The following is a 72,089-nucleotide window of genomic DNA, read 5'->3' as shown; positions in this document are numbered from 1 at the left end:
GACATTGGACTTTAAGTCACCACTAGAGTGTTTAACAGGGGAGATGTCATATATAATTCCCCCAAGGTGTTTGGATGTGTGTGTTTTGTGCATGATCACCGACCATCAGTGGGAAAACTAGATCCGAAGGCACTCAAATGGGTGTTTGTTGGATACCCTAGCACAAAAAGGGTTATAAATGTTGGTGTCCTTCGGAAAGAAGGATGTTTGTCAGCATGGATGTGACCTTCAGAGAGTCGGAACCATACTATATAGTGGTCGCCCCGATTTGTCCGATTTATTAGTTGACACAGTATCGGATAATGGACCCGAGCTTAGCACTGGCAGATCAATTGAGGATGCCCCAATAGTACCTCCAACGGAAAGATTTAAAGCACGATTTTTGGCAAAAGGGTACAACCAAACATATGTAATAGATTATGATGAAACATTTGCACTTGTGGCTAAGATGAGTACAGTACGAACATTGATCTCTTGTGCAGCTAACAAAGGTTGGAAGTTGCATCAAATGGATGTCAAAAATGCGTTTCTTCATAGAGAACTCCAAGAGGAAGTTTATATGGAGATTTCCCCAGGTTTCTGGACTAAGCAAACAGAGGGTAAGGTATGCAAGTTGAAGAAATCCTTGTATGGGTTAAAGCAATCTCCTAGCACTAGTAGGAAAACCCTTATAGGCGAAGCTTAGTTCTGTGGCGCACCGTTTTGTGTGCGCCACAGAAACTTATTTTGTGGCGCACGAAGCTCGGTGCGCCACAGAAATAGATTAATTTTGTGGCGCACTACTAAACGGTGCGCCACAAAAACTTGGTGGGCCCCACACCCTGTCACCCCCAACCATTGGTTTTACAATTTCTACGGCGCACAAACCTCGGTGCGCCACGAAATTACTTCTTCGTGGCGCACGGCGACGGTGCGCCACAAAACTAATGTTTTCCGTGGCGCACTTTGTCTCGGTGCGCCACGAAATAACGTGTACTATATCAAGGCCGTACCCCTCCCTCGCCACGAAGTTCCTCTCCCCTCTCTCCCTCTCTCCCCGCGCCGCCTCCTTCCATGGCGAGCGATGCCGTCGCTGCCGCCGCCGCCGCCGCCTTCCTCCGCGATGGCCGGATGCCGCCACGCTCCACCCATCCCCGCCACCAGCAGCACAAGCCGCTGCGGCGTGGAGGAGGAGGGGCCGGCGCGGCGTCAAGGTGGAGGAGCCGCCGCCGCGTCAAGGTGGAAGAGCCGCCGCGACCTCCACCCCTGCCGTCGTCGTCGGTGAGCTCCTCCACAACTGTCCAAATCGTCGGTAAGCTCCCTCCCCTCCCCTCCCTCTTCCTCCCCCGCGCGAGCACAACGTGCTCGACGAAATGCTCGCTCGGTTATTGGCTCTGGATGCATTGCTGCTAGTGATGCTTAGCTGTTAATCTTGATGCTACTTGGTTCATTTGTTGGCTCCGGATGCATTGCTCGCTAGTGATGCATTGCTACTGGGTTGGTTCATTTGATGCTATCTGGTTCATTTGTTGTGCTCGAGTGAGGTTAACTCGTTAATCTTGATGGCTTAGTGATGCATTGCTACTCGGGTTGGTTCATTTGATGCTACCGCTAGTGATGCTTGTTGTGCTCAGTGGAGGTTAATCTGGTTCATTTGATGCTACTGCTAATGATGCTTGTTGTGCTCAGTGATGCATTGCTACTCGGGTTGGTTCATTTGATGCTACCTGCTAGTGATGCTTGTTGTGCTCGGTGAGGTTAACTGGTTCATAGGAATTTAAATGCATGAAATGCTACTCGGTGGGCTTACCTGGATCATGTGCATATAGTTCATATAGTTCCCTAAAAATAAAGAATGCTCCCTGGCCGAAGCTTGATGTCTTAGCTCAGCCAATGATGCAAAGGCTGAGGCAAAAACTTGGATAAGAACATATACTAAAATGTGTGATTTAAATGGAATGCTTATGATGGTTACTACCAAGTGATGAATAATCCCTTATGGTACCCTCAGCTTTGTTTTGAACTCAACTCGAGTAATGATAAATTTCTATTTCTTGTGTTGGCTTTGATGAAAATAGAGATATCCACAGTAGGGGATCATGTAAATGAATGCCACCGTGGTATCCTTTGAAGAAAAAGGACTGTTTACGATGGTTTTAAAAGGCTAGGTGGTGCTAGGTGATTCAGTTGGCTACCAAGACTTGTCTCATCCGGTTAGCTGGGATATGCTATGTGTTGTTGCTTGTTTAGGCATATCTATCACTTACTGGATTTACCTGGTTCTTGATTGGCCTCTCTTTTGCCAAGCATCACTTGGTCTATATACCAAGTGATGAATAATCCCTTTGGAGCATCTCGCTCCATGCATGCTATGTGTGTTTGAGCATCTTGACTTATGTCCCTATGATAATGGATCATCAAATGTTTCCCTTTGTCCCTGGTTGCCTCCTTAATTGATGCCTTATGATCCAAATGATCCAAGTCCCTTGCATGATCCCATTTGTCCCTAATGTTGCTTAATTAAGATGAATAAATTCCCTCTAATCACCATTTGGAGATCAAGACTAGTTCTTGATATCCATTAGTTACTCGTCAACACATGTGTTTGCATGTGTGTGTGAGCTGCTTGTAGTGTCACTTGACTATTCAAGTTTCAATGTTGGTTACTTTTCCTCTAGTGCAAGAAATGGTTGAGCAGATGTTTATCCACCGTTGGCCTTTATTCTTGGGTAGCTCAAAGTTTCATGCACTTACTCGGATCATCAAATGTTTCCCTTAATTTGTCCCTGGTTGCCTCATTAATTGATGCCTTATGATCCAAATTACTATATTATTGGATTGAGTGATATGGCTATTGCTTGTTTGCTCTCCAAATGCTATATATGTGTATTTGACCATGCTTATGATGGATTTCTTTTAAGGACTCTAGCTAGATTAGAGGGGAAAAAGTTGCTGCTTTGTTGCCTATGATAATGGATCATCAAATGTTTCCCTTTGTCCCTGGTTGCCTCCTTAATTGATGCCTTATGATCCAAATGACCCAAGTCCCTTGCATGATCCCATTTGTCCCTAATGTTGCTTAAGATGAATAAATTCCCTCTAATCACCATTTGGAGATCAAGACTAGTTCTTGATTTCCATTAGCTAGACTCCAATATTAAAAATGTCTCCCAAATATGGAGACAAACATTTTAACATTACCCCAAGTGATTTACTTGTTGATGATTAGATGGTTGGTCGATCACTCGTACACTCGGGTGGAGCAAGTGAGGCTTGGTGTGATGGCACAAATATCAATATCTTGTGCATCCTACCTGGCCTCACTTACTCCATCTCTGGATGTTAATATTTGTTTCGACCAACAAAGTATGAGGCATTCCATTTAGTTGATACCACTTGGCTCTTTCTTCCATTTTAGTGCCGATGATTAGAATGTTCGGTCAATCTGTACACTCCGGGGTGTCGCTAGTGAGCCTGGTGTGATGGCACAAATATCAATCTCTTGTGCATCCTACCTGGCCTCACTAACTCCATCCCGGGATGTTCATATTTGTTTCGACCAACAAAGTATGAGGCATTCCATTTAGTTCATACTAGCTACTTCTTAATTGCATTGGCCTTTCTTCCATTTTAGTGCCGATGATTAGAATGTTTGGTCACCTATACGCCGCAATATACTTTGTAGACGAGCCCCCCTTTCCCGGCCGCCGTTCCGTGAACGAGTCCTTGATGAGACAACAACGCCGACATGCCTCTCCGGCGCAGCACCACTTTTCTTCTCTCGCCGTCCGAGTACGTGAACGAGTCCTTAATGCCAAGACGGTGCCAGCCTCCCTAGCATCATGCCGACCCCTCGTTGTCGCGCTTCGGGCCGTGTCGATCATGCGCCCTGCACTCTTCGCCTTCTTGCCCGGTGAACGAATAGACTAATCGTTGGAATAAGGAAGCCGATGACGGCCGATCGCAATTTAATCTTGCGACCGGCTGTCATCGGTTTCCTTATTCCAACGATCAGCCTATTGGTTCACCGGGCAAGAAGGCGAACAGTGCAGGGCGCGGGACACACGGCTTGAAACGCGGCAACACGGCCCGGCATAATGCTGGGCAGGCCGGCACGGTCTTTGCATCAAGGACTCGTTCACTGGACAGCGAGGGACTGGCGTGGTTCTGCGCCGGAGATGCAGATCGGCGTTGTTGTGTCGTCAAGCACCCGTTGACGGAACGCCGACCGGGGAAAGGGGGCCCTTCCGCAAAGTATTTGTGTTGACCAACAATGTATGAGGCACATATTCTATTTTGTCATTCCATTTGCTTTGAGATTTTCAAAATGCCGATGATTAAAATGTTTGATCACCGTACACTTGGGGGTGGCGTAAGTGAGCCTGGTAAGATAGCACAAATATCAATCTCTTGTGCATCCTACCTGGCCTCGCTTACCCCATCCCTAAATGTTAATATTTGTGTTGACCAACAATGTATGAGGCACTTATTCCATTTTGTCATTCCATTTGCTTTGAGATTTTCAAAATGCCGATGATTAAAATGTTTGGTCACCGTACACTTGGGGGTGGCGTAAGTGAGCCTGGTAAGATAGCACAAATATCAATCTCTTGTGCATCCTACCCGGCCTCGCTTACACCATCCCTAAATGTTAATATTTGTGTTGACCAACAATGTATGAGGCACTTATTCCATTTTGTCATTCCATTTGCTTTGAGATTTTCAAAATGCCGATGATTAAAATGTTTGGTCACCGTACACTCGGGGCGGCGTAAGTGAGCTCGGTAAGATAGCACAAATATCAATCTCTTGTGCATCGGACTTGGTCTCACTTACACCGTCCCTGAATGTTAATATTTGTGTTGACCAACAATGTATGAGGCATTTATTCCATTTCTCTTGTGCATCGGATACTTGTTGGTCTCACTTTCTTCCATTTTCATCATAGTAGGAACTGGATGGAAGGACCCCGATGCAAGCGAGTCTGGTGGGTAGAGATGACGGAGCAAAGGAGGAACCGGATGAAGACTACTTTGTATCTCGAAATTGTGAATTTTGTATGAATTAAGAGTTGTATGCAAAACATTTGACACTTGCCACTATATATGTATCTCGATCGGGCTCTAAGTAATGTGATGATGATGTCTATGTTATATCTGTGCAATGTACATGATATTTATATTATATCTGAATGTTGCTGTATATAACCTGTGTATCTGTATTGCTGTGTATAAACTGTATATGTATACCAGGCAGCACAAAATCGTGTATAATACAAGCAAATTCTGTGGCGCACTAAGAAGCAATTCTGTGGCGCACGCTTTTCTGTGGCGCACCTAAGAACAAGTGCGCCACGAAACCTTATTTTTGTGGCGCACGATCCGGTGCGCCACAGAAAGCTTATTTTTGTGGCGACGTTTCTGTGGCGCACCACCCGTGCGCCACAGAATCAAATTTTCGTGCGCCACTGATGAGGCTTTTCCTACTAGTGTAGGGCCCGGTTGATAGGCTCAGAAGGGTTGTTCGTTCTTTGGGATATAGCCAAAGTAATGTTCATCACACACTATTCTTCAAACACAAAAGAGGGAAGGTTGCTATCTTAAGTGTTTATGTTGATGATATTGTGATGACTGGAGATGACGAGGTTGAGATTACAAGGATGAAAGGACAGTTGGCAAAATACTTTGAAGTAAAAGACTTGGGGAAGTTAGGGTATTTCCTGGGATAGAGGTGACTTACTCTTCTCAAGGTATATACCTTTCACAAAGAAAGTATGTACTCGATCTATCTTCTAAGACAGGAATGTTACACTACAAACCATTATCCACACCAATTGAACAGAACCATCGCTTGTAAGCAGACGCAGGTGAACAAGTGGATAAAGGCTTGCACCAAAGTTTAGTTGGCCGTCTCATTTATTTATCTCATACAAGACCAAATATTGCTTATGATGTGAGTATTGCAAGTAGATATATACACGATCCACGTAAGGGGCACATGGATCTTGTCTACAGAATACTTCAGTACTTGATGGGATGTCCAGGAAAAGGCATATTATTTAGTGCCCATGGTAATCTTAATATTGTGGGATACACTGATGCTGGCTGGACAGACTGTTTGGATGATAGAAGATCTACCACTGGGTATTGTGCATATGTTGGTGTGAGGAGTAAGGATTGGAGCAAAACTTGGACGTGAACCCTCCTTTGTGTGCATTCCACCAAACACCCTTTGTGCATACATGGTGCTCAAGAGAATTTTCACCACAACTGTTCAACTTAATCACACAAGAACACAAGTATCTTCTTGGATGGAAAACTAGAGGAGAGAAGAGCCACAATAGCAACTAGAAGCAGCTTGCTCTCCGTCGCCTAGGGCTGCAGAAAAAAAACCAGAGGAGCGGTGTTCCTCGCTGCGACCAGCTGGGCAGGCGATGGTGCATCACACACTCCGATCAGGCTCAATGCGAATCACAAGGAGAAACACTATATATATCCCGCTCAGATACCATCTTGATTTCTAAAAGAGAGGGAAGAACACACGGGAGGCTGAGAAAATATTCCTTCATTCGGTCGTTCCTCCACACCTTTAATTAAGGTACTTTTACAACTTAAGCCCTGAAGCCTACTAAGATTACAAGAGGTCCTCCAACACATAGAGGCTACACATGGGTGCATTAACACACGACAATGATGCTCAAATGATCAGTGCGCTGAGGTGGGGTGGGGCGCGTAAGGAAATTAAATCATTAGGCTTCCCCACTTCATTCCAATGACTACCTCCAGTTCTTCAACTCCGACTCATGAGTCATGGCCCATGAATAAACATTCACTATACTATCAAGGAAATCACACAACAATTGACATACCTAGCTTGTTGGGGACGGCTGATTATCACGGAGAAACGTTAAGTTTAATTACCGATACCTCCAAATCCCCTTTGGTTCATCTTTCGTTCTGGTGTGAGAGTGTCATCTGGGTGATCTAATATTGGTTGGTGACCGATCGGTCCTTGTCCGGACAAAATTAACTGAAACTGAGAGCTTGCTTTCTAAACCTTTTCTGACCAACCTATATATATATCTATCATGTAGGGTAGGCAATGTACACATGCAGCAAATATTTTTGTTGTATGGTTGGTAGTATTCATTATTCATGAACAAACTATACTCCTACAAATGTACTTCTCGTTCACATGAATTTTTTTCCGTTCATGTCCACATAAATCTAATTTACATGGATGGAATCCATTCATTACAATGCTTTTTGGTATATTAGACCATTAGTTGTTTTTTTAGTTCATACCAAATTTGATAGCCTACTAATAGATCTTAACTGTGACAAAATTCAGAATACCATCTTTAAATCATGTCATAATTTATTGTATTGGAGGCACTAACAAATACAATCCTAACGCCATGCACCGCATATTTCTATATATATTGGAACATACAACATCCATATTTCTATTCTCCTTTAGGTGAATCCACGTGAACTAGATGTACTTTTGCACGTGTTTTTAGGAGGCTCATGTCAATGTCCCGAAAACATATATCACTCAAGTCGGCAAAAACTTGAGACCACCAAGAGTAAAGAGTTTGTGGAAGTCTATGCGTAGGGGATTTTGCTCCATATTAAGATAACCAATTTCTCTTCTAAATGAATCAACATATGTGTTACAGTAAAAAATTACAAAAACTTGGAAATGATAGTACCTATGGAGCACACAAATAGACATGCACTTCAAATCTTCATGAACCAACTAGTAGAACAATCACCAGACAACAAACTATATTAGGTATTCCAAGTGAAGAATTTGTATGTTATAAACTTATAATGTGCCATAATTCGCTCGAATTGTTTGATACGTGAAGTTTTGGAGCAATTTCTAAAGTGCTATAGATTCTAGTTGCTGAATTCAAGGTTGCATTGTTCAAGCTCTGGTCTAACTAACTAGGTGCAGGGGTATAACCTTGAACCCTGCAATATTTGTGTAATTCCTATTAGTTCTATTCTGAGTAGACGACTGATTAAGGTTCAAAATAATTGAAACTGGCTGGTCGTGAATTTTTGGCTCCAAGGTTGGTGTGATCGCATTTTCAACAATATGCCAAAAAAGTACTAAAAACATATGTCTTAAATCCTGCGTGTAGAGAATGTATGAGGTGTGCATATAAAGTTTGAATCTAAAATATAAAATTATGTAACCTGCACAAAAAATGAAAAAAATGTAATATTCACAATATTGGAAGTAGATGTATGAAACCCCGTGATCCGAATTGAATTTCCGGTAGATGTATACTAATTTTCTCTTACCCATAGATGTATGCTATTCACAGTGTAACAAAGTCTTACTTTTTCTTTTTTGTATAGGTCACCTACAATCGTAATTTTTATTAAAAATTTACACGGGTAAGTGTCAAGGTAACATGTATGAGCAAAAATCATTTCAATTTTATATGAAACATTTACACAGACTTATTTGATTTTAAAAGAAATCGGCTACACACACATGTGGGTGCTCCATCGTAACACTCCAACTGGAATTGCCTAATTTCTACCACGGCTTTCTTCTTATTTTCACTCCGAACTATGTCGATCCAACTATCTAGATATTTTAGGACATCCAACAATCTATATAAGGGCATCACTAAGTTTCGCTTCGGGCCTTTGTTAGACCAGAGCTTTGAGGCTCTCGAGCTCGGATTGGTCGCCTTAGCTTCACTCTTTTGATCTAATACACTCCTGATTTCCTGAACCAGAATTCACTGCAGCATCAGCACCCGACACCGGCTTTCTCATTTACATAGTCGGACCCTCCCCACATGCCCCAATCACTCTTTCGTACTTGCTCCTTGTCGCAGCCCATTTAAACCGCAAACTCCACCGCACCGCACCACGTCACAAGTGCATTAGCACGAGTACGTATCTCACTCGGACAACACAATACACAACTGCTCTGGTACTATCTTTTCCGCTCTGCCTCTCGCTTGTGGCACACGCCGTTGTGCTGGTGGCGCCTATTGGTGGGCTTGGTAGGCATGGGGAACATGGCAGACCTCCCGGACGTGATCAGTCTCTACGGCTGGGGCTTCGGTGACAACGGCGCTGACGTCTTCGCCAGAATCACTCTCCGGGATAGTGGTGTATGGGACGGCGTCAGGACGGCCGAGGTGACCCATGGTGTCCCGTTCAGAGGGTTCACCCAGGACAATAGACCGTCGAGCGGGCACGAAGGCGGGTATGGCAGCCAGAGCTAGGAGGGCGGCGTCACGCCATGAGGCACAGTACTAGCTGCTGGGGTGTTTTTACCGGCCTTGGTTTATAGCTTTACGCCTTGGTCCTTTGCAGGTGCTAATGGGGAATTTGTTGCGTCGAATTTGTTAGAGCAGCTCTAGCAGCTACAAGAAAAACTCGAACCGTAAACAGTCAACTTTAGTTTGCGGAAAACATGATTCAGTGACCGCGTGAGCCGGAGCAGTTGCAGCTACCGTTGCAGTGCGCCATGGACTGTAAAATGAAGCCACGTAGTATAACTGAATTTCTGACAGCAAATATAACATTTCAGTTATCATCACATCACACAATAATCGTTCAAATTACAGTATTCTGAATAATGAAATTACAATAGTTCACTATCTCGATGAACAGACTGCGGTGCATGCAGTACCTCCTACAGAAAAGATGCGGCATATATGTTGCTACCTCAGCGAAATAGTCTTGCACCAGATTGGCGTGGCCGAGTGACCGATTCCGCGGGATGCAAAGGCGGCCGAAGATCGATCCCCGGGGCCGTTTGACGAATCTGATCTTGTCTTGCATCTCCTTGACCGCGAGAATGAGGGTGAGCTGCTCCGTGTCGTCGTCCTCGAGGTCTGAGTCTGACGACGATGACCAGTCGTCGAGAAGGAACTCCATGGTGGCCGAGGTCGACATCTAAAAAAATGAAGTCAAAATCGAACCGCAGCGGCCAAATTGACGGCGGGAGTAGGAATCTTACCGCAAACGCAGGCATAGGACGACGAATCAGGTCCGGCATCGCCGGATTCGGTCACCAAGCTCGAGGAAGTGGCCGAATCGAAGCTCCGCTCTCCAACGCCGCTTGAAGCTCAAACGGAAGTGGGATTCGAGCTTGAACGGACGCGGCGAGGTCCAAGGTACAAGGAATTGGCGCGGGGCGTGGTGGGCGGGGTTCGAAATCGTTGGCGGCGGGTAGTGGCGAGCGATGACGGAGAAGGAACAAGCGAGGGGAAGAAGGAAGAGGAGAGCGGGGGGGGGGGAGATGAAACTTCAGCGCGCCAAGTTTCACGCGGATAGAGGCTGCCCTCGGTTTCGCCTCTCGCCCCGCGTATACTCGGTTCGAGCGGATGAATTTCATGTTGCCTATAAAAGTTTTTAGGTTTTAGGTCGAAGTAGGGGCAACTACGCGTTTTTTTTCTATAGGGGACAAAAAAGTGACGGTTATTATTCAGTTTTGCCCCTTTTACGTACGGTAGGTGCTAGAGCTGCTCTTACGTGGATCGACGAGAGGTGTAGACATGTCTCGTGTGTATTCATGTATGTGTGTGCGCGTTTAAGGGCGCGTTTAGTAGCTTGCATCAGATTTCTGCACCATTGATGCAGCGGGAAGAAGTCACCTGCGCGTCGCAGACGGGTCATGGGCCATAAAAGTCACGTTGTTTGGTGGACTGCACATAGTTTTTTCGGCCCCATGGAGATTTGGGCTCTGCCCATTTGGTAGGTTGGATTTCAGGCCTTGTAGCAGCCAAGACCGGCCCCCATGTTGTTTGGTTGCAACCCAAAATCTTCTTCTGCTTACCTCTTCCCTTCGGTGGTGAGGTTACCAGCGATCAACAACAAAAGCAAGAACACAATCACAGTTCAGGCAAACTTAGCACTGATCATAGTTCAAACACGGTCATAGTTGACGACACGGGACGATCATAGTTCACAACACACCAGAGACGATCATATTTCAACACACGACAGCAACATCAACTAGACACAGACGTGGTAGCAGCGACACACCTGGTGGCGTCGCCATGGTAATGACACCTGGTCATCACCTTGGTGCAGGTGTGGTCAAAGATGACCACACTATACTCGAAGTTGGCCACCTCTTGAAGATGAGGAACTGGCCTATCTGCAACTGATGAGCGACGACGAAACCCGCCCACCCTGGTCGATGTATGCGTCATCGCCTTCTCTCACCGTAGTCATCCCCCAGTTGCAGCTGGTGTTGGTGGTGACGATGATGTTCGAAGGGATTTGTCCGAACCACCTGACGAAATCTTGAAGGATCTGGAGCCGGCTGAAGGTGGGCCTGAAGACGATGCGCAGGAACTGGTTCAGCCCTACGTCCGGCTGGAAGTGGCCGACGTTAGCCGCCCTTCTCTTCTTCGATGGTCCCTCCTCGGGGGTCTTAGTAGGTGACCCAAGCTTTAGCTGCTCAGTCTGCCACAAGAACACATGGCATTAGAGTTGTGCCTGCTCACAAGTATATAGATAAAAACGAACATTGAAAACATGTGATGCCTCATACATTGGCTCACACGGCAGCTCAAGGGACTGCCCTCAAACTAAGTCTAGTGTGCAAGTAATCACACACACACGACTAAGTTTGAGGGCAGCACCTTTCCTTCCAATGTGTCATTGTTCAATCATTAGCCAATGCACTAGACAAACCAAAACGAGGCCTCATATGTAGGATCACACGGTAGGCAAAGGGATTGTCCGCAAACTAAGTCTAGTGTGCAAGTAATATGGTACACATGACTAAGTTTGAGGGCAACACCGTTGTACCATAGTTAAATCATTGGCCATTGCACAACTGAAGAAGTACAAACAAGGAAATCAAGGTAGCATAGTCCTCATACAACGAGCACATATGGAGGAGATGTTTGATCAGAACCAATGACATGGTGATGTTCAGTCATGCCATTGGTTCTGATCAATCATCTCCTCACACTATGTTTCCTGGTTACAATCATCGGCCTAGTTCAGTCGGAAACAACACAATCTAGGACAAACTAGTGCGACTCATTCCGCACAACAATCTGAACATGCTAAACCCTAGCACAAAGACCAATTCCCCTCTTTGCATGCACAGTAAAATCTAGCAGTTTCAGCAATCCACAGCCCGATCTAGGAAGGATCTACCGCAATCTGATATTAGAGTAACAGATCTAAGCAAATCGAGACCGTGAACAACAAGAACAACAAGAAATGGGGACGAACACTTTGCAAACATCAATCCGAACGCTATCCTAATGAAAACCCTGGCAGATCTAATGTGCATGTCGTCTCAAATGACCGAGAATGGCATGTTCTGGCAGAACGAGTACGAAGGTGAGAAGCAGAGGTCGTTACCGCCATTGTTCCGGCCGAGGACGAGCTCGACCTCGAGATGCCGATGAAGACTGCGGAGCAGGTTGCGGCCGATGTCGCGGTGCTGCTCGCCGATGTCTCCTCCTCCAGTACCGGTGCTCCTCCGTGTGGCGGTGCGACGGATTGGTCGGCGGGAGGGGAACCGCCGGGTGATGTGACAGTTTGGGGGAGGTCGCGAGTGAGAGGAAGGAGAGGGAGCGGTGACACTAATTATGGCGCGTGTTCCCGAAGGGACGCGGCGTTTTCGCCTCCCTTCTTGTGGTGACCCAGCGTACCACTGCATGGTGTAGTACACAAGTCGTTGACATAACACAAGTGAAACACCGTTCCACCCATATTACATCTCTCAGAGTGGTACAACAGAAACATATGCGAGTCCAAGGTATGTCTATAGAAGTACACACGAACAGTTTACATAAGATCCACACACCCTCCTACTTTACCGTGAGGTAAAACTTCAAATAAAGCTCCGGAAGAACGACTCGTAATCTATCTTATTGCTAGCTTAAGTTCAAGAGCTACTTGGCTTGCTATAGAAATCTAGCTACTTAGGTGCTAGGATTAGGGAAAGATTCCCTTCTATTGCTAGTCTAGGTTTCCATTATAACCGATGCAGGAGTTGACTCCATTGACTTCGTTGATTGGATTCTTCATCTTGTTGCAGTTGACTCCTTTGTCTTCGAGTTCCACGGTAGTTTCTCCTTCGGTGCATTGCTCTAAGAAGGGGGTTCAAACGAGATAGAATGAGTACGAGCGTACTCAGCAAGTTCATATTAGGAAATATGTGTATCATGCACTAGCTACAGCCATAGACCGAGAAAGTCATAGGCCAATGCAAGTTTTTGTAAACATTTCTTCAAAAGGTTTATTTTATTCTGAAAACTATGCCCGTCAGTCTTCACAGGTTGACTAGAACTTCGTGGAGTTCCTTTCCTGCCGCGTTCGCAGTTCTCTTCCCGGAACAGGGAGTGACAGTCACAATTCAGTATCCTCTGCAGAGGTGCGTTACTTTTCCCATAAGAGAACTTATCCTTGATACCAACCGGGTGATCGTTCTCGTCCACACTTCCTTGGTGTGGGGCCAGGTGTAAGGTCCAAGCCAATCACTGCCTTCTCCGCGACCCTGCAAACCCACCCTTTTGTCCAACCGTACACCTCCAGTAGACTTCCCCCGATAATACGGCTTTACTCATGGTGTACTCCGGACAATCCCTCATAGATGGTAGAGATTAACATCACTAATGGATGGGGATTTAAAAGGATTTCCCAACCTATTGCGGCAGTGCCTCCAACACCCCACCGTCTCTACCAATCCGTTGGCGTGCAGAAGGGAAAAGATACAGCTGACTTCCCCACAGCCATTATAGATCTTATGGTCAACGCGATATGTACGGCGCTAGAATCACTGGACGGCATTGGTAATTAATCCTAGGGTGATATAACCCATTGCAATGGAACCTCCACCATATCAACACATACCATGGTTCCATTTCCCACCACATAGTCATATTCATAATTGGAAAATAATATTTTGCTTTTCAATGCATGAGTGATAAGTATAGTACCTTGCATATAGTTTGATAAAAATAATCAAATGACATGAGCAAGCGATGAACTTGCCTTTCTTGACTGCAAGATTATGCAGGCAAAAGCTTCGATACGTGATAACTCCAAATTCTGAAATACCATCCTTGTCCGGTAAGGACAATGTTTAAAGAACTGGCAAAGATGCTATAATGCATAGTATGAGATGCAATCGTCCCGAGCGTAATCTAACCTCGATGATTTAGGATGGATGAGTTGTAAAGATTTCTTTAGGGTTTGTTGCACTTTTAGAATGGTTCTCAAACAAGGTTCTTATTAGGGTTTGGTTATATTAGCATCGTAATCAAGTGATATAAGACATTATAACAATTGTACACATAAATAATAGTGGTGGAATAATATGTAAGGATCAGTTGTCAATTTTAAGTTCTATGGAACATGGTTGATGATTACTTATACTATACTTCAAAATAATAACTTTTGAAGAACATGTTGTTTAAGAAATATTGAGTATTTCAAAGAAGGATTAAGGCTTCTAAGGTTTGATTGACACTTGTACTTCAAAAGAATAACTTTTGAAGAACAGGTTAAATAAGAACATGAATTATTATAGTTAGGGGCTATGGCTTTTAAGATTTACTTATTAGATTCATTTAGTTCTCTAATAGGAACTAGTTGGATTGTTTAAATAGAATTGGTCTATACATAGCAAGTATTAACAATTTATTACTATGGTTGATTATGATATCATTTCAAAGGATGGTTATCCAGATGGTTCTATAAATTAGCCACTAGGGTTTATAATTATAGTTCTACTAAGTTATGATGATTAAGGTTGATCCTAATAGTGTGGTATAATGGATTGATGATCAATGGTGCTAACATGTGGTAACAAGCTAGGGTTTATATTTAGGTGGCACTAGTGGATCATATAGGTTTTAAATTGGAAATAGAGACATGAAATGATGACTCATGTGAATTGGTTCTATGTTGGTAGATCTGACTTGTATTTGTTGGTTACATAATAAGGTTCTCTATGTAAGGTGAAATTCACATGATCACATGTAACACATAACTAGAGTTTTGGAGTTGCTTCTAATTTAGGGTGATCACATGAAATAATGAGATCAAGGTCTTACTCAAATTGAAACTAGGGTTTCTAAATTATGGTACATCTCCTAAAATTATAATTGGCAATAAAGGTGTGGTAACTAATTACTTTGAAACAAAATTAATAATGGTTTAACATTTTATTAATTTTTACAATAATTAATATTTAGGGTAACTTTTATTTAGGTTTAATTGAGAATTAGGGTTTAACAATTTGTGATTGAGTACTTGAGATAAAGTTATTAATAATGTTAACATGCTATTAATTTTTAGAGGTTTAAGAATTAAACTAATTACTAGTTAGGGTTTAATTAGAAACTAGGGTTTTATGATTATGAGGTTCAAAATTAATAACTTGTTAACTAAAGAATGTTTAAGTAAGTAATTGTTGAGCTACCAAAATGATATTGGCTTTTAATATTTTCTTGTTTTATTGTTATTTAAAGAAAATGGTAAATGGTAATTTGCAAATTAGAGTTTATGAACTATCACTAGTATTTAAGTAAATGAAACATGATAACTAATCTTAATATTTTATTTAGTTACTGAATAGTTAAATTTAATTTTGGAACTTAATTATTTATTGAATTCCATTTGCATTTTAAACAATTAGAAAGACATATTTAATAAAGATAAAAATAAGTGAATTTTTATTTCGACACACATTTTTGTTTTATATTTTATTTGAATAGATTTTATTTTTGTGAGCATTTTGATATATTATTCATATTTTTCTGAGTTGAAATGGAATTTCTATGATTTTGTAAAGTTTCAGTGATTTTCTGGAATTAAAATTAATTGGAAAACACTACAGATACCGGTTCACATCTAGCCACTGCGACTGACGAGTGGGGCCGTTGACTGGGTCCATTGCCACGCGGGCAAAGACCGATCAACCACGACCAATGGCCCCACACGACACGTTGGCGTTGCCGGCGGCTAAACGCCGGCGACCAATTTACGGCGGCGCTACGCTACAGGGCCTCCCAGGACGCGCGAATAGGATTTTCCGACTCCCCTCGAGCTACTGAGCACGATGGTGTTGTTGGTTTGGCGAGGGGATCACCGGAGCTACGCCGGCGACCAGGTTCCGCGGCGGTTTACTCCGGCGAGCACACGAACTGCGGCAACGGTTGATGCCAGGAAGAAATAGAGGGGTCCAGAGATGCGCAAGCTTACCTTGAAGCTCAAGGTGCGATCAGCTCCGGCGATTGTCGACGGAGACGGCGATGAATTCGCCATTCCCGGCGATATGATGCGGAAGGGATCGACGAAGTTCGCCCCCCACACGGCTTCCCGGATGCACGGCTATGCCGGGATGCTCTACACATCCAGGCGCTTCTCCCGGACCTCACGGTGAGCTCCGGGTGGCCTCTATCGTCGGCGCCATGATCAACACCGGCGAGCGATCGAGGAAGAAGTCGAGGAATAGAGAGGATCCGGGAAGAAATGGATGGGTGGCGAAGGATTAGGGTTCTACGGCGGAGCTGCTTGGACATATTTATAGAGCACGGCGAGGTCCATCTCGTCATTCCACCGGCGGCAATGGCCGAGATGCGGCGGCGACCGTGAAGTTCATCCGGGCGTGAATCTAGATGCAAAAAGGATAAGACGGACGCGAGAGATATAGGGAGGAGTTCTAGAAGCTTCGGCGGCGTCCGGGACGTCCTTATCGTCGACGAGGGCGGCGTCTACTGGCGTTGCCGCGGTGTCGGCCTCGGAGAAGAAGACGACGACGACCTTCTTTTTAATCGCGAAACGGTACGCGGACCGTTTTTGGTTGGGCTGGGCTACGTCGTGGGCTTCAGCTGGGTAGGCTTCGTGGGCTGCGACGGCCTGCTGAGGTCCACCAGGTAAGACTCTCCTTTTTCTCCTTTTTCCATTTCCTGTTTTTATTTTCTGTTTTGAATTTGAATTCAAATTTGAATTCTGTTTTGTTTTGCAGGTTCTAAATCATTTGAATATCAGTATAACTTGATAACCAAGCTCACTGTATAATCTTGTTATTTAAACAAATATTTAGTTTAGGATTTAATTAATATCTTGTGAGGCTTGAGTAAAATATAAATGGTTTAGGTATTTATTTCAATTCCCTTTTTAATTTAGGAACCGAGATCTATTAAAATGATTTGAAATTTAGAACATGTGCATAGTGAACACATTTTATTTTTCTAGTGCTTAACCATAGTGATCATTCACATGTAATTTAATTATGGCTAGGGTTTAACAAATAGTAAAGGAAATGGAATTGGTTCATGATTTTATGTGATGGATAGTTCTTAAGTTTTAAGAAGATGATTTGGATATTGGTTTCACTTTACTCACCAAATGGCATTTAGTTCTAAAGTATGTATGGCTTGGCTTATACTTGTGATCTATGATACACAAGTTAGGACTTATGATTTTATGTGGAGTGGATCCCATATGAAATGGTTTAGGGTTTTGCATATTCTTCACTAAATTGAATATAAACGGGCATGAGGCATGGCGGGGTTCTACTTATAATCCAAAGGGATACTTGGATTGGTATTTAAATGTGGTCTAGGGTTTTAGTAGTGATCACCCAAGTGATACACAACTAAGATTAAGATATGATATAAGCTTTGATCATGTTTTTGTGGCTAGGGTTTTCCTCCTCACTTAGGTAGAATGATTGTATCAAGGCATAAGTATAGGTTTGGATTAACTACTATAGATATATTTATCATTTCATGAAAAGTATGAGATCTATGGATCACACATATAGGTTTAACTTATCATCTCAATTTATAAAGTAAGATCATGCAGTAGACAAGATCCACTCATTCCTCACTAATCCCTCTTTAATATTCCTCTCATCACACTCATCCTAGATTCTTAGGGTTTATAATTAATACCAAGTTGTGATGATTAAGGAATTGATTTCCTAAGGTGTATTGTTATTGGAATAGGGTTCTCACCTCCAAGATTAAATATTGACTTGAACAACTAGGATTAGTACTACTCTAGTATTCTTGTATGGGCATGGCTATGATTATAACTTCTCTCACTTCTCAATGTCTTGGAGTATCCTAAGGTCCTACTCAAGAGATGATGATATGATCCTCTACATATATGGTTTGCCTAGGAATTCTACCTTGGTATCTTCTGTAGCTTGTTCTTCAGGAAATCTGATAAACCTGCATCTTGTGGTATGCCTCCACCTCCTAGCTTCTTCATCTTGATCCTAGCTAGTTCATATGGAGTGGCTCTATGTGTTTGTTCCCATGTATGATGGTACTTGATGATCAAATGTATGAAGGGTGTGGCTCTATTTATAGGCTTGGGCAAGCTCTAGTATCATGACACATAGGTGGGTGACTCTTATTTTGGTTTGATGAGTAAGGTGCTTGGTTGTCATGCTCTCATCCATAGCAATCCTTGGAGCATGAGGTGGCAAAGCTTGGAAAGCAAGTCATGTAGATATTTTCATCCTATGTGGCATAGAGATTATCCTCTCATATGATTTATTTTTGGATAGCCAAGTGGCATTTGCTACTAAATATCATGTGGATGGTTTTATTATTGTGGATGAGTCATCATACCCTCTTTGATTGGATTTGCATTATAATATTGGTAAAAAGGTTAAGGTTGAAGGTTATTTCTAAATTTTGGATAGTTGGGTTTGATTTCACCAAGGCATGGTCATATGAGTTTCAAAATACTCATAGTTAGTTTTATTCAAATAGTTTGAACTATAATTCGTAATGTAAATGGATTTAGTTTTATGATATTCCATATACTTAATAAGTTATGATATAAATAAGAATGTGTGGCTTTTATGCACTTTAGACCCTGTGGTTAACCTTATTTGGTAATGAGTTTAAAATTGAATTAAATTACACACAAAGGTAGTTGCTAACTTTTAAGTGTTCATAAGTTAGGGTTTGATTCTTAAAGAATGTGTTGTTGTAAATCTAATTCCATTTGATCTAATCCATAGATCAAATCATCTCTATCCAAAATAAAGTTTTAGCAAAGATCACAATGAAGTTTATAGCGCTTGACTTGATGATCTACTTCAATTCCAGCAAGTCAAGTGAAACTTCAGTGACTGTGGTAAGTTTTATTTGAAAGCGCGAAAATCCCCCGGATTTTCTATGCATGAATGCAATGTACACTTTGGTGTTCTCTCATTTTGTTGCCTCTAAACCTGGGATATTACAGCCTCTCCCCCTTAAGCCGAACTTCGTCCCGAAGTTCGAACGCTCTCATGTTTCGAATGTTGAAATATCTTGAACAGATCACCATCCTTCAACTCCATGGTGATCATACTAGATATAATTGGATATATCCCTTATCCGAGATCCTTCCTGGAATCTTCTAATGGTCAGCGCTGATATTTTCTTCAATTCTATGGTTTCTTCCAACACTCTAAGCTTATAGGCTTACTCTCCAAAGATTCTTGGATTAGGACATCTTATTGTGTTAGTGGCCTTTACTAATGGTTGTGGTAACATCTTCCTATTTAGGTACTTAAAACTTGGTTCTACCAGCTGCGGTAATCCAGCTGCGATGTAATATGGCACTATGGTGTACCAGCTGCGATGTCCAAACCTAATTCTAAAGGATTTGTTTAAAGTAAGGTATTGTTTTCCCTTACTACCATAACTAAAGTAATGGTACTTGGTAAGGTATTTACAATAGGCATGGTCCTGGTGGTTTATTCCTACGAATGGATTAGACTCATTTAGTCCATCCAATCATGGCTTCTAGTTTATACTAGTTATCTTCCTTTTGGTTTCTTTAGGTTCCATGAAAGGAATCTTTCTAATAATCATTAGTTTTTTTGTATTGTCAAACTTCTTCGTATAGTATCTTCTTAAGCTTGGATTGTCCTCCGACATCTTCATCATCCAACTTCATTATCTTAAGCTTACTTAAGTTCTCTTGGTTTTGAGTAATTACAATTACCCACTCAAGTTAAGGTCTAACCCTTACTTCCTCGAGATATGAACCTCGGCTTCTGGTCTGACAACCTCCTGAGAGTACTATTATATGGATACTTCCACCAATCTTATGAAAATAGGATCGGACTTCCTCTCAGTTCAGACCTTCTTCTTGGTCCGTCATACTCCAAATATTATATCTTAATACTTCTCATTCAGCCTTCCTCTCCCCCTTGGAGTTTACTAATGATCTTCCAACTTCCTTTCTTCTAATCATTAAACTCCAAGGTTAGGTAGTTGGTTTAAGTCTGGTTTATATTTTGTACCTATCTAAAGTCTCACGAGGAATTCTTTGCGGTGTATCCACACAGTTGTGGATATCCGATGTGAATCCTCCAACTAAATATTTACCAGCTATGGAATACCAGCTGTAAAATACTAGCCGCGGAATCCCCCTTTCTTTTAGGGTAAAGAAATGTTCAGGCTGTGGGCTATCTGGTACCAGCTGCAGACTACCTAGTACCAGATGTGGCTTATTGGATACCAGCTGTAGCTATGCTATGGTTCTAGTCAACATCTACTTACGAGTTGTGGCTACTTACCTAGTTTTAGTTAAGATATACCTCACTTCACATACTTTCTCTTCATGATTATCCTATATCAGCTGCGGTCTTATGATGCCAGCTACGACTTCACTTGTCTATTTTGCTTCTTCCAGGGTTTGTTTTGCAAGAGAACCACTTGTTGACACTATGAAAATAGTATTTTAAGTGACTTCACTTGCATTCCCTTCTTCCATAAGGAATATGGCTCCGCTTCTACTGCTCCATATTCACTATTTTCTCACTTCCATGATACTTCCATGTTGAAGTATTCCTTGTTTAAGGATAGAAGTGAGTTTTGATTAGTCCTTCCTTTAGAGTATTGTGGTTGCTTCCCACAATTTTACTTCCTTCTTTAAGTGAACCATCATCTTGACTTCAAAATCTTCAGATTTCGTCACTCCCTCACACGAATACCTTTACCCTCTAGACCTATAACATCAAGTAAGAGCTTGATATTGCAACATGCATTTGCATATCAAAGTCAAACTTCATGTATGGATCTAGTCAATCAATGAAGATTCAAGAAAATCCAAGAAAATCCAGCTTTGTGTTTATAATACACATCCTTATATGCCCGAATATAATAGTTGGGGTAAGACATCCCTAAACATCAGGATCAGATGTGTAGTATATAACACCACATAAGATAGGTTTAGGTTGTGATACTTAGCATGAATACGTGAATTTCTACTATTTGTCTCAACATTTATCTCAATTGCACATTTGCAATGAGACAACTTGAAACAAAATGGCACTGGGATAGTTGAAGTTAACCTAGTTTTCTTTGGAAGTACTAACAAAATAGTATACCCTATATATGTGCTATTGAAAACTACTTCCTATAATACAATTATTTCTAATATGTCTACTCTAAACACATGATTGTTTAGAATATACCACCTATAACTCTAGGATTTCTCTATGTGATATGCTCTAAATAAGCCTTCTTTAAATTAAGGACTATGGTTTTAACATACTTGGTACAGTTATTAGGATTTTAAGGCCTAAGTGACATAGGCATCCCAAATGGGCCTGCCTAGTATAGTACCCGGGGTTTATTGAAGGCCCACTACCCGAAGAATAAGAAGACTCGACAGCCCAAGATGTACTTAAGGAAAAGATAGAGTTGTAATAGGAAGTGTTATTTGTAAATCTGGCGGGATGAGTTAGAAACCGTCCCGGATTATGTAATCCTTGTATAGCACGAATCCCTCGGCTCCACCTATATAAAGGGGGGGTCGGGGGACGAGAAGATCATCGAATCATTGTCTGCAAACCCTAGTTTTCATATTACGTCGAGTACTTTTCAGTTGAAACCTTCGAGATCTACTTGCCCTCTACTTCTAACTAAACCCTAGCCTATAATCCATAGGCATTGACAAGTTAATCCCTTGTCAATTGGCGCCGTCTGTGGGAATTAGAGGCGTAAGGATCCGATCTCGATGGCACGTTCAAGATCTTCGACATCGTCAACCGGGAGCAACACTATGGATCGAGGTAAACAGATCGCTATCGGGTCACGTTGATTTTGTTCCTCACCCACCCTCCCGTTTGGATGCATATGCGTATCTGGCGGAGCCCTTAGAGATGACGTTCGGAAGGTTCCACTTTCGCGTCAAGAAAGAAGGGTCGTATCGTGTCGAAATTCCGATTTCGTCGGGATCGTCGGCGGTCGATTCTGAATTTTCAAGCTATACATCATCAACTGAGTCAGAAGAAGAAACTTCGGCAACACGCTACGTCGGCACCGAGCAAGAGAGAAACTCGCCAAGATCTTCGACAACGCATCGTCCGGGTCATCTGCGGACTCATATATAAGCGATGGCTCAAGCGATGTCGACGAGTTACGACTTCGTCGACAAATCTCTCACGAGTGGGCAAGGTCTTCATCAATCTCAACAATGATGTCACCGAACCCAACATAGATCCGAGTACAAAATATCATCGATTTATGCTATCGAAGATCAAGAGGAAACATCGGAGGCTTTCGATCAATTGGGAAATCCTTTTGTCGATCCCTCGGATCTAAGGAGAGGTATGGGCACTAAATACGTCGGGCCCACACCACGTGTCGAGTTCAACTTCCACGAGCAGCTCGGGATAGAGCGGCAAAAGCCATAGATGGTTCGGAACCAATGACGACGACGGCTACGGCTCAAGAACTGCAAGCTTATCAATATATGCTCGCACGAACTGCCCGAGAAATAGAAAAACAGACGAGCTGAGCTAAACGGGAGAAAGGAGGCAGCTACGCATCCGGCGAGAGAAGGGCAGATCTAAGTGGACAATCTAGAGTTTCGGGTGATAGCCACGGGAGGCTCGGAACGAGAGGAAGATCAAGGCTACAACACATACCCGAAGCGAAAGAGAGTACTTGGTTCAAAACCTCGACATGTCCTTTATGACGATAGATACAAGAGGAAATATTATCCCTAAGACACCGAAAGCTGGGTATATGGCGACACAAGCTTACATCCTCGCATCCAAGCCGCCCCGGGAGATCCAAGGGAAACATTATACAACATGGCATTGGCAGGAGTTGGAGCTATGGGGACGGCGTTCGTAGCAACGCCTCCCGAAGGAGCGAGCAAGGCAAAATAGTCCACGACCTGCAGGCAATAACGGCGGCAGCTCCGGAAGGACCAAGTGGAGCAAGAGACACGGGAGCACAAGCGAGGGTCGATAGAGCAAGGCAAAGCGAGAAGAGATCATCGGCGGTCCCGGAGCTTAATGACGAGGATATGTGTGGTCTACCGTGCTTCACGAGAAGAGTCCGAAAAACTCGAGTCCCCTCAAGATTCAAGTTACCCGATCACTTCAAAAAGTTCGACGGCTTGCAAGACCCGGAGGACTGGTTAATTGATTACCTCGAGACGGTGAAGCTAACTGGAGGAACTAGAGCAACAGCGATGCAAAGTATTCAGGTGCACTTAAGTGGAGCCGCTCGATCTTGGATCAAAAAACTTCCGCCGGGATCCATCGACAGTTGGGAAAGTTTCGAGGACGTTTTCGTCAAGAACTTTAGATCCACATGCAAGAAGCCTGCATCGTTGGAAGAGTTGAGGGCGTGTCGACAAAAGCCGAGATGAGTCAATGAGAAAATACATCCAAAGGTGGAACATCATAAAAAACTCGGCGAGAAAATATATCGACGAGAGAGCAATAGATGCGTTTGTCGCGGGAATCGGGCGCGGAGATTTTGTCGAGGACTTGGGAAGGACCAATCCAAAAACAGTATCCGCGTTGATGGAGATAGCAAATAGATGGGCAGACGGAGAAGACGCTGTCCACAATAAACGACACGGGTCGCCGAGAGGAGGACCATAGTCGAAATTATCGGACGAGGCGACGATTTCCTCGGCGGTATCCGAATTACGACGCCCCGGGGCAAATTTCGGCGGGATTTCGGTCAAATACGGGAGCAAGCAACAGAGATGATTATCGGAGAAGCAATGAGCAGCGAGGCGATAATAGGGACGACTCCGTAACGGAGCAAAATAGTGGGCCAAGGTTTCCACGACCTTTTATGTCTCCCGAAGAAATGCTTGAACGGACCGTGCCGGATGCATTTTTTCCTCGATAGCAATGGGAAAAGACGGTCGGGACACCTGCGGAAAGATTGTCGAAATTTCCAAGCAATGTTCGGATGTGCGAAAACGCTCACGCACGAGCAGCACGAGAGAAACCCTCGGGAGCCTAGGAGCGAAATTCATCTACCGCCACCTCCCGCGATTACGGAAGGCAATCAACACCAGCTCGGAATAGCGGCAGCACCGAGCACCACCACCCTATGTTGATCCTAACTCCAACGGAGCGGTGTCGATGATTCGGAAGGGAAGGCCATCCAATAGAGCTCAAAAAGTAATCTCGCGACAGGTGTTCATGGCGGAGAAAATGCCTCCACCAACGAGTTGAGTACCTCAATTGGTCGGGACAAGACATCGGCTTCACCATAGCGGACCACCCGCGGCAAGTTCCTCGACCAGGGCGGTCGGCACTCATTACGCCGGCGGTTATCGCGAGGATTTGACGTTTCTCGAGTATTCATAGATGGCGGCAGCAGCTAAACCTCATGTATGCAGATACATTGAGGAAAATGAACATATCCTTAGCAAACACTGAAGCCAACGAGACACAAGGTTCCACGGCATCACACCGGAGAAACCAAGTTACCCATTGGGGAAGATCAACCTCGACGTTCGGTTTGGAACCCGAGAAAATTATAGAATCGAGAAGGCTGGAGTTTGAAGTCGTGGATTTCCCATCGCGATACCACGCTTTGTTGGGACGACCGGCATATGCTAGATTTATGGCGAGTACCACACTATACATACCTGTTATGGAGATTGCACGGACCCAAGGGACCAATCACGGTCAAAGGGAGTTTTGCTTTAGGCGATAAGTGCGACAAGGATTTCCATCGATTGTCGAAACCTTCGGGATGCAAGCGGAATACTTGGCGTCGAAGAGTATGAGCTGATTACGACGTCTTGCCCGGACGTCGGAAGGCCAAATAAAGAATCAACTTTCAACACGAGAGAAAAATTCTAAGGAGGTGCGGATTCACCCGACGGATCCAAAAAAGACGACATCCATTGCAAACAACATGGATATCGCATAGGAAACGCGCTCGTCGAGTTCCTCCGTGAAGCTGGAAAATCTTCGCATGGTGTCCAGGTGACATGCCGGAGTACCCGGGGAACTTGCCGAGCACCACCTAAATTTGGATCCAACGACGAAACCAATCGAGACAACCTTTGCGGCGTTTTTCGGAACCAAACCGCAAATCCATGCTATCAGAAATAAATCGACTAGAGGAAGCTGGTTTTATCAAAGAGATATCTACAGAAGCCACATGGGTAGCTAACCCAGTGATGGTGCTGAAGAAAAACACGACAGTCCTTCGCATGTGCGTCGACTTCACGTGTCTAAACAAACATTGCCCTAAGGATCACTTTCCCCTCCCAAGGATCGATCAAATCATCGACTCCACGGCGGGTTGTGAACGTCTTTCCTTTTTGGATGCATACTGCGGTTATAACCAGATCAGATTAAAAGAAGATGATGAAGCCAAGACAGCGTTTATTACACCGTACGGCGTGTTTTGCTACAAGACAATGCCCTTCGGTCTAAAAACGCGGGAGCAACATATCGAGAGGATGATGCGAAGTGTTTAGCAACACGGATCGGGAAAAACGTGCAAGTATACATCGATGATGTCGTCATAACATCAAAAAAGGGGACAACGCTGATCGAGGATCTCAAAGAAACTTTTGACAACCTCGACAAATTCGCACTCAAGCTGAATCCGACGAAGTGTTCTTTTGGCGTCCCGGCGGGAGAACTTACGGGGTTTCTAGTTTCAGCAAGAGGGATTGAAGCAAATCCCGACAAAATACAAGCCATAGTAACAATGAGGAAACCAACAAAGTTGAAAGAAATACGGCAACTAGCTGGGCGAGTCGCGGCTTTGAGCAGATTCGTCGCCGAGGTTAGGAGAAAAGCGTTACCATTTTATGCGCTGATCAAACAAGGAGATAAATTCCAGTGGAACGAAGAAGCCGATAGAGCTTTCGAGGATCTGAAGCGAAAAATATCGACACCACCAATCCTAGTGGCTCCAAAGGAAAAGGAACCTCTCCTGCTGTATATTGCAGCCACACCCCAAGTGGTTAGCACGGTGTTAGTTGTCGAAAGAGAAGAAGAAGGGAAAATCCATGGAGTACAGCGACCAGTATACTTCGTGAGCGAAGTCCTGTCTCCCTCGAAACAGAGGTACCCTCAGTACCAAAAGCTAGCATATGGAGTGTTCACGACAGCACGAAAATTGCGCCACTATTTTTCGGCACACCCGATCATAGTGGTCGATGAAGCTCCTTTGTCAAATATATTGAACAACCCAGAAGCTACGGGTCGTGTCTCCCTTTGGGGAATAGAACTTTCCCTCGGGACATCACGTATGAAAAAAGAAAAGCAATAAAGTCGCAAATACTACCGGACTTCATCGCGAGTGGATGGAGTTGCAAAATACAGGACCCCCGGATTTATCGAGAACCTGGACTATGAATTTCGATGGGTCCAAGAGGCTAGAAGGGGCTGGCGCGGGAGTAGTACTCATATCACTGAAGGCGACAAGTTGAAGTACATCCTTCGTATGACGTTCCCCAACGCATCTAACAATGAAGCGGAATATGAGGCTCTCATACACGGGATGAAGATGGCGAAAGCACTGCGGAGCAACTCGACTAAAAATCTTTGGCGACTCACGGTTGGTAGCTCGGCAAGTTATGAACCAATGTGACGCGATCAATGATAGCATGATGGCATACAAGGAGGTGTACAATGAGCTCGAGAAATTGTTCGATGGATGCGAAGTAAAACATATTAGCAGATTGAGCAACGACGAAGCCGACGTTCTTGCAAACATCGGGTCGCCGTGCCTTGCAGTCCCACCAGGTGTATTTTGGGAGGAGATAACAGAGAGATCCACTGAGACGACAAAATCAAAAAAGAAGGAGAAGAAACCCTCGGGGGCTATCAAGGAGAAGCAAGAGGAAGAAGAAGAAGAGCAAGACCTGGTCCTAGTAATACGAGATACCATGGATGCAGCCATACATATCATATATCCTCGGGAAAGAAATACCGAGATGATCCAGTTGAGGCAAGGCGAGTAATCCGACGCTCCAAAGCTTTCACGGTGGTTAAAGGAGAATTATATAAGCGAAGTATTTCAGGCGTCTTGCAAAGGTGCGTTACACCCGAAGAAGGAAGAATAATTCTAAAGGACGTACATGAAGGAATATGTGGCCACCACGCAAGTAGTCGAGCTATCGCAGCCAAGGTTTTTCGGGCAGGATTCTACTGGTTGACAGCAATAGAGGACGCTAAGGACATAGTACGAACTTGCGACGCATGTCAAAGGTTTGCCGCAAAACCTCACTCTCCAGCAGCAGAGCTAGCACCAATACCTTTGTCATGGCCCTTTGCACAATGGGGACTCGACATGGTTGGCAAGTTACACAAATCGTCGCCAGGAGGAAAGGAATACATGCTAGTAGCTGTCGACAAATTCACAAAGTGGATAGAAGCGAAGCCGATAAATTCACCGGACGGAGCATCTGCGGTAAAATTCATAAAAGACCTCGTCTTCGAGGTTTGGAGTGCCCCACGGCATCGTCACAGACAACGGCAGCAACTTCACGTCCAATGAATTCAAAGACTATTGCGAGGAGGTGGGTATCAAGTTGAACTTTGCATCAGTTGCACATCCTCAAACCAATGGGCAAGTCGAGAAAGCCAATGGCATCATCTGCAATGGCATCAAGAAGCGCTTGTTAGGACCACTAGAAAAAGCTCGACATACCTGGCCTGAAGAACTACCAAGTGTGTTGTGGAGCATCCGAACAACTCCAAATACAGCGACACAGGAAACTCCATTTTTTCTGGTACACGGAGCAGAAGCAGTACTACCAATCGAGATAGAGCACAACTCTCCACGTGTTGCGGAGTATGACGAAGAAACGTCGAGAAAAGCATTAGAAGATGACGTGGACGCACTTGATGAAGCTCGAGATGAAGTATTGTCTCGAGTAACCAAATATCAACAGGACTTGAAGAATTACCACAGTCGACGTTTGCGGCCAAGATCTTTTCAGGTGGGCGACCTAGTTCTTCGGCTCACGCAAAAAAGTCATGAAAAACTCGAGTCACCGTGGCTCGGCCCTTACATCGTCACGGAAGTAATCGGAGGAGGAGCATACAGGATAAAGGACAAGAAGACGGGGGTGGAGGAGCCAAACCCACGGAACGTGGCGCAACTCGGGCGGTTCTACGCCTAGAGTCGAAATATAGTCCTTGTAAAACTTCAATGTACTTGAAACGCCCGCGAGTTTTCAGACGCACTCTTTTCCTTTTTCGGGGCACCGAGTGGGGCCGGAGAAGGTTTTTAATGAGGCGGGCTCGCGGTGCTGCAATATAATAAAGATAGTGGCTATATCACCTTCTTCTTTGTCAACGCGACCAAAGTCATCGCTCCGACGAATTTCAATATAGTTCATCGATAAAAGAAGGAAAAAATCTTGCCTTGGTATTCAAATACCTCGTGAGTCAATAAAAATACAAAATAGTACTCAATAAAAGCTCGGGGCTCATACTTGCCTTCAATATATAAATGCCTTGGTCCACAACCTCGCAAATATACAAATATAGAAAAAAGTCACCGAAACACTCGGGGGCTAGACAAACATAGAAATATAATGGTTGCTTTACAATATGGTCATGGACTACAAAGAAGAAATTTCTACAAGAAGCAAATAACTAGTCTTGATTCGGTATGTCGTCAAGAGTAACTCTGTTCTCTTCGGGAGCAGCACCAAGAAAGTCGGCATAATGGCCATCGGCAAAAAAGTCGGCATCCATCCGAAGAAGGTCCTCAATCATTTCTTCGGCTATAGGTGTAACCTTCGTGTTAATCCTATCAACACCAACTCTCCGGCGTTTACCTTTTGATGAACCCTCTCGACAACTTGGGCAAGGTCAAGCTTTGAGTGACGGATCCGGAGCATGATAAGAGCAAATCGGCACCAGCTACCGGTTGTGCTTTAACAAAATCGTGGATCTGCGAGCATCCTTGAATCTTTCCATCAATTCGGGAAGAGTTTTTGGTGGGACATTCAGGAAACATAGAGTTGTAAACCATGGATAAGGTTTTGGTACAGAAGTGAAGGAAATCACGGGTTTGAGAAGTACGATCCTGAAATCTGGTAATTTGGCGGGTCCTCTCCGGAGTGGCCCAAAACAAAGAACCATGGTCCAAGGAAAGATTGACAAGGAGGTTTGTCCTAGCGTTTACCCTTTCTTCCTCGGCAGCAGCATCAATAAAGGCACCTATCAACACAACGAAGGGACAACCTTTAGGAGACAACAGCATGAAGATGAAAGATATCACAAGACGAGACAGACATACCCGACATATACGCAGCGGCTTCATTCATTAACTCGAGCATGAAATTTTCTCGAGTAACCGCTTTTCGAGCTTCGAAACGACAATCTCCTTAGCAGCCATAGCCTCGTGGACTTGGCTGAAGGGCAACTTTTTCGGCTTCGGATGATTTACGAGACTGCTCCATCATCACAAGTGTTTGCTTTTCGCATGCGAAGTTGTTGTCGAAGATCATTCAATTCTTGCGACAAGGTATCATCGGCAGTGCGATATCGATACTCAGTTCTCTCCGCGGGAAGAAGGCGAAGCATTGGAAGGAGTAGGAATTGGAGTATAGTTATCAAATATCAACTGAAATTTAAAACAGAACAACATTAAAAACAGGCAAAGATAGAGCTCTTCATTAATCTCTCGAGAATAATTACAAGGGCACTACAGTGGAGCTAGGGAAATGCGTGTCGCCAAAAGACTACTTTGGCGACAAGAGCAAAAGAAGCAAAAGAAAAACAGAGGCATGCAACTAGACCTCCGGCCTTGACGAACTAGGAGTCGACGTTGGCTGGATCCCGAGATACGCCAAGATTTTCTTCGAATTGGGCTTGGCCGCCTTCATTAGTGACTTCCACCTCGACTGTTCTATCGGATCGGTGTCGCCAACCTTCGTCCGATCGAGAGTCTGGCGTGCGTCGGCCAACTAGAGCAACGAGTATTTTCAACGGCTACCTTCATGTTCTCATGGCGCAGCTTCAGCCCAAGATCTTCGATGTATTGAACATCTTGGCGAGGTCAAGGAAAGTCGAAGGTTCCTCTTTCTTCGGGAAGAAGTAGGGGAACAACGCCGACAAAGCCCCACTGGCATTGGCCACACCTTCACGAATTTCGCGTCCATGGGACTCTAGAAGAGAAAGTGCGTCAAGGAGAGGGTCATTGACAGATTTTTCCAGATCAAAATCTTGGTTGGTTTGAGCTGCCACATAAAACAGAATGTTAGTCGAAAACCAAGAAACAAGAAGTACAAACAAAAAGAAGGGACAAGCGATATTACTCAGCGTGCGTCGACTTTGCGAATTCAAGCGCTTGATGATCCCTTGTTCTCGTGCAACCTGTGCAGATTTTTGCTCGTGCAAGGCGGATTCGACATCTTTGAGCCTTTGCTGCAATTCTTCGACACTAGCAGCCTTTGCCTTGGCATCATCGGCTTCAGCTCACGGCTTCGCTAGCGGCAAGTTCAGCCTTCTTGCGAGCCGTTTCACTTTTCTCAAGATTCCGAGAAAGTGTCTCGGCACGTTTGTTAGCCTCTGCAAGTTTTTCTGTTGAGAAAGGAAAAGAAAGAGAAGAAAGATTCAAAATGGCGACAAGCAGAAGGAGTAAAAATTCAAGGAAAAACAGCAAGTACAACAGTCGTTACCTTCGGCTCTGGCTGGCATACTCGCGGTACCCAATAAATTGGGACCCGATGCGGATGAGATCCTTGATCATAGGCTGTCAAAGAAAAAGTAAGAAGGGGAAAAACTTCGGCATTACAAGAGTAAGGGTCCGCAAAAGCAAAATAGAGGAAATATAGATCTCGATAAACTTACATCATCTAAGAGCTGCGACGAAGAGCTGCCCAATTGAGGAGGAGGCTCAACGACCATTTCAACCCTTGCCCTTTTTGGCGAAGGGACAAGGGAGCTTGACGGTGGAGTAGTAGTGACGACGTTTTGTTGGGGAGACGATGTTTCATCTCCTTCAACTAACGTGTACGAAACAAGCACGATGCGTGACGTGCTGGTCCGAGAGCTACGTCGATAGCTGGTACTTCTTCCTCATCACTAGTAAACAAAAATCGACGAGTATAAAAAGCAAGACGAGTTAAACTTTTCGAGTACATCAAAAAAGGAGGAGAGATAAAATTGACTTACGAGCTGATGAGGGACTCAAAATAAGGATCATAAGCTGCCTTCGGATCCGGAAGGAACAACTTCTTCAGCCTTCGAAATGCCGAGAATCCTCGACTTCGAGTCCTTTTCCTTTTGTTCTTCGGAGAAACGAGCGGGAGGAAGGGATTCGGTCGACTCACTCGGCCTCGAGACTCAGCCTCTCTCTCATGAGAAGCCGCAGATTTGTGAGAACCCGCAACTTCACTTTCAGGAACAGAAGAGACCTGAGTATCGTCGGCAACGATGGTCATTTCTTCGACCTCTCCACCCTCAGGAAGAGGAGGAAGGGAAGTTACACTAGGATGATCCTGAAAAAATAGAAACCAAAGAAAAAGTAAAGACATGACAGTACAATGAGATGCAAGAAAAAAGGTGCAACAAGATAAAAACGCGGAAAGACAAAATACCTTGGGGAGTGGATTGGTGGAGCTGTATGGTTCCACACGACAAGAAGAAGGAAGCTGGATCTTTGCCCGGGCGAGAAAGTCTTCGAACCAACTTCTCCAAGTCCTTGGTGGAAAGGTCACCGGAGATTCGGTTGGCGTCATTTTCACCGAGTACGTCCAAAGGGGATTTTGCGAGCTCGAAGAGGCTGCACTCTAATCCTAAGGAAGTAGGCAGTGATTTGAACACCGAGATAGCTCCTCGCCTCGAGTATTTTGAAGGCGGCGAATGCGAGACATGAGCGCCTACGTCGCCTTTTCTCTTCCTCGAAGCTTCGGCATCCCAAGAACGGCGACGTTGGATTTTGGCATTTCCGTCGAAAGGAACTATGTTGTGCTCAACGAGTTGGCGCTTTCTTCGTGAATGTAAAGCCACTTCTTGCGCCATCCTTGGACAGAATCGGGAAACTTGACGTCGAAATAATCGACATCGAGTACGAATACGGATAACAACGCCACCTATGTTATAAGTGACGTTGTGGGAGCCATTGCGGCGGAGGCAGAAGATGCGTTTCCAAAGAGCCCAATTAGGAGCGACTCCAAGAAAGCATTCGCAAAGGGTGATAAAAATAGAAATGTGAAGGATGGAATTGGGGGTCAGATGATGCAACTGAATCCCATAAACGAAAAGAAGGCCGCGGAGGAAATCATGAATTGGAGGTGAAAGGCCGCGGATCGGATGGTCAACAAAACTAACCCGATACTCCATTGGAGGCTTGGGATAGCTTTCTTCAGCGGGAAAGCGGATGGCGCCTTCCTTTTCGTCGAGGCCAAGCCTTTTCATCGGGTTGGCGTCTTGGTTGGAGATCTTGGATCTCTCCCACTCAAGATCTTCAGCGGCCATCACGGACTGCGGAGTCTTTGTGGCGGGTCAAACGCGCACGCGGCGGCATCCACGGAAGCGGGTTGAGCAATGTATGCGAGAGCGGGAAATCGGCGAAGATTGGGCGCCAGAGGAAGATTTGCGAAGAGGAGCAGGTGAGCGGCGCAAGCGAGGGGATGAACGGAGGTTGAAGACAGGTTTATATAAGAATTGGATGAAGCAGTGCACCGTTGGATGAGGAAATCGTGTGGCGAGAACTGATCTTCTAGTTACAAGGGCAAAAAAGTATTTTTACTGGGATAGGCGTTACCGTACGTGCACCAGAAAAAGCGGAGGACGTGTGTCCCCCACTTCCACGACGTGTCAATATGGTGGGAACGATGGACCCACAAAGCAGGAAAAAATCGACCATTGATAGAGTTGAAGAAATTTGACAAGGGAAAATATGTCGACAAGAGAAAGGAGAATGGCGACAGGATAAGCTATTTGAATGCATCGGGAGCCTTTGGTCAGAAACAAGTTTTTGCCCAAATGCTCGGGGGCTACTTCGAAAAAAGAAAAATTTCGACAATGGCAAATATAGGAAATGTTGAGCCTACAGTCAAGCACAAGTTCTTGGCTGTAGCCTCGGGGGCTACTCCCATCAGGAGCGCTGTTCGCGCACCCGATAAAAAAATATAAAAAAAAAAGGAAAGAGAGAAGAAGGAGGAGGAAAGAATATCAGGAGATAATGGCAATATAGTAACAAGGTGGACTAAAATGTTGAGCCTACAACCAAGCACAAGTTCTTGGTTGTAGCCTCGGGGGCTACTCCCATCGGGAACGTTGTTCGCGTGCCCGATGAAATTAACAAAGGAAAAATAGAACAAGCAAGATAGTATATTTCGAGTTATCATTAACTCTCCATATACTCCCATCGGGAAAGCAATATAAGTCATATTTGACTCAATAAAATGTGCCAGTCCAACAGCTAGGAAAAGCACTCGACAATATATTCTCAGAACGCCGAAGTTGCGATCAATTTACGAATGCCGCAAAATTGCGAAGGTAAGACCCCGGACCTATTCTGCTGGGCGTGGCATCGCCGAAGACTAGCGCTCACGCTACTTTTATCCGTATCAACGGATACGAAGAAAAATCCTAACGGACGCGTTAGGTACTCGATAAATTTAAGCTGGGACTCGACAGAATGGTAAGACCTTAAGCGGCGCATGTCGAAGTTTACACCGGTATCCCGAAATCATGTCCGGGGACGTGATTTTGAAGTAGGTTTTTGCGGATTGCCACTAGAGCGAGTTAACTAGTACCCGATCCGTCGGATGAACTAGCCCCAACTACCAATATCCCTGTACAATATAGAATTTTATGAGAAAGAGTATGAAAGTTAGAGCTTTCGAGTAAAAATAAACAGTGGAGATTTTCCCTGACTCTATGATTCAAGCAAAATCTCGGGGGCTACTGACATAGGCATCCCAAATGGGCCTGCCTAGTATAGTACCCGGGGTTTATTGAAGGCCCACTACCCGAAGAATAAGAAGACTCGACAGCCCAAGATGTACTTAAGGAAAAGATAGAGTTGTAATAGGAAGTGTTATTTGTAAATTGGCGGGATGAGTTAGAAACCGTCCCGGATTATGTAATCCTTGTATAGCACGAATCCCTCGGCTCCACCTATATAAAGGGGGGGTCGGGGGACGAGAAGATCATCGAATCATTGTCTGCAAACCCTAGTTTTCATATTCGTCGAGTACTTTTCGGCTGAAACCTTCGAGATCTACTTGCCCTCTACTTCTAACTAAACCCTAGCCTATAATCCATAGGCATTGACAAGTTAATCCCTTGTCACTAAGCTTTCGAACTATTCCCTAAATCCTACTCCTTATCATCCTTTTGTTATCGTACTTATGATGTTCTACTCCATCATACCATGATTCCCAAGTGATTCATATATGATTACCAACTCTACCATGGAAAGTAGACTTAAATACTCCTATCACTCTTCCTTACCTCCTATGATTGACTCATCATAGACCTATACTACCTCACATAACTTATCTCCTTTAGTTATCATCGGGTATTTGACATTTTAAATGACTCTTACTTAACCATAACTTGCATTGGTATACTTCTTCCAATAGGATATCTTCCTTGTGGTTGTATCCTCTCTTTGGACTACCATGTATTGTATACCAACTGTGGTCTACTACCACCCATTATCTTAAGCTCCAATGGTGTTCTATTTGTTTAGAATGAAGCAAGATAACTAACTAATTTTACTTAAGAAAGATAGATAAGAAAAATTGACTCAAGTGTGTCAGGATTATTCTCAAGTGAATACCCATCTCAAGTCAAAAGAATAGTTGGTTTAGCATAGTTGACTTAACTAATACACTTCCTATAGACACTACCAAACCTATAGGTCTCCTTTAAAGGGTTTTAATCCTAGGGTCAAAGCATTTGCTCACGATACCGGCTGTGGTGACCCAGCGTACCACCGCATGGTGTAGTACACAAGTCGTTGACATAACACAAGTGAAACACCGTTCCACCCATATTACATCTCTCGAGTGGTACAACGAAACATATGCGAGTCCAAGGTATGTCTATAGAAGTACACACGAACAGTTTACATAAGATCCACACACCCTCCTACTTTACAGAGTGAGGTAAAACTTCAAATAAAGCTCCGGAAGAACGACTCGTAATCTATCTTATTGCTAGCTTAAGTTCAAGAGCTACTTGGCTTGCTATAGAAATCTAGCTACTTAGGTGCTAGGATTAGGGAAAGATTCCCTTCTATTGCTAGTCTAGGTTTCCATTATAACCGATGCAGGAGTTGACTCCATTGACTTCGTTGATTGGATTCTTCATCTTGTTGCGAGTTGACTCCTTTGTCTTCGAGTTCCACGGTAGTTTCTCCTTCGGTGCATTGCTCTAAGAAGGGGGTTCAAACGAGATAGAATGAGTACGAGCGTACTCAGCAAGTTCATATTAGGAAATATGTGTATCATGCACTAGCTACAGCCATAGACCGGAAAGTCATAGGCCAATGCAAGTTTTTGTAAACATTTCTTCAAAAGGTTTATTTTATTCGAAAACTATGCCCGTCGGTCTTCACAGAGTTGACCAGAACTTCGTGGAGTTCCTTTCTGCCGCGTTCGCAGCTTCCTTCCCGGAATAGGGAGTGACAATCACAATTCGGTATCCTCTGCAGAGGTGCGTTACTTTTCCCATAAGAGAACTTATCCTTGATACCAACCGGGTGATCGTTCCCGTCCACACTTCCTTGGTGTGGGGCCAGGTGTAAGGTCCAAGCCAATCACCGCCTTCTCCGCGACCCCGCAAACCCACCCTTTTGTCCAACCGTACACCTCCAGTAGACTTCCCCGATAATACGGCTTTACTCATGGTGTACTCCGGACAATCCCTCATAGATGGTAGAGATTAACATCACTAATGGATGGGGATTTAAAAGGATTTCCCAACCTATTGCGGCGAGTGCCTCCAACACCCCACCGTCTCTACCAATCCGTTGGCGTGCGAAGGGAAAAGATACAGCTGACTTCCCCAGAGCCATTATAGATCTTATGGTCAACGCGATATGTACGGCGCTAGAATCACTGGATGGCATTGGTAATTAATCCTAGGGTGATATAACCCATTGCAATGGAACCTCCACCATATCAACACATACCATGGTTCCATTGCCCACCACATAGTCATATTCATAATTGTAAAATAATACTTTGCTTTTCAATGCATGAGTGATAAGTATAGTACTTTGCATATAGTTTGATAAAAATAATCAAATGACATGAGCAAGCGATGAACTTGCCTTTCTTGACTGCAAGATTATGCAGGCAAAAGCTTCGATACGTGATAACTCCAAATTCTGAAATACCATCATTGTCCGGTAAGGACAATGTTTAAAGAACTGGCAAAGATGCTATAATGCATAGTATGAGATGCAATCGTCCCGAGCGTAATCTAACCTCGATGATTTAGGATGGATGAGTTGTAAAGATTTCTTTAGGGTTTGTTGCACTTTTAGAATGGTTCTCAAACAAGGTTCTTATTAGGGTTTGGTTATATTAGCATCGTAATCAAGTGATATAAGACATTATAACAATTGTACACATAAATAATAGTGGTGGAATAATATGTAAGGATTAGTTGTCAATTTTAAGTTCTATGGAACATGGTTGATGATTACTTATACTATACTTCGAAAGAATAACTTTTGAAGAACATGTTGTTTAAGAAATATTGAGTATTTCAAAGAAGGATTAAGGCTTCTAAGGTTTGATTGACACTTGTACTTCAAAAGAATAACTTTTGAAGAACAGGTTAAATAAGAACATGAATTACTATAGTCATAGGAGCTATGGCTTTCTAGGATTTACTTATTAGATTCATTTAGTTCTCTAATAGGAACTAGTTGGATTGTTTAAATAGAATTGGTCTATACATAGCAAGTATTAACAATTTATTACTATGGTTGATTATGATATCATTTCAAAGGATGGTTATCCAGATGGTTCTATAAATTAGCCACTAGGGTTTATCATTATGGTTCTACTAGGGTTTAATGATTGAGGTTGATCTTAATGGTATGGTATATAGGAGTGGTGATCAATGGTGCTAACATGTGGTAACAAGCTAGGGTTTATATTTAGGTGGCACTAGTGGATCATATAGGTTTTAAATTGGAAATAGAGACATGAAATGATGACTCATGTGAATTGGTTCTATGTTGGTAGATCTTGACTTGTATTTGTTGGTTACATAATAAGGTTCTCTATGTAAGGTGAAATTCACATGATCACATGTAACACATAACTAGAGTTTTGGAGTTGCTTCTAATTTAGGGTGATCACATGAAATAATGAGATCAAGGTCTTACTCAAATTGAAACTAGGGTTTCTAAATTATGGTACATCTCCTAAAATTATAATTGGCAATAAAGATGTGGTAACTAATTACTTTGAAACAAAATTAATAATGGTTTAACATTTTATTAATTTTTACAATAATTAATATTTAGGGTAACTTTTATTTAGGTTTAATTGAGAATTAGGGTTTAACAATTTGTGATTGAGTACTTGAGATAAAGTTATTAATAATTTTAACATGCTATTAATTTTTAGAGGTTTAAGAATTAAACTAATTACTAGTTAGGGTTTAATTAGAAACTAGGGTTTTATGATTATGAGGTTCAAAAATAATAACTTGTTAACTAAAGAATGTTTAAGTAAGTAATTGTTGAGCTACCAAAATGATATTGGCTTTTAATATTTTCTTGCTTTATTGTTATTTAAAGAAAATGGTAAATGGTAATTTGCAAATTAGAGTTTATGAATTATCACTAATATTTAAGTAAATGAAACATGATAATGAAACTAATCTTAATATTTTATTTAGTTACTGAATAGTTAAATTTAATTTTGGAACTTAATTATTTATTGAATTCCATTTGCATTTTAAACAATTAGAAAGACATATTTAATAAAGATAAAAATAAGTGAATTTTTATTTCGACACACATTTTTGTTTTATATTTTATTTGAATAGATTTTATTTTTGTGAGCATTTTGATATATTATTCATATTTTTCTGAGTTGAAATGGAATTTCTATGATTTTGTAAAGTTTCAGTGATTTTCTGGAATTAAAATTAATTGGAAAACACTACAGATACCGGTTCACATCTAGCCACTGCGACTGACGAGTGGGGCCGTTGACTGGGTCCATTGCCACGCGGGCAAAGACCAGTCAACCACGACCAATGGCCCCACACGACACGTTGGCGTTGCCGGCGGCTAAACGCCGGCGACCAATTTACGGCGGCGCTACGCTACAGGGCCTCCCAGGACGCGCGAATAGGATTTTCCGACTCCCCTCGAGCTACTGAGCACGATGGTGTTGTTGGTTTGGCGAGGGGATCACCGGAGCTACGCCGGCGACCATGTCCCGCGGCGGTTTACTCCGGCGAGCACACGAACTACGGCTACGGTTGATGCCAGGAAGCAATAGAGGGGTCCAAAGATGCGCAAACTCACCTTGAAGCTCAAGGTGTGGTCGGCTACAGCGATTGTCGATGGAGACGGCGAGGAAATCGCCATTACCGGCGATATGCTGCGGAAGGGATCGACGAAATTCGCCCCCCACACGGCTTCCCCGGATGCACGGCTATGCCAGGATGCTCTACACATCCAGGCGCTTCTCCCAGACCTCACGGTGAGCTCCGGGGTGGCCTCTATCGTCGGCGCCATGATCAACACCGGCGAGCAGTCGAGGAAGAAGTCGAGGAATAGAGAGGATCTGGGAAGAAATGGATGGGCGGCGAAGGATTAGGGTTCTACGGCGGAGCTGCTGGACATATTTATAGAGCACGGCGAGGTCCATCTCGTCATTCCACCGGCGGCAATGGCCGAGATGCGACGGCGACTGTGAAGTTCATCTGGGCGTGAATCTAGATGCAAAAAGGATAAGACGGACGCGAGAGATATAGGGAGGAGTTCTAGAAGCTTCGGCGGCGTCCGGGACGTCCTTATCGTCGACGAGGGCGGCGTCTACTGGCGTTGCCGCGGTGTCGGCCTCGGAGAAGAAGACGACGACGACGACCTTCTTTTTAATCGCGAAACGGTACGCGGACCGTTTTTGGTTGGGCTGGGCTACGTCGTGGGCTTCAGCTGGGTAGGCTTCGTGGGCTGCGACGGCCTGCTGAGGTCCACCAGGTAAGACTCTCCTTTTTCTCCTTTTTCCATTTTCTGTTTTTATTTTCTGTTTTGAATTTGAATTCAAATTTGAATTATGTTTTGTTTTGCAGGTTCTAAATCATTTGAATATCAGTATAACTTGATAACCAAGCTCACTGTATAATCTTGTTATTTAAACAAATATTTAGTTTAGGATTTAATTAATATCTTGTGAGGCTTGAGTAAAATATAAATGGTTTAGGTATTTATTTCAATTCCCTTTTTAATTTAGGAACCAGATCTATTAAAATGATTTGAAATTTAGAACATGTGCATAGTGAACACATTTTATTTTTCTAGTGCTTAACCATAGTGATCATTCACATGTAATTTAATTATGGCTAGGGTTTAACAAATAGTAAAGGAAATGGAATTGGTTCATGATTTTATGTGATGGATAGTTCTTAAGTTTTAAGAAGATGATTTGGATATTGGTTTCACTTTACTCACCAAATGGCATTTAGTTCTAAAGTATGTATGGCTTGGCTTATACTTGTGATCTATGATACACAAGTTAGGACTTATGATTTTATGTGGAGTGGATCCCATATGAAATGGTTTAGGGTTTTGCATATTCTTCACTAAATTGAATATAAACAGGCATGAGGCATGGCAGGGTTCTACTTATAATCCAAAGGGATACTTGGATTGGTATTTAAATGTGGTCTAGGGTTTTAGTAGTGATCACCCAAGTGATACACAACTAAGATTAAGATATGATATAAGCTTTGATCATGTTTTTGTGGCTAGGGTTTTCCTCCTCACTTAGGTAGAATGATTGTATCAAGGCATAAGTATAGGATTGGATTAACTACTATAGATATATTTATCATTTCATGAAAAGTATGAGATCTATGGATCACACATATAGGTTTAACTTATCATCTCAATTTATAAAGTAAGATCATGCAGTAGACAAGATCCACTCATTCCTCACTAATCCCTCTTTAATATTCCTCTCATCACACTCATCCTAGATTCTTAGGGTTTATAATTAATACCAAGTTGTGATGATTAAGGAATTGATTTCCTAAGGTGTATTGTTATTGGAATAGGGTTCTCACCTCCAAGATTAAATATTGACTTGAACAACTAGGATTAGTACTACTCTAGTATTCTTGTATGGGCATGGCTATGATTATAACTTCTCTCACTTCTCAATGTCTTGGAGTATCCTAAGGTCCTACTCAAGAGATGATGATATGATCCTCTACATATATGGTTTGCCTAGGAATTCTACCTTGGTATCTTCTCGTAGCTTGTTCTTCGAGAAATCTGATAAACCTGCATCTTGTGGTATGCCTCCACCTCCTAGCTTCTTCATCTTGATCCTAGCTAGTTCATATGGAGTGGCTCTATGTGTTTGTTCCCATGTATGATGGTACTTGATGATCAAATGTATGAAGGGTGTGGCTCTATTTATAGGCTTGGGCAAGCTCTAGTATCATGACACATAGGTGGGTGACTCTTATTTTGGTTTGATGAGTAAGGTGCTTGGTTGTCATGCTCTCATCCATAGCAATCCTTGGAGCATGAGGTGGCAAAGCTTGGAAAGCAAGTCATGTAGATATTTTCATCCTATGTGGCATAGAGCATTATCCTCTCATATGATTTATTTTTGGATAGCCAAGTGGCATTTGCTACTAAATATCATGTGGATGGTTTTATTATTGTGGATGAGTCACTCATACCCTCTTTGATTGGATTTGCATTATAATATTGATCAAAAGGTTAAGGTTGAAGGTTATTTCTAAATTTTGGATAGTTGGTGTTTGATTTCACCAAGGCATGGTCATATGAGTTTCAAAATACTCATAGTTAGTTTTGATTCAAATAGTTTGAACTATAATTCGTAATGTAAATGGATTTAGTTTTATGATATTCCATATACTTAATAAGTTATGATATAAATAAGAATGTGTGGCTTTTATGCACTTTAGACCCTGTGGTTAACCTTATTTGGTAATGAGTTTAAAATTGAATTAAATTACACACAAAGGTAGTTGCTAACTTTTAAGTGTTCATAAGTTAGGGTTTGATTCTTAAAGAATGTGTTGTTGTAAATCTAATTCCATTTGATCTAATCCATAGATCAAATCATCTCTATCCAAAATAAAGTTTTTAGCAAAGATCACAATGAAGTTTATAGCGCTTGACTTGATGATCTACTTCAATTCCAGCAAGTCAAGTGAAACTTCAGTGACTGTGGTAAGTTTTATTTGAAAGCGCGAAAATTCCCCGGATTTTCTATGCATGAATGCAATGCACACTTTGGTGTTCTCTCATTTTGTTGCCTCTAAACCTGGGATATTACACTTCTCCACGCGTGCAGCCTCCAGGAGCACCCCGCCTACAACGACCAGAGTCCCTACTAGGACTTGTGGTTCGAGGTGGAGCTCGATGCGAGGCCGCGCTCCGGGAGGAGGAGGAGCGTCTCCTCCGCCTCAAGCAGGAGGTGGAGCTTGAGGTCGCTGCAGTGAAGCATCGGGAGAAGGAAGCGCGTCCCCGCCTAGGGGCGTCGTCCTCATCGACGATGAGGAGTACTACTGGGAGTAGGTGGCGCGCCGACAGCCACCACGTCCCAAACCCTAGCCTAGGGTTTCTACTTTTTTTTAGTTAAAGCCCATATAGAGCTTTCTTTTGTGTAAAATTTGCCCAAAATAGGGCTAAGTTTAATGAACTTTAGTTTAAATTTACTTTTTTTGTGTGTTTTTTGCGGGTATTTTTTGTTTTGCGCCGCGTCCGCGCGTTGGGCACACTGCACGACCCTAACGGAGTGACGGCCATGGCCGCGTGTCCGCTCGATCACCCAAACGGCCACAACCGAACGACCCAACTTGTCCAATTTGGATCGCCTCGTTGGGAGATGGCCTAACCTATCACAAGAGATCATACACAAATCGAATATTATAGTACTAATTTATCTTGTTCAGCTACACAATGATTTGAGCAGTATATATGTACGTGTTGCGGTGTTGTTGTTGCTCCTTAATTTCATATAGTTTCGGTGTTACCACTAAGACATGTAAGCTAATAAGTAAAAACTCGAAGATAACTCGGTTCGCTTCGGTTTGTTGATTGACTGATCCGCAGATGCCGTCGTGTTCATTTTGAACTCCTCTCGTGTCCATTTGCTTGGACGTAGTACACAATAATTGTTGATTTTGACATAATATTAGGTTTGATGCATGTTTGGAGAGAGATAAAACAAGGCTTTCTGTACGCGAACTAGCGCATACGTGGTACCATCACTAGTAGAAATCGGGACTTTTACCACCGGTTCGAAATGGCCATATACACCGGATGCCCAACCGGTGCTAAGCATCCGGTGCTAAAGGCCTCCCCCTTTAGCACCGATTCAGTTACGAACCGGTGCTAAAGGGGCACCACGTGGCGGCTGCCGAGCGCTCGAGCGAGAGGACCTTTAGCACCGGGTGCTAAAGGGTCTGCCGCGGCAGGAAAGCACCCCAAAATGCTGCCACGGTAGAACCCCGCTATCGTAATTTTTTTCGAATTATTTTCCACTCCCTCTTTTTTTTTCAGAATTTTTAATATTTTAGTTATTTCACAAATTTAGTCTCTAACTACACTTATCTCTAGTCAAATTACTTACTCGTGGTCAAATTTCCTGCTCGGTCACCCATCTTCCCACTACTCTAGCACTTGGCGAGCGCTCGAGCGAGAGGACCTTTAGCACCGGGTGCCAAAGGGTCTGCCGCGGCAGGGAAACACCTCAAAATGCTGCCGCGGCAAGAAAACACCCCAAAATGATGCCGCGGTAGAACCCCGCTATCGTAATTTGTTTCGAATTATTTTTCACTCCCTCTATTTTTTTCAACTTTTTTAATATTTTAGTTATTTCACAATTTTAGTCTCTAACTACACTTATCTCTAGTCAAATTACTTACTCGTGGTCAAACTTCCCGCTCGGTCACCCATCCTCCCACTACTCTAGCACTAGCACGCTTAACTTTCAAGTCCTTCCCGTCCTCCATCCAAGTGCTTCGCGCGCATGTATGTGATAATACTATCATATCTATCCTATTAACATGTTGGTCGATGTCAAATTCTTTTATTTTTTGAATTTCAAATAATTCTTTTAATAAACAAAAATAATGATGTAATAATAATCTTGAATAAATAAATAAACATTAACTTTATAATTTGTATTATTTTTAATTTTTAATTTTTAATATTTTTTGCCAAATCTAAAACCTTAAAATTTGAAAATATTATACTTTGCCAAAAAGTAATAGTAATCTTTATGCAGGATGCAATTATTAGTTTTAATTTTAAAAAATAAAAAATATAAAATCCTAAATTTCTAGCAAACATTAAAATCTTCCTCCTTTCATATTTTAATTTAAAATTCTGAGAATTTAAAATTTGTCTAACCGGGTAAATCCTGGTGAATTCGGATGTAACTTTTTCCCACGATCATTTTGATATATTATACGCTTTTTTCCGACGTTGTATGCAAAAGTTAATGCAATTTTACCCTTTTCTAAACTTTTTATGCAAGCAAATTCGAAATTCATTTTTTTAATTTTCCCTAATAGTAGGTTAACATACATGAATCTCAAAAGATTTTATTTTTTGAATTTTCTATCATTTTCTTTTGTATTTTACAGAGTTTAAAAAAGCGATCCACGCGGGAGGAGGGGTGGAGGTGCGTGGGAAGCAGAAAAACCTTTACGAACCGGTGCTAAAGGGTTCGCTGCTGACGTCAACCCTTTAGCACCGGTTCGTGGCACCAACCGATGCTAATGCCGCGGCTGATCCCCTGGACGTTCAGATCGCACGAACCGGTGCTAATGCCAAATCCAGTGCTAATGCTCTTTGGAGAAAAAACCAAAACACTCTTTTTCTACTAGTGGAACGATCAATCAAAGCACTGCATTGGGTTACGCAGGGCACTCCAATACACTGCGGAACACTATCTTGGTTTATAAAATCTCTTGGTATAAGAACCGGCTAACCACAACTAATAGTTCCCTACCGTTTTTTGAACCTTATTAACAATAGAACAATATCCATCTTCATAATTGCGTATAACGTCATCGGGGCATTGCAGTGGCTTTACTTTTTTTTTTCAAATTTAATTGTTTCTGTCACTTCAATATAGTTTTCATTTGTTTAATCATGTGTATAAAACAACTAATCAAAAGTATTGTGTAGTATATAGTAGCTCTAAGAAGATTGGCATGGGACCTAGTTCGTAACTGCGGTTTTGGCGCCCAAGTCCATGGCTGAAAAGTTGTGTGTTTACCAAACACCGGGAAATGCACTTTGGCTCATAGGAGCATATGCTCCCATTATGGGAATCCACATTTCAAAGTGTCAAAAAATTCTAAACTAAATTTTTACATGTACATCTAGACATTTTATGTTGGTACACAAGTTTTCAAAAAAAACTAAAAATAATTGTGGCTCCTGTAAAAAAGACAAGTTTTGATGCTATAACACGACTACGTACAGGATGTTTTTTTGTCTTTTTTGTACACGCCATATAAAATGTTGTTTCTCCACGAAAATTTGTGCACTAACATAGAATGTCAAGATGTACACCAACAAATTTATATCAGAATTTTTTAACATTTTTAAAATTATTTTTTAATTATTTTATATAATGAGAGCATTTGCTCCTATGAGCCAAATTGCCACCTCCCCAAACACCCAGCAATAGAGTCGCGGACTCGCCTAGCTCCATTCTCCGAAATTCACTCCTACTCAGGGGCGAGCCAGGATTTGACTATGGGGGGGCCGAAATTCACTCCGATAGGGGATATATATTTTGATATAGCAGCAGTAAAAATTGACAACGTGACAAATTGTTTACAGGGTGCCTTTTTCTTCATTTTTGAAGCAATATTTTTTGGGAGCGCCTAGAGATCAGTCGCCTCAGACTTAATAAGTCTCAGTCGCTGGACATCAGTACTACTTTAGTTTTGGCGTCCAGTTTTGTGCGTTCATATTTTTCACTAGAAAAAATAATCTGTGGAACCATTTAAGACATAAGAAAAAAATTAGTAGCAATTTACGTGTGACTGAAAAAGACTCAGTTGCAACCCATATGTAAGTTGAAATTCTTAGTTGCGATGCATGGGTAACTGGAAAAATCTCAGTTGCAACGCTCATGCAATTGAAAAAAATAATCAGTTGCAACCCACATGTAAGTGGAAATTCTTAGTTGCGATGCAGGCGTAACTGGAAAAAATCTCAATTGCAACCCACATGGCAACATATGCGAACTGGAAAAATCTCAGTTGCAATGCTCATGCAATTGGAAAAAAAATCAGTTACAACCCACATGTAAGTGAAAATTCTTAGTTGCGACGCAGGCGTAACTGGAAAAAAATCTCAATTGCAACTCACATGTATGTGGAAATTCTTAGTTGCAATATATGGCAACACACGCGTCGGGCCAACAACAACACAAATACACACAAACAACCCAAAAGTCAGAGCACGAATCTACAAGAACAAAATACGAATCTCCAAGTGCTCGACTTAAACTTATTAAGTATCAAGCGCCTGATTTCCAGCAAATCCGATATTATTTTTCCGAAAAACTAAATTTGTGCTTCTAATTTTTCACTTGCTTTGGCCTTTCAGCAGTGTCAAAATTTATATAAATACTATTCAATCTAACCAGAAAGAAACTAACTAGTAGCGTGTATAAATTGAATTGTAACATTAATCAACTGCATACCTTATGTATAAGAGCAAGTTCAATAGTAGAGCCAACTGTTGGCTATAAGCCAAGTGCCATGTCATCTATAATAATCTTAGAGCCAACATGTACAATAGTGAGCTATAAAATTGTACTACTTTATTAGTGCATGGCCCACCATTCACTCTCACATAGTGCATAGGAGCACGTGCTAGAGCTGGCTCTTGCATAAGAGCTCACTCCTCTTCTCTCTCCTCCTCTCTCTCCTCCAACTAGGCAACAATATATTATTTTAATCCTTATAGCCAGCTGACTAGGATTTATTGTACTTGCTCTAAACATACAGAATCACAGATTGCATCTGGATCAGCGCCGGATCAGCTAGCGCCAGGCCGTGTCCTGCTTGATCTAATCTCCTCATGGCGTTGCGGTGTGTGGAGGCGGCGAGCCGCCGGCGGGGGCAGCGACGGCGCGCAGCGCCCTAGCAGGTAACAGCGGGACGTACACTTCAGATCGATCTACTTTTTTTTGTTGTTGAGAAACTTCAGATCGATCTACTAATTCCCATTAAGCTAGAGGATTGCATAAGCGGATTTTGATCCAGAAAAATAAGACCACGATAAGGACATGGGCTAGTGGGCTTCGTTCGTTGCACTACATCTGAATAATCCAAACGTGCTGAATAATCTAAACGTGGTCTGCTTAATCATGTGCTTATCTCCGGCGATTAACGCATGTATACATACGTATAACACCTGTAGTTTCCTGATGAAAACTGCACCGTAGCATCAGCACACAAGCGACACTCGCTTATATATATCCTGGATCTTCCCGACCTGCTCAGTTCACTCCGTCGTAGGAACTCCCCCTCGCCTATTTAAACCGCGAACTCCACCTTACCCACCACAAGTGCATTAGCAGGTGCATCTCACGCGAACACCACAATACACAACAGAGCTTTTGCATCAATGCCCAAGAAGTACTTTGGCACTGGTTCTCCCTACTCATGCATGCTCTGCCGCAGCAAAGGGGTCTCACTTGAGCAGCGCCTATTCGTGGACGTGGGAGGCATGGGGAACATGCTAGACCTCCCGGGCGTGATCAACGGCCACGGCTGGGGCCTAGGCAAAAACGGCGCCGACGTCTTCACCCGTACCACGCAACAGCCAAGTGGTGAACGGGACGGAGTCGGCAAGGCCGAGACGAACAATAGTGTCCTGTTCAGAGGGTTCACCCACGAAAGCTGGCCGTATGACGGGCTCGAATACGGGTATGCCAGACGTCACGCTATGAGGCGCCGTACTAGCTGCTGGGGCGTTTCGATTTTTCACCGATTTTGGGTCATAGCTTTACTTGGACTCGTGCTGCTGTAGTTGTGTATACGCGCAAGTGTATGTGTGTGTGCGCTGCTGGAATGACAAGGATGAGCTCTTAGATTGCGGTGGCCTTGGCTAGAGTGGACGGATCCAACCAAGATTTGGGTTGGCTTGGGAAACCCTTGCACGGAGGTGGACATGGACCTTTTCTATGCTTCCACAAAAATTATGGTTAGAAACGGTTTGAAAACTAAGTTTTGAGAAGCGCCGTGGCTCCATGGTAATAAGCCTAAGGACATCGCCCCCCTCATATTCGCGGAGTCCAAGAGAAAGAAGTGCACGGTCAACAAGGCAATGAAAGATGATGCTTGGATTGCCATGATCCACATTGACGGTGATTTCACCATCGCTCACTTTGAGCAATTCGTCGATCTTTGGATTAAACTACATGACTACAATTTTGATGAGAACTTGGAGGACACTATCTCTTGGATGCTCACGGAGGATGGTCAATACACGGCGGCATCGGCCTATAAAGCACAATTTTTTGGTGCCACCATTTCCAACTTTAGGAGGTCCGTGTGGAAGACTTGGGCGCCGCCCAAAGTCAAGTTCTTTGCTTGGCTTGCGCTTCAAAATAGGCTTTGGACGGCGGATCGCTTGCAAAAGAGAGGGTGGCCCAACAATGGCAATTGTCCTCTTTGTTCGACGAATGCGGAATCCGTCGACCACCTCCTTCTCCATTGTCGGTTCACCCAAAGACTTTGGGGCCTTCTCACGGCATGGCTCGGTTTATATTTCATTGACCTCCACGCATGGCATGCGATGTCTCTTAAAGATTGGTGGAGCCTCATGACCGGAGCGTCCACGCCGAACCGGAAGGGGTTCGCTTCCGTTGTTCTTCTCACCTCTTGGGAAGTTTGGAACGAGCGGAATGCTAGGATCTTCCGCCACAAACATGCGCCACCTTCGGTGGTTTTTGGTAACATCAGAAATGAGCTAAAACTATGGGTTGCCGCGGGGGCAAAACGTGTGAGTCTTTTGATGCCGCGAGAGTAGTCGTGTTGTAAAATATCCGTCTTGTTTCTTTGTAAAACTTCTCCTTAATTAATAGAATGAGGCAAAGCTTTTGCCTCCGTTTCAAAAAAAAGACAAGGATGGTCATGTACGTGGTTTGGTGGTCGGAGACTTCGACCTGGCACAGAACCTATTTAGGAGCGGTGCAACCTACCAATCACGTTCTTCAAGTTCGGAGAGAAGTTTGCCAGCAGTTTGGGTTTGTGCTTTGTTTTGTTTGGTTGTGTTGCGGTTTGTGTACTTGTCGTGTACCAAACTTGCTAATGGTTGAATGTCATGCATGTGAATGAGGCAATTTTTTTGCTTCCATTTCAGAAAAACAAAGGTAGACAGGTATAGGTTTTTTTTTCAAGCTGGCAAGGTACATGTATTGGTTCGTACTTGTGCGGCCGCATACCGGCAGTAGGGATTAGGTATACTCAAGTTATGATCTTTTTTCTTTCTTTTTCACATGTATGCGCTATAATAGGTTCACAAAGAGATCACAAAAAATTAAATAAAAATTAAATGGTGTATCTATATGTCCCAGGATAATGAAATTATATTGATGGTAACCATGTATCTAAAATACTTCTGTGTAACAATGTATATAAATTATTTACCGCGTCATATGTTAAGGCATAATGTATTATAGTCAACCAAAACTATATCACTTATTTTGTTTTTTCAAGAAAAAGTCAGGAGATTTGAATAACTTTACAGGGGGCAACTAATGCTAAAACTGCACTACTAACTTAACTATCCGGAAAAGGAATATCTACCACCACTGCACATGCCAGTTTCTAGATATATTCTATTACATTAACACTCAGCCCTGAGATGGATCACTATGATGCATGCTGAAGATGCAGACACACACCAAGTGATTATCAAATATTTAGGGTCTGTTTGGTTTCCAGCCACACTTTGCTAAACCAAAGTTTGGCAATTTGATATGTGTTTGGTTCTTGCCACACTTTAGAGCTGCCACACTTCACTATCCATATGGCCCACTTGTCATAGAGTGAATTTTTGTCAACTTTTACCACATTTTGTAGCTTCCAACATCGCAGCCACACTTTTATGGCTGCCACATTTGCCAAAGTTAAGCTTGGCAAAGTGTGGTTGGAAACCAAACATGCCCTTATTTCTCCTATAAATGTTGAAACACTACCCTCTCAACTAGGCCATCTGAAAGGGGCAAACGAATCTGGGTCGTCCAATCAGGTTGCAACAGTAAATCTCAAGTCCCACTTTTCATCACAGCCGTTCGATCGCTGACTTTTCTACTCACTTGTTCATCCTCCAAGCAAGTCCATGACGCATGGCACCGAGTACACGTGGGATCCACCGAGCAGAGGGAGCGATGCTGCTCGTCCGCGTCGCGTGCTTTGGTTGTTTTCTCGTGGGAGTGGGTGGACAACGCCTCGTCTCGATTGGTGCGGTAAAAACCCTAGCTGGCCAATCCCCATCTCCCCTCCCATCTGCCCAATCCTCATCTCCACCTCCCTCCGCCGCCTATCCTTGGCCGACCTCCACCTTCCGCCTGGACGCGGCCGTAGCAGCGGTAGAAAACGTGCGGCGAGATCAAGGAGGGTAGATGGCGGCGGTGACCGGAGGCGCCGGGCGCGGCCAGGGACGGGCCGACGCGGGGCGGATCCGCGACGACCGGAGGCGGCGGTGGCGGCGGCGATCGGAGGCGCCGGGCGCGGCCAGGGACGGGCCGGGCGCGGCCAGGGACGGGCCGACGCGGGGCGGATCCGCGACGACCGAAGGCGGCGGTGGCGGCGGCGACCGGAGGCGACGGTCGCGGACAGAGACGGGCCAGAGTTGGGGCGGCCGCCTCAAGAGGAAGGAGCTGGGAGACCGGTGACGCCCTGGGGGACGTCACGGGACTGACGGGTAGGGTTTTCTCGTCTCCAGGACAGTACGTCCGTCCTCTCTTTCTCTTACCATCACCTAACCTATCGCAAGATCATACGCAAATCGAATATTACAGTACTAATTTATCTTGTTCAGCTACATAATGATTTGAGCAGTATATATGTATGTGCTGCGGTGTTGTTGTAAGCTAATAACTCTAAGATAACTCGGTTTCCTTCGGTTCGGTGCTTGACCGATCCGCAGATGCCGTCATGTTCATTTTAAACTCCTCTTGTGTCCATTTGCTTGGACGTAGTACAAAATAATTGTTGATTCGACATAATATTGCAGAGAGATTAAACAAGGCATTCTATACACGAACTAGCGCGTACGTGGTACGATTGATCAATCAAAGCACTGGATTGAATTAGGCAGGGCACTCCAATGCACTGCAGAACACTATCTTGGTTTATAAAATCTCTTGGTATAAGAACCAGCTAACCACGGCCAATAGTTTTACCATAACCCTACTTAACAATATCGATCTTCATAATTGCGTATAACGTCATCGGGGCATTGCAGTGGCTTTACTTTTTTCAAATTTAATTGTTTCTGTCACTTCAATATAGTTTTCATTTATTTAATCATGTGTATAAACAACTAGCCAAAAGTTTTGTTTAGTATATAGTAGCTCTAAGAAGATTATCCCGGGACCTAGTTCGTAACTGCGTTTTTGGCGCCCAAGTCCATGGCTGAAAAGTTGCGTGTTTACCAAATACCAGCAACATAGTCGCAGACTCTTCCTAGCTCCACTCTACGAAATTCACACCTACTAGTTTGCTGATCAAAACTGCACCCTAGCATTAGCACCCAAGGGACACTCATTTATATCCGCGGATCTTCCCGACCTGCTCAGTCCACTCTGTCGTACGTGCTCCTGCTAGCCTATTTAAAACCGCGACCACCTTATATTACCACACCACAATTGCATTAGCATGAGCAACTCACGCGCACAGCACAATACACAATAGAGCTTTTGCATCCGTTCCGAAGTACTTTGGCACTGGTTCTCCCTACTCTTGCTCAGCCTTGCGCTGGTACGCCGTTGTGGCCGCCATAACCGTCCCTCCGGCTGCTGCCGCGGCAAAGGTCGCACTTGAGCGGCGCGTATTTGCGGGCGTGGGAGGCATCGGGAACATGCTAGACCTCCTGGCCATGATCAGCGGCTACGGCTGGGGCCTCGGCGAAAAAGGCGCCGACGTACTCATCCGTGTCAGGCAAGAGCAAGGTGGTGAACGCGCGGGACTGGCGTGGGCAAGGCTGAGACGACCATGACAGCTTGCCATTTGATGGGCTTGAATGCGGGTATGGCAGAGGTCACGCCATGATGCCCCGTACTAGTTGCTGGTGTGTTTGTACTTCTAACCGACTTTGAGTCATAGCTTTACTTGGACCGGAATTGCTTCACACACGACAACTCTCGTCTGATCTCTATACGACAATTCCTACACCTCGTGCTAGTTACAGCTCATAATTAATTCTCTGCTGCCTAAGTCCAGCCCAAGACCAAACCCATTATACTGCTGACTTCGTTAAAACCTGTTCACGACTCCACCTTTTCACTCCATACTACCTGTCTTCTTCAAGAGTTTCATCCCATCTTTTCACAAACTGCATCGACGAGGCTAGCTCTCCATCCCTTAGAGCATCTCCACCGGCGATCCCGATAGCGGTTTCGATAGCGTTTTAGGAGCCGGCATCGAAAATGGACTCGCATCGGCGCATTCCAAATAGCGCCGGCAATTTTTCGTGCCCAATAGAAGCGCCGACAACCCCGTGCCGGCCCCTTAGCGAAGGGTACGAATCGGGTGTTGGACAACTGATCATACACCTGCACGAGGCCCACCTCCTGACACCAAGCTACCTGACGCGCTCCCTGGCGCGCCCACCTCAGCCACGCCATGGCCACGATCATGCACTCCGCGCACTACGCGCACGTAGCCTAGCATGTAGCTTGTCAGTTGTAACCTCACCTGTACCTCGTGTATATAAGCCCATTGCCTATGATCAATACAAACACAGCGATACACACAATTCATCTTGGTATCAGAGCACCTAGGTTCTCTTCCTCTCTTCCGCAATGTCACTCCACGGCGACGAGCACAACGTGTTCGCCGACGACGGCGACGACGCTGACGCGACGGGCGCAGCGGCCCAGGCGAACAACGGATCGGCGCCCTCTGCAACAACTCCTGCTTCCTCTTCATCAGCTGCTGCCGGTGGATCGGGCGGTCTCTCCGCCGCCACCAACGCCCTGCCTCTCGCCACGACCATGGCGCAGGGCGAACTGCGCGCTTCCTCAAGTGCGACACCTCCGTCCATGCACCACATCAACATCAGCTCCTACATCCCGTTCAAGCTGGACCTCGCCGTCGGGAACTACTCCAAGTGGCGCCAGTTCATGTTTTTCGTCCTCTCCAAGTTTGATGTGCAGGACCATGTCGAGGTGTACCCCGACCCGCTGCAGCAGAGTGCCACCTGGAGGCACGACGACATCACCATCGTGTTGTGGTTCTACGCCACCCTCAGCGACGAGCTGTACGACGTGGTGATGACGCCGGCAAGCACGGCGTACCAGGTGTGGGACGCCCTCCGCACCTTCTTCAGGGACAACCAGCCGGGCCGCGCCATTCATCTGAGCGCCGAGTTCCATGGTCTGGTCCAGGGCGACCTCTCCATCCAGGCGTACTGTCGTCGCCTCAAGTCCCTCTCCGACGCCCTCGCCGACGTCGACGAGCCGGTCACCAACCGCAGGCTCACACTGCAGCTGCTTCGCGGTCTCAACGGGCGCTCCGGTGATCGCAACTGTCATGTCCATGCAGATCCCCTTCCCCACCTTCGTGCAAGCCCGCTCGCGTCTTCTTCTCGAGGAGACCGCACTCAACGAGGGCGTGGACTACGGCGAGACCTTTAGCCCGGTCGTCAAACCGGCTACCATCCGCACCGTGCTCAGCCTCGCCGTCACCAGCAACTGGCTGATCAGGCAACTTGACGTCAAGAACGCCTTCTTGCACAGGCATTTGGATGAACTCGTCTACAGCCAGCAACCAGCCGGCTTCGTCGACGGCGCCGCGCCTCACCACGTCCGCAAGCTTGCACGCTCGCTCTACGGGCTGAAACAGGCGCCCCGGGCCTGGTTCACCAGGTTCACCTCGCACCTGCTGGCGCTCGGCTTCACGGCGTCACGCTGCAACTCGTCGATGTTCATCCTGCACCGCGACGGCATGACGGCATATCTACTCCTGTACGTGGACGACATAATCTTGACAGCGAGCTTGCCGTCCCTCCAGCAAGCCATCATCACCTCGCTGCACAAGGAGTTCTCCATGACGGACCTCGGCGAACTGCACCACTTCCTAGGCATCAACGTCCACCGCTCCGACGCCGGGCTGTTCCTCTCGCAACAATAGTACATGCTGGAGCTCCTGGAGCGAGCTAACATGCTCAACTGCCGCGCCATCAGCAGTCCTGTCGACTCCAAGTCCAAGCTTTCGGCATCTAAAGGACAGCTGCTGTCGAACCCCACGCACTACCGGAGCCTCGCCGGTGCGTTGCAATATCTGACGCTGACGCGGCCCGACATCGCCTATGCCGTTCAGCAAGCGTGCCTGTTCATGCACGCCCCGCGCGACGCCCACCTCGCTCTGGTGAAACGCATCCTGCGTTACCTGCGCGGTACGACACACATTGGACTCTGGCTTCATCGACACTCACCGCACCACGACCTCGTCGCCTACTCCGACGCAGACTGGGCGGGCTGCCCTGACACCTGCCGCTCCACCTCCGACTTCTGCGTCTTCATCGGCGGCAACCTTGTGTCATGGTCGTCGAAGCGGCAGAACACCGTCTCTCGGTCCAGCGCCGAAGCCGAGTATCGTGCCGTCGCCAACGTCATCGCCGAGTCCTGCTGGCTCCGCCAACTTCTCAGCGAGCTACGACGACCACCTCGCCGCGCCACCGTTGTCTACTGCGACAATGTCAGCGCCGTGTATCTATCAAGCAACCCTGTCCAACATCAGCGCACAAAGCATGTCGAGATAGACCTGCATTTCGTCCGAGAGCGCGTCAGCCTCGGCGAGGTTCGTGTCCTTCATGTTCCGACGACGTCCCAGTTCGCTGATGTCTTCACCAAAAGGGTTGCCCAGTGTGCTGTTTGAAGAATTCAGAACCAGTCTCAACATCCTCGACGATCCCGTTGTGCCTGCGGGGGGTGTTGGACAGCTGATCATACACCTGCACGAGGCCCACCTCCTGACGCCAAGCTACCTGACGCGCTCCCTGGCGCGCCCACCTCGGCCACGCCATGGCCACGATCATGCACTCCGCGCACTACGCGCACGTAGCCTAGCATGTAGCTTGTCAGTTGTAACCTCACCTGTACCTCCTGTATATAAGGCCATTGCCTATGATCAATACAAACACAGCGATACACACAATTCATCTTCGGGCGCGCTGGCACCTCGCGGCACGACGATTTTCGCGGTTAGGGCGCCTTGTCAGCGAGAGAACGCGATGGTTCGCATCGGCCGCGATGCGAGAAGGTTGGTCGTCGGCGTTTAATGGTCTCCCGCGTAGAAACCGAGGCGGCGACGAGGGAAGGGAGTGGCCACGTGGCGTCCACTCGGCTACGCCGCCGTAAATCCGGGCGAATGAGATGGGCGAGCAGCGACGTGCAGAGCAGCTGCAGCGGCGCTGCTGTGCAGATGAGATGGAGCTGCAGCGGCGTGAGGACGAGCTGTACGAGTGGCGACACATTGAGGAGTTGCAGGAGCGGTTGCGGATGCGGGAGCTCCATCAATGGCAGTTGCGGGAGGAGCTAGAGCAGCTGCTGCGGGAGGAGGCGGAGGTAGTGGAAGCGGCGGCTAGGCAGGCGTTGGCGGCGCAAGTGGAGGAGGAGGAGGCGAAGGAGGAGGACGCGAAGGAGGAGGAGGACGACCCTGACTTGGACTGGTCCGACGAAGACGGGCCAGACCCGAAGAAGGCGGCGACACAGCAGTAGGCGCTCCTCGAGTCGTTCGAGTCGCAGAAGAAACTGCAGGACGACGCCCGTGCAAAGCCTTCGAGATGGGGCAGGGCCATCGAACGCACCGCCGGGCGGCCAATAGGCTAGGGTTAGATAATCTACCTGTTTTCATTCAAACTTGTAAAATATAATCAAATTTGAATGAATTTTTTTACTTTCGTCTATCTTTATTGATTTGGGGCCTTGTTTAGGGACACGACTGGGCAGCAACGTCCCTCAAACACGGCGTCGGCGCGGCATTGGCGCAACCCGCGCTGCTGGTGCCGAAGCTGGACGACGACCCGAACATGTGCGCCGGCCCACAGGGACTAGGCGGTGCACCGGCGGCCACCTCGTCCTCCTCAAACCCTGGGATAGGGTTTTATATATTTTTTAGTTTAAAGCTCATATAGAGGGTTTTCTTTTGTAGTTTAAATTTTCCCAAAATAGGGCATATGTATAAATTTGCCCAAAATAGGGCATATGTTTAATGAAATATTGTGTATGCCATCCGAGACTTTGACCCCTACTTTAGATGCAAGGCAGATTGCACTGGTTTGGTTGGATTTTCGTCACTGCAGAAGTGCACAGTGGCTATGAGGATGCTGGCGTATGGAGCTCCCGGTGATGGTGCAGATGACTATCTTCGGATGGCGGAGTCCACCGCCCTTGATTGTTTCTACCGGTTCTGCAGGGCCGTCATAGCAGTGTTCGGGGACTTTTGCTTGAGATCACCCACTGTCGAAGAAACTCAGAGGATCCTTGCAACAAATGAAGCTAGGGGTTAGGGATGCTTGGAAGCATTGACTGCATGCATTGGAAATGGAAGAACTGTCCGTTTGCGTGGCAGGGAATGTACAAGCGTCACAAAAACGGCTGCACTGTGATACTTGAAGCAGTGGCTACCCATGATCTCTGGATTTGGCACTCTTTCTTTGGTATGCCTGGATCCAACAATGACATCAAGGTCCTAAACTGCTCCCCGATCTTTTCCAAGCTTGTTGAGGGTCATGCTCCCCCGGTGAACTATGTGATCAATGGTCGGCACTACAACAAAGGATACTACCTTGCAGACGGTATCTATCCAAAGTGGGCAACATTTGTGAAGACTATCTCGAAACCTAGCACCCCCAAACTTTGCGAGTTTGTGAAGAAACAAGAAGCTTGCCGAAAAGACGTCGCGCGTGCATTTGGTGTCCTCCAGCAGAGATTTCCTGTCGTCCGGTTCCCCGCTATGACTTGGTCCAAAGATCAGATGTGGGAGGTGATGAACTGCTGTGTGTGCCTACACAATATGATTATTGAAAATGAGCGAAAACATCCGGTTCCTCTGGCTGAGCAACAAGCACCATATGAGAGAGAGGGACCTCTTGCACAGCCTAATCACCAGGTGCCTCCATCATGGGCCGCCTTCATTGCTATGCGCCAGGAGATCTGAGACTCTATAATGCATCAACAACTGCAAGATGATTTGGTGGAGCACATATGGACGCTCCGAGGCAACGCAAACGCCAACGCCGACGCCAACTAGTGTGTCTTTATTTATTTGTTTCAAAACTTTGTGAAATTGTGTGCTTCATTTGTTTCAGCACTTGTTAAACATTGTACTGATTTTTGCCCAATTTGTTTCAGTATTTTTCTGAATCTTGTTCGCCGAACTTGTTAAATTTTATGTCGAATTTGATTGAAATATGTGAAATGCCCCAAGTTGGGGGTGTCCTGCCGGGGGACGGCTGGAACTTCGGCGCTCCCCAGGCCTAATTTTCCTCCAATCCGGACGAAACTTTCGCCGGATTTGGGCGTGGGGAGCGCCAACGAGTGGAGATGCTCTAATTGATTGAATTTTAGATGAAATTGCTACAGTATAGTAAATCATAAATCGCAAGCTTTATGTCGTCTGGCAAGTGTTGATGGCCACCTGGGTTTACAGATGGCTATGTCATGGAAATACACAACAAATTCTAGGGTCTATATTTCTACACAAGCTAGACCCCACCGTGTGTCCCCAATAAAGGCAGAGGTCATGTCTGAAGTTCTATCCTTCCCCAAACTACCTTGGGCTCCCCAATATCCCAATCAACACTTGATCTGAGTTTAAATTGAAAGTAAATACTAAATAGTGACAAGTAAGTGGGGAGGTGATCTGCTTGAAATTGAAGGTGAAAAGACCTCTCGAAGATTTAGGCATCTCTTTGCAAAAAAGATTGAAAGAGCAAAAACTAAAATCAATTGATGATGTTCCAGTGCTGCTTATAGGAGGAAAGAAATGCTTAGTGGTTCAATCTATTTAGGAATATAAGATACTGGTACAAAAAACATAAAGTTTGGCTTTGACCCTTAATTTCAGAGTTCAGAACCTATGCCTTCACAAACACGAGGAACATTTTATCGTCTCAATCTACCATGCTCAGTATCTTTGCCCCCACTATCTACATCTCGGATCCACTCCGCATGCCCAGGCCACTCTGTCCTACCTCATCCTCGTCCTGGCTTATTTAAACCGCAAACTCCACCACACCACATCACAAAAGCATCAATATGAGCATATATATGGCATAATACCACACAGAGCAGTAGGGAGCTAGTAGGACCGATGTACATCCTTGCCAAAGAACCTATTCGTTGGCGTGGGAGGTATATATAGGTAACCTGCCGGGTGTCTCGGCCATTGGCGGCGGCCAGGGCGGTGTCTTCGGCAACAATGGTGCCGCCATCTTCATTGGATTCATCATAACATCTGGTAGTACCAGGGGCGGAATAGGGATTGTGTCACGGCCTGTGTTTGCAGACTTCCTGGGTCACACGGGCCACCCACATAAGGGGGTTATAGACCGAATGCGTGAGGACCAAATGACGCAATTGGGTCTACCTAAGGAGATCGAGGGCGAAGGAGTGTGTATTGAACAACCTGAACCTGAACCTGAACCTAGACTAGACAACCCTGGCAAGGGCCAACGCGACTCCTTCCTCTTGTTATCTATCTCTGTTGTATCCGGTTCCTCTCTTTGTACCCAGAAGTTTCCAATATCTTGTGATTTTTCCTGTAGTGGTGGCAATAACAAGTGGGGTCGTAACAAATTGTCTAAGGTCAGATCTGTGTTCATCTGAGTGTGTATGCGATTGGAGTGATTAGAAAGCCAGTGGCTGCATACTTTGACTTCTACATCTGTGGAAGTTCGGGTTCATGCGGCTCGTAATGTCGTACCTACTCGATCGTATATATTGTTGAATATCATGTTATTTTCGTGATGTTCTTGGCTGTAACTGTTCTGTGCGCGTGTGTTTGCTCGGCTAATGGTGCCGGGTTTCCACATGCGTACGCATGATGTACATTCCATGAGATAGTACATTTGGGCATGCATGGCGCTGACTGCTCATCGGTCTATGTGCTACGCGCGCACCAGCTACGGAGGAAAACCTTGGTGTGAAAATAATTTCTAGCATTCGATAAACCCAAAGAAGAATCCTAGCTACCGATGCTAACTACTCCGTAGAGTACTCTAGAAGCAAATTTGCCCCATTACATTAACAGGCCTGCGCTACACGTGTATGGCGGGTGCTCGGCGCTTGGACCGGAAGGTGCCACTGTAGTTGAAAAGTATGATTCTGCAAGAGAGCAATTCAGAAGTAGAAGTAGGAAACGTAAACAGAACTTACTCTTATGATATAATCGGAAGTAGAAGTAGAAAACCCAAACCACCTTGCGATTGTATTAGTTACTTGATGGATATGGCTCTTGTTAGATGTATATATCTGTATATTGTAGTTTCCCCATATGTTAGGGGGCTTTCTGCATATGTGCACCTGTACATGTACTATATATTGTGGCCTTTGGCCCCCTGATAATACAACAAGCATATTGCCCTAACATGGTATCAGAGCAAATATTGATCCTCTAGTCTCCCCCGGCCGACGTGCTTGTTCAATCTTCCCGTCGGCCGATTCCGCTTCTTCCCCCGAATCCTCCCCCGCGCGTGGCGCTGCCCGGCCGATTCCTCTTCTTCCCCGCGCGTGGCTCCTCCTGCTGCGTGGCTCCTCCCCGCGCGTGGCTCCTCCGCCGCCCGGCCGATTCCGCCGCCCAGCCGATTCCGCCCGAGCTGGTTGGCCGATTCCTGCCCGGCTGATTCCCCGCGCGTGGCTCCTCCCGCCCGACCCGCGCGTGGCTCCTCCCGCCCGACCCGCGCGTGGCGCTGCCCGGCCGATTCCTGCCCGGCTGATTCCCCGCGCGTGGCTCCTCCCGCCCGACGCCCCTGGTCCCTGGCTGGCTGCTGATCGATCTCCAGCTCCTCCCGCCCGACGCCCCTGGTTTCTGGCTGGCTGCTGATCGATCTCCTCCTGCTACGGTCGATCCAAGTCAAAGCTACGGTGCCTGGTCGATCCCCCCTGCCGATCGGCCCAAGCGTGGCCGTGCTGTTGATTTTCAGTTGAGAAAAAAAAAGAGCAAAAAAAAAAAAAGCAAAAAAACAAAAAAAAAACAAAAAAAAAACTATGTCTTCCTCGGGCTATGTTGCGATCCCTCGCTGCCCGGTGATCTTCGATGGCGCGAATTACCCTGATTTCGCTGCCTTTATGCGCGTCCACATGTGCGGTCTTCGTCTTTGGGGTGTGCTTTCTGGCGAGGTCTCCTGTCTGCCGCGCCCTGTTGCTCCTACGGTGCCGGTTGCACCGCCACCTGTTGCCCTTGCCCCTGATGCTACTCAGGCGGATAAGGATGCAGCCAAGAGTGCTGATGACACTGCTCTGGCTGATTATGACCGGAAGGTCCAGGACCACTCTACTGCCGTTGCGACTTACCGGCAGGATCTGACTGAGTACACTCAGTGGATTGATGAGGATGCTCGTGCTGCTGCTGTTCTCACCTCCAGTGTTCTGCCTCAGTATGCTGCTGAGTTTATGGGTCTTCCCACCGCTGCTGCTCAGTGGGCTTTTCTTCGTCAGCGCTATCAGCCGTCTGGTGATGCTCTTTACCTGTCTGTGGTCCGTCAGGAGCATGCCCTTCAGCAGGGTGATTCTACTATTGATGAGTTCTACACTCAGAGTGCTGCTATTTGGCGTCAGCTTGATTCTCTCCGTACAGCTGTGTGTGCCACTTGTCCCTGCTGTCTGACTGTGCGCGCGGATCTGGAGTTTCAGCGCGTTTTTGAGTTCTTGTCGCGGCTCCGTAAGGAGTTTGAGCCGCGCCGGGCCCAGCTGCTGCTCGTGGACCTCCTATGCTGCCGACTTCGTTGCGGCCTCCGGCCCAGCCGATACTTCCTACTCCTCCATTCCAGGGTCAGCGTCAGCCCCAGCAGCCTCGTGGTTCGATGTCACCTCCTTGCACCTACTGTGGCAGGCCTGGCCACACTATCTCTACTTGCTGGCAGCGGGATCCCAGCTTACGCCCACCGCATCTTACTCGTCGTCAGGCTGGTGCTTCAGGATCTTCTGCTGTTGCGCTCTCTGATTAGGACATTATCCGTGGTCTTCGTGGTCTGCTCGCTAGTACAGGCTCTTCCTCGACGGGTACTGCTGGTTCTGTGCCTGGCTCTTCTGGCACCGCGCGACCACCACCTTCCACACGGTCGAGTACGTCATCCCCGTGGTATCCGGATTCCGGAGCTTCTTTTCATATGACCTCTGCGTCTTCTATTCTTTCCGCTCTTCGCTCTCTTGTTTCGCCTGTTCGTGTTATCACGGCTGATGGTACCTCTCTCTCTGTTTCCAGTCGAGGCACCCTTTCTACTACCTCTTTCTCTGTTCCTGATGTTTCTCATGTTCCTAGTCTTAAGATGAACCTGTTTTCCGCTAGTCAGCTTACTGATTCTGGTTATCGCTGAAAGGACACGGATGTCGCCTAGAGGGGGGGGGTGAATAGGCGATTTAAAACTTTTACGAGATGGGCTTAACAAATGCGGAATAAAACTAGCGTTTACTTTGTCAAGCCCAAAGCCTATAAACTATGGTTCACCTATGTGCACCAACAACTTATTCTAAGCAAGAGTTCACCTATGTGCACCAACAACTTATGCTAAGCAATACAAGCAAGTATGTGATAGCAAGATATATATAACTTCAAGCACGATGGCTATCACAAGGTAAAGTGCATAAGTAAAGAGCTCGGGTATAGAGATAACCGAGGCACGCGGGAGACGATGATTTATCCCGGAGTTCACACTCTTGCGAGTGCTAATCCCCGGTGGAGAGGTGCGGTTGCTTAGTGCTCCCGAACGCCACAAGAGGCTCACCTTGAGGTGTGGTTGCTCGATGCACACCAACGCCACAAAGGCCTCACCCCAAGATGCGGTACTCACACCACACACCGAACGCCACGAAGGCGCCTCACCTAAATCTCCGGTGACCCTCGCCACAAAGGCCTAGGTCACGGTTCCACTAAGGGATTTCCTTCGAGGCGGAAACCGGGCCTTACACAAAGATTGGGGCACACATCCACAACTTAATTGGAGGCTCCCAACAAATCGCCACAAAGGCCTAGAATCCGTCTAGGGTTCCAAGAACCCAAGAGTAACAACTTTCTTGCTTTCACCTCCACGAATCACCGTGGAGAACTCAAACCGATGCACCAAATGCAATGGCAAGAACACCACAAAGATGCTCAAGTCCTTCTCTCTCAAATTCCAACAAAGCTACAAAAGCTATTGGGGGAATAAGAGAGGAAGAACAAAGGGATTCACCAAGAACACCAAGATCTAGATCTAGAGAGTTCCACTCACAAAGAGATGGATTTGATTGGTAGAAATGTAGATCTAGATCTCCTCTTCCTTTTCCCTTAAAAAGGTTCAAGAATCATTGGAGGGATTTGAGGTAGAGGGAGCTCTCAAAAACTAGCAATGGAGGAGAGCAAAAAGTGTGTGAAGCAACAGAAAAACGAGAGGAGGAAGAAGACTATTTAAAGGGGCTGCAGGATTTCTGCCCGTTGGGCTCGTCCAGGGAAAGCCCGGCAGTTCCGGCCTGCTAAGGCCGGCAGTGCCGCTAGCAGGGAAAAACGGTGCGGGCACGCACGCGAGCGAAGGCAGCGCGGCTGGTGAGCGAGCGGCGCGCGAGCGAGCAAGCGCGCGGGAGCGAGCGAGCAGGCGCGCAACTGGGCCAGGCGAACGACGCGCGGCTGGGCCTGGCGAGCGGCGCGCGGCAGGGCGAGCGGAGCAGCGCGCGGCAGGACGGGCGAGCGGCGCAGCGGCTGGCTCGAAGCTGGGCCGGCCCGGCAGTGCCGCTGGGGACGGGCCGGAGGTGCCGGCCAGCGCGGCCCAGCGAGCAGCGCGCGGGAGCCGGCAGTGCCGGAGTGGGCCGAGCGGTACTGCCGGCCCACCAAGGGCGGTAGTGCCGGCTGCCTCCTCTATATCTTTTTTCTTTAAATCAAATAGAAGACAAACTTCAAAATACAATATCTAGAGTTTGGAAACTCGGATTAAGACGAAACCAATTTTGCTGGAAAGAGGACGACAAGAGCTACCCAACAAAAACATCACATGGATAAGATCCAAATAACAACCAAGAAAGATGGAAACTAGTTGGGGGTGATTTTCTATTAATTTTAGAGGTGCAACACCTCAACATGAGAAACCGAGAAAATCACCAAACTCGAAAACGCAACAAGAGATCTATGCAAAATCCGTTTTCGATGAACTAGAGCTTGTCATGAGAATAAGCACAAGCTCCAAAACATCACATGGATAAGATCCAAATAACAACCAAGAAAGATGATGCAAGGATGCAAAGGTTTGAGCTCTCTCCGAACGATACGATCGAGTTACTCACTCGAGAGCCCTCTTGATAGTACGGCAACTAAACTATAAACCGGTCTCCAACTACACTATGAGACCGGTGAGAAAGAAACCCTATCAAGAGCAAACCTTAACCTTGCGCGTTCCTCTTGAGCTCGATGAAGACGATCTTGATCACAACAAGATGAAACGCCTTTCTTGATTGTGCTTGCTTGATGAAGTCTTGTGGATTGCTCCCCCATAATACACCATGGGAGAGCTTCTTCTTCGGCACATCTTCACATATCCATGATCACCATATGGATGACAAGATTCAAGCAAATGATCTCTTAGAGATGGCTCATCTTGAACTTGCACTTCATTTCTTCATTCTTCATTATGTTGATGTCTTGAAGTAACTTGAGGGCTCACTCCATCTTCATCTTCAAGACATACTTGACACTTGATATCCTTCATCAAATTCTTCTTATTGCAACCTTGAAGCCAACATATGGTTCAAGAATTGCCTATGGACAACTCCTACAAATATAACTCAATGCAAACATTAGTCCATAGGGATTGTCATTAATTACCAAAACCACACATGGGGGCTCCATGCACTTTCAGTCGCGTCATTCTTGACGCTGATTCTTGTGCTGTTCAGGACCGCCGTACACAGGCCCTGGTTGGAGCTGGCCCTCGCAGCCTTGAGTCCCCGGGGCTCTGGGAGTTAGACTGGCTTCGCGTTCCTTCTACTCGCCACTTCATCCGCGGTTCTCCCGCGGTTGCTCGCTTCGTCACCGGATCTTTTCAGCAGTGGCATCATCGGTTGGGTCACCTCTGTGGCTCCCGTTTATCGTCATTAGTTCGTCGTGGTCTTCTGGGGTCTGTCTCAGGAGATGTGTCTTTGCATTCGTGTCAGGGTTGTAGGCTAGGCAAACAGATTCAGCTTCCCTATCCTACTAGTGCGTCTGTATCTCAGCGACCTTTTGATTTAGTTCATTCGGATGTTTGGGGTCCGGCTCCCTTTCCTTCGAAAGGGGGTCATCGATACTATATTTTGTTTATTGATGATTTTTCGCGATACACCTGGTTGTTTCTTATGCACTCTCGCAGGTGAAGTGCTTTCTATTTATCGGCGTTTTGCAGCCATGGTTCGTACTCGGTATTCCACGCCTATTCGTGTGTTTCGTGCTGACTCGCGAGGCGAGTATATCTCCCGAAGCACCTGCGTGGTGTTCTTGCTGAGCAGGGCACCCTTGCCCAGTTCTCGTGTCCCGGCGCCCATGCTCAAAATGGTGTCGCCGAGCGTAAGCATCGTCATATTCTTGAGACTACCCGTGCTATGATGATTGCTTCCTCTCTTCCGCCGCATTTCTGGGCTGAGGCTGTCGCTACGTCGACTTACCTCATTAACATTCAGCCTTCTGCTTCCCTTCAAGGTGGCATTCCTCTCGAGCGTCTTTCTGGTTGCTCTCCAGATTACTCGACACTTCGTCTATTTGGTTGCGTTTGCTACGTTCTTCTCCCTCCTCGCGATCGCACCAAGCTGACCGCTCGATCTGTTGAGTGTGTTTTTCTCGGATACAGTGATGAGCATAAGGGCTATCGCTGTTGGGACCCCGTTGGTCGTCGGATGCGCATCTCTCGTGATGTCACGTTTGATGAGACGCGTCCCTTCTATCCTCGTCCCACCTCGGGTACTTACCCGGTGGATGATATCTCTTTTCTTCTTTTTCCGGATGCACCCCCTGCTATCCCATCTCCTCCCACTCCTAGTCCTGATGCGCCCCCTTCGGCGCCATCCTCTCCTCTGTCTAGTCCACCTAGTACTCCTCGTTCTCCGGCTTCGGATCCTTCTGATGCTGTCCCTTCTTCCGCTTCTTCTGATGAGTTGTCCTCTGCTGATGACCTTCCCCCTTCACGGCCTGTCCGTCAGCGTCGTGCTCCAGCTCGTTACTCTCCTAGTCAGTATGGTCTCTCTGTTGTTTCCGAGCCGACTTCTTATCGGGATGCCGAGTGTCATCCTGAATGGCAGCTTGCCATGGCTGAGGAGATCGCTGCGCTTGAGCGCACTGGCACTTGGGATCTTGTTTCTCCACCTTCTGGTGTTCGTCCTATCACATGTAAGTGGGTCTATAAAATTAAGACTCGCTCTGATGGATCTCTTGAGCGCTATAAAGCGTGTCTTGTGGCTCGTGGCTTTCAGCAGGAGCATGGCCGTGACTATGATGAGACTTTTGCCCCTGTGGCTCATATGACTACTGTGCGTACCCTTCTTGCTGTTGCTTCTGTTCGCCGCTGGTCTGTCTCCCAGCTTGATGTTCGGAATGCTTTTCTTAATGGCGAGTTGAGTGAGGAGGTTTACATGCAGCCTCCTCCTGGGTATTCTGTTCCCGATGGGATGGTTTGTCGTCTTCGACGTTCTCTCTATGGTCTCAAACAAGCCCCTCGTGCCTGGTTTGAGCGCTTCGCCTCTGTGGTGACTGCTGCTGGTTTCTCTCCTAGTCTTCATGATCCGAGCACTTTTCGTTCACACTTCTCCTCGTGGACGTACTCTTCTTCTTCTCTATGTTGATGATATGATCATTACCGGTGATGATCCTGAGTATATTGCCTTCGTCAAGGCTCGTCTTCGTGATCAGTTTCTTATGACTGATCTTGGTCCTCTTCGCTATTTTCTTGGCATTGAGGTTTCCTCCACTTCTGATGGCTTTTCTATCTCTCAGGAAAAGTACATTCAGGATCTTCTTGCTCGTGCTGCTCTTGGGGATGAGCGCACCGTTGATACTCCTATGGAGCTTAATGTTAAGCTTCGTCCTACTGATGGTGATCCTCTTCCTGATCCCACCCGTTATCGCCATCTTGTTGGGAGTCTTGTTTATCTTGCTGTCACTCGTCCTGATATTTCTTATCCTGTTCATATTCTGAGTCAGTTTGTCTCATCTCCTACCACTGTTCACTATAGTCATCTCCTCCGTGTTCTTCGTTATCTTCGTGGCACGATCACTCGTCGCCTTTTCTTTCCCCGTTCCAGCTCTCTCCAGCTCCGGTGCTATTCGGATGCTACGTGGGCGAGTGATCCTACGGATCGTCGTTCGCTTTCTGCTTACTGTGTGTTTCTTGGTGGTTCGCTTGTTGCTTGGAAGACGAAGAAACAGGTCGCAGTTTCCCGTTCGAGTGTTGAGGCTGAGTTGCGGGCTATGGCTTTGTTGATTGCTGAGGTGACTTGGTTACGGTGGTTGCTTGCAGATTTTGGGGTCTCTGTTACGACACCCACTCCACTTTTGTCTGACAGTACAGGTGCTATCAGTATTGCACGTGATCCGGTCAAGCATGAGCTGACCAAGCATATCGGTGTTGATGCTTTTTACACGCGTGCACAGGTACATGATGACGTGGTTGCGGTTCATTATGTGCCTTCGGATTTGCAATTGGCGGATTTCTTTACGAAGGCACAGACTCGAGCGCAACATGATTTCTTCCTCTCCAAACTCAGTGTTATGGATCCACCATGAGTTTGAGGGGGGGTGTTAGATGTATATATCTGTATATTGTAGTTCCCCATATGTTAGGGGGCTTTCTGCATATGTGCACCTGTACATGTACTATATATTGTGGCCTTTGGCCCCCTGATAATACAACAAGCATATTGCCCTAACAGCTCTGATAGAGGAGAGGAAGTTAGGAAAGAAGCCCATAGTCTAAATTTAATATAAGAAGGCTGCTATGACCATCTTCAGTGAAGCAGTATGTCTCTTCCCTAATTGAACTATGCAAGCTTAAATATTCATTTTTTTATACTACTGAGTTCTTTTCTACCGCTTCATACAATAAATTTTACAGTTTCTCCATTATCTTGAGTGCCAGACTTTAAATATATAAAATATAATTTTGCCTTCATTGCATAGGTCCTTTGTGTCCTATCGTGCATTATTTTTCAAAACTATCTGTCATGGGATTACTCAAAATTGAAGGCATTTATAAAGTCTTACTGTATTTGATCCATAATTTGCAGGCAATTAATGATTTCTTGCTTGTTTTTTAACTATGCATTTATTCAGCCCCGTTGGCCCTCCTGAATGACTTGGATCCTGATGCTCATGAGCCAAAGGTTTCAGGGATGGATCTCGACTGCTCTGACTTGATGGACCCATAGGTACTTTGTACAGCTAAAGCTAAGCCACACCAACTGCGTTTATCTGTTGAGAATTAATCTGGGGGCTCTTGTTTTAGCTTATGAACATGGTGTATCTGCCACTGGAATTGTACTACTTAGAAACATTTGGGTAGATTGGTGCCAAGGATTCCCATTGAACACAGAAGTGACCGGAGATAAATTAGAGTGAGAACCTATCAGTTTTGCTGCTTGCTTATCATTATCCATGTCCCACTTAAATTTTGGTGATATATCTAGCTGTCATATTCAGTTTACTTATACGTCCTTTTGTTTGATTTTATTATCTGATCGCCTGCATCTGTTTTTCCATACATCTCTGATAGGTTGATGTCCTTTCTGAATCCTCTCTGTGATGCTAATGTTGATGCATAAGGTCGTTGATAATTTTGTGGTATCTTATATAGTGGGTTGTACATGACTAACTCAACTATATTTAGGTGTACAACAAAAAAATATAGAGCAAGTTGAGATACTGTTAACATTACTGCTGAATGTTTGGGTTAATAGATAGGTTGCAAGTAAGTAAGCTTGTGTTCTTCTCGGGGCTGATATTTTGCCTAAAGGTTTTCATGCAGTTTTAGCTTGCATATAATGTTTAATACTGTGTAAGTTCAGTGCCACAAATCAGTTGCAAGTTCCACACAACTAACTCGTACCTTATGTCAATTTCTAGGCAATTGTCGGTGAATGTGCATGCTAGCCGAGGAGCACTAGTAGCTGCTCTAGCGGAAGCTGCATTTCTACAGAAATTAAGCCACTATTTGGATAATCCATGGTTGCAAGGGGTGCTTGACTTCCTGATAGTGGACTTGACCCTGTTTTTGTTGACCTTCGCTATTCTCCTGTATCAAGCAATTCTAGTTGTCATGTATTGGTTTCTATTAAAGAATATAGAGTTGATGTCATTGCTACTGGAATTGTATACGGATGTTTACAAAGTGAAAGATTGTTGTCAAGATATGTGTAATGTTGCAATGCCTTAATGGTAGCCACGGAGGATTCGGTGGAGCGGTGGTGGCCTCCGCCCCCGGTAACGGTTCGGCGGCGGTACACATGATCCGCGTCGCTGTTCTCTTCCTTGGTGATCCGGCAGGAGGGATTGGCGGCGTGGTGGCTGCTGATCTTGCTTTGTTTTTTGTGGCGGTTCTCTGGTTTCTCGCATGCGAAGATGAAGATCTTTTGGAGGTCAGTTTGCTTTGATCTAGCTGGAGAGATGAGTTCCGGAAAGTTCCGCAGGCGAATGGAACAGTGCATCTTTTGCCTGCAGTTTGCTAGATCGGGTGGTATTCGGTCGCGCGCACCCATGTTTTTATTCCGACCGTTTGGTTCCAGAGGGAGCGCCGCGAAGCTCTATTCTGTGTTGCCATCAGGTGACTTTTTGGTCCATGGTGAAGTCAGAAGAAGGAATATCATGAAGGCCGGATTGGTGGACTGGCTAAAGGAGGTTCGAGTCTCCGTGATGCTAAGGGGTCTGCTTGGCATTCTGAGCTTTGCAGCAGTGGTATGAATATGGGGGCGGCAACACAGGAGAAGTTCAGAGTCTTACCTCTCATGGTGAAAACCCAAGGTCTGGCCTTAACTGGTTGTGCTTGGCAATGTTCTTGTTGGATGCATTGTTTTGAGAGTGGGGACTATCTTCAGGGTGAAAACCTAAGACCTTTGGTCGGACGATGACGGCGCTGGTGCACTGTTCCCTTCTTGGAGGCGTCGCTTTTGGAGAGTCTGTACTTCTGATGTTATCACGGTGGTGGTTGTATTGCTGTTGCTAGGTCTAGAATGCTGTAGCAGGACTTTTATTTCTGAGTTTTCTTTACTCTTTTTTGGTTGTGTGCATCCGTACTGCCATTAGGGTGGAGCGTTGTTGCAGAGGCTGGGTGTAATTGGTATATTTTGATATTAATATATTTCCTTTATCTAAAAAATGTGGAATGGTAATTTCCGATTTTGTGCATGCATTTCATATATTGGGGGTCCTTCCTTCGAGTGTCTCTAATTGGATTTAGTGGCACATTGAGAAGTGCCTCTAATTGGATTTAATGGCATTTATCAAAGTGCCCCTAAATGGCTTTTGGCACACTTGTCAAAGTGACCTAAATTGGATTTAGTGGCACTTTGAGAAGTGCCTCTAATTAGCATTTGGGGCACTTTCAAAGTGCCCCTAATTAGTTTTAGTGGCACAGTGCCTCAAGGTAGTGTCCCAAATACCTTTAGAGACCCTGGTAAAAATGGTTAGGGCACTTTATTTCTAATTAGTGGCACTTTGAAATGTCCGTAATATTTGACCGTTGTGTAGTGCTGCTCAGTCCACTCTGTTGTACGTGCTCCTGCTAGCCTATTTAAAACCGCGAACTCCACGGACCCCGCAGATCTACCCCTATAGCTTTCTCCGTGCAAGGGTTTACCAATGGACTTTTTTATTTGATTTGGTTTGTTTAGGACATATGCACATGGAAACCATATGTTGGGCATAATTTACCATAAAATAGGACCCAGATGAGACGTAGCAGGAGTTTCCACATACAGATCCTGAATTTTACCAAGTGCTAGCCCATGTGTGCCAAAATCATCAACGCCGGGTACATGCAAGGTTAGACAAACCTGACATCACAGTTGTACACATATGTTAGGGGCATATGCAGGTTTTCCAGCGATTCCGACTCTCCGGTGATATGTATTTTGGGAAACCCTAGGGCGGGGACCCCGCAGATCTACCCCTATAGCTTTCTCCGTGCGAGGGTTTACCAATGGACTTCTTTATTTGCTTTGGTTTGTTTAGGACATATGCACATGGAACCCATAGGTTGGGAATCATTTACCATAAAATAGGCTCCGTTTGAGCCGTAGCAGGAGTTTCCATATACAGATCCTGGATTTTACCAAGTGCTAGCCCATGTATGCGGAAATCATCAACGTCGAGTAGACGAAACCCTAATACAGGAGCCTCGCAGATCTACCCCTTTGACCGACGTACAATGATACTTGACCAAGTACTTTTCGATTACTTTGTGTTGTGTTAGGTCATAAGAATATGTAGTACCAATAATTAGGACATCCTACCTCAATATTCCCCCGGTAGACGAAACCCTAATCCGGGAGCCCTGTAGATCAACCTCTTTGACCGGTCTCCAACGATATATAGTTGACCAAATGGCCTTTTGTAGGTACTAGGTCACATAAAATGATGTGTACTAGTTAAACCATATCCCTAGGTTAACTCTAGTGCTCAGGGTAAAACAACATATAAAGTAATCGTGCATGCAAACATTACTAAGTACATAGAAAATAAAACCAAGAAATTTTTTTCATTAAGTATCATGCATAATTAATAAGAAAAAACCAAACCCTTGGACTAGACAAAACTATGCAAAATAAAAAAGCTGAGCCTACGCCGACGGTATAACCGTCGGCATATCTTGGAGTTGGTAGACTAGGACGGAACCTAACGGCAGTAGCTATGCCGACGGTTAAACCGTCGGCGTAGGTCTGGGACCAAACGGCGAGCCGACTGCAGACGCAGACGCGCGTGGAACCCCGACGGCGGAAGATGCGGCGACGGTGACCGTCAGCGTACCTGTAGCTATGCCGACGGTTAAGTGGTGCCGACGGTGACCCTCGGCATAGGTGGAGCTATGCCGACGGTGAAGATATGCCGACGGTGTTTCGATAGCCCTCGGCGTCCATGGACTACGCCGACGGCCCCGACCTTTGGCCGTCGGCATAGGTCCACACCGTCGGCACAGTGCCATTTTCCTGTAGTGTTTGATGGGCTCGAATGCGGATACGGCAGTCACCCCATTAGGCCCCGTACTAGTTGCTGGTGTGTTTTGACGTTTGACCGACTTTGGGTCGTCATAGCTTTACTTGGACCCGTGTTGTTGTAGTTGTGTGTATGCGAGCATGTATGTGTGTGGGCATTGGAATGATAAGAAAGGCCGTGTACGTGGTTCGGTGGTTCGAGACTTCAAGTACGGAGAGAAGTTTGCCAGTTTGGGTTTGTGCTATTTTGTTTGGTCAGTGGTGGACCTAGAAATTTTTGGAAGCATGGGCAAACGACGTTAATTGATCAAATTTTAGATGAAATTGCTATAGTAAATCGTAAATCACAAGCTTTATGTTGTTTGGCAAGATTGGGCAGCCGCCCGGGTTTAGGGATGGCTAGGTCATGGAAATACAACAACAAATTATATTTTCTACACAAGCTAGACCCCACCGTGTGTGGCCCCAATAAAGAGAGAGGTCATCTCTGAAGTTCTATCCTTCCCCAAACTACCTTAGGCTCCCCTATATCCCAATTACGACTATTCAACTCTTGATCTGAGTTTAAATTGAAAGTAAATAGTGACATGTAAGTGTGGAGGTGATCTACTTGAAATTGAAGGGGAAAAGACCTCTGAAGATTTAGTCATCTCTTTAAAAAAAATATTGAAAGAGCAAAAAATAAAATCAATTGATGATGTTCCAGTGCTGCTTATAGGAGGAAAGAAATGCTTAGTGGTTGAATCTATTTAGGGATATATAAAGTTTGGCTTTGATCCTTAACTTCATAGTTCAGAACCTATGCCTCCTCAAACACCAGGAACATATTATCGTCTCCATCTACCATGCTCAGTATCTTTGCCTCCATTATTTACATCTCGGATCCACTTCGCATGCCTAGGTCACTCCGTCCTACCTCATCCTCGTCCTGGCTTATTTAAACCGCAAACTCCACCACACCACATCACAAGAGCATCAAGAGGAGCATATATATGGCATAATACCACACATGACAGTAGGGAGCTAGTAGGACCGATGTACATCCTTGCCAAAGAACCTATTCGTTGG

This window comes from Lolium rigidum, chromosome 3 (assembly GCF_022539505.1).
Source record: "Lolium rigidum isolate FL_2022 chromosome 3, APGP_CSIRO_Lrig_0.1, whole genome shotgun sequence".
Taxonomy (NCBI): Eukaryota; Viridiplantae; Streptophyta; class Magnoliopsida; order Poales; family Poaceae; genus Lolium; species Lolium rigidum.
Note: the sequence above shows the minus strand (reverse complement) of the source record.